At 36.6% G+C, this 72,089-nt stretch overlaps 4 protein-coding genes across 5 annotated transcripts in view; 2 read left to right on the top strand and 2 right to left on the bottom strand.

Annotated features, from left to right (window-relative positions):
* Positions 1 to 2,027: 2,027 nt before the first annotated feature.
* Positions 2,028 to 7,831, bottom strand: LOC106065904 (fibrinogen-like protein A). Its single transcript, XM_013224822.2, has 2 exons — positions 7,674 to 7,831; positions 2,028 to 3,355 (listed from the first exon to the last, which is right to left on the bottom strand). The coding sequence occupies exons 1-2, from the start codon at positions 7,729 to 7,731 to the stop codon at positions 2,139 to 2,141; spliced, it is 1,275 nt and encodes a 424-aa protein (XP_013080276.2). The 5' UTR covers positions 7,732 to 7,831; the 3' UTR covers positions 2,028 to 2,138.
* Positions 7,832 to 16,489: 8,658 nt separating this feature from the next.
* Positions 16,490 to 26,899, bottom strand: LOC106059583 (glycoprotein-N-acetylgalactosamine 3-beta-galactosyltransferase 1-like). Its single transcript, XM_056005036.1, has 6 exons — positions 26,659 to 26,899; positions 25,087 to 25,228; positions 23,712 to 23,851; positions 21,933 to 22,041; positions 19,797 to 20,034; positions 16,490 to 16,908 (listed from the first exon to the last, which is right to left on the bottom strand). The coding sequence occupies exons 1-6, from the start codon at positions 26,882 to 26,884 to the stop codon at positions 16,756 to 16,758; spliced, it is 1,008 nt and encodes a 335-aa protein (XP_055861011.1). The 5' UTR covers positions 26,885 to 26,899; the 3' UTR covers positions 16,490 to 16,755.
* Positions 26,900 to 40,377: 13,478 nt separating this feature from the next.
* Positions 40,378 to 50,149, top strand: LOC106065905 (proteasome subunit alpha type-2-like). The gene is made up of 7 exons (XM_056004880.1): positions 40,378 to 40,535; positions 44,680 to 44,756; positions 45,464 to 45,596; positions 46,075 to 46,197; positions 46,415 to 46,502; positions 48,712 to 48,785; positions 49,875 to 50,149. The coding sequence occupies exons 1-7, from the start codon at positions 40,498 to 40,500 to the stop codon at positions 50,047 to 50,049; spliced, it is 708 nt and encodes a 235-aa protein (XP_055860855.1). The 5' UTR covers positions 40,378 to 40,497; the 3' UTR covers positions 50,050 to 50,149.
* Positions 50,150 to 57,534: 7,385 nt separating this feature from the next.
* Positions 57,535 to 72,089, top strand: part of LOC106053282 (translation initiation factor IF-2-like) — a 19,854-nt gene continuing 5,299 nt past the window's right edge. The window contains exons 1-3 of one of the 2 annotated variants that reach the window (XM_056004923.1): positions 57,535 to 57,623; positions 58,555 to 58,665; positions 68,280 to 68,489. In XM_056004923.1, the coding sequence (XP_055860898.1) occupies positions 68,315 to 68,489 (175 nt within the window). In that variant the 5' untranslated portion in view covers positions 57,535 to 57,623; positions 58,555 to 58,665; positions 68,280 to 68,314. Of the gene's footprint in view, positions 57,624 to 58,554; positions 58,666 to 60,691; positions 60,837 to 68,279; positions 68,490 to 72,089 lie in introns of those variants that run through there. The other variant, XM_056004924.1, reaches the window with a different exon arrangement.

The following is a 72,089-nucleotide window of genomic DNA, read 5'->3' as shown; positions in this document are numbered from 1 at the left end:
CGACACCTAATCTCGGATCAAGCTAAAATTTTGCATGACTATTTCTTTTACCTAACAACACAAAAATCAATAACTAATTAAGCATTGGTAATTAATTATTTTGTTAAGTATCTCAAACAAGGGAAAGAAATGGTACTTGTCTGAATTGGTGGTATAAGCTGGATTAGTCCCCTTTAGAGCGCACTGCTCTAAATTGAAACAAACAATATATAACTATACAATCTTCAGCCTTAATAAGTAACTTACTGGCAGAGTGGTTAGCACGTCGACCCGAGGAGGCGTAAGCCACGAGTTTGAATTCAGGTCTTTCCACTCTTTTTTTTTAATGCTTTTCAAAAGAAATTACTGTAAAATCCAAGGTGATATTCCTTTTTTTTTTCCCCATGCCCCAATTTTATCAACTGGTCCAGACAAGTGATAGGATCATCTTCACCTCACCTCACCTATCCCTTAGTATATTGGACCATTGGGGCACCATGCAAGACTCGTCGACTGTCTTTCTCCATTCCTCTGTCTTTTGCCTTAGTTAGAATCTCTTTCAATGGCAGGTCCGTCCAATCTTTTATGTTGTCCGCCAATACCTTTCTCTCTCTCTGCCTCTTCTTCTTTTTCCTGGTACTGTTCCCTGAAGGAAGGTCTTTGCAAGCCCAGAAGATCTTGTAAGGATCATAGCGTATTGAAAAAGCTAAAAGCATGAAATTGCGCTAAACAAAAAGAATTGATACAAAAAAAATATTTCTAGTCTAGTTATTATTGTTGGTATATATTACACATTTAATTCCTTGACTGATCCAAACTAATTACTTTATACTTAATAGAAGCTTTGTGTTTTTTAAAAAGTATATTTTTTATATTTCACTTGTTCTAAATGTAAAGTTAGATTAAAAAGAGCTCTTATCAGTCTTATGAGTTTGTCATCCAGATGTCGCTGGTGGCCTATTTCTCAAGCTCGATAACGGAAATGTAAGATACTCGAACGATATATGAAACAATGAGGATTTCAAATGAAAATGTTTGTGCGTTCAGACTTGCAGTGTACACGCTCCTGCAAATCTTGTGCTTGACTAAATACATTGATACATTTGCATCATTTGTTTCTTTGTTTGTTGTTGTTTTTTGTTTTTTGTGTTGTTGTTTTTTTGTGTGTGTTTTTTTGTGGCGGGAGAGGCGAATACACTAAATCAAATTTTAATGTAATGTACTTGTTAGGAAAAGCTTTAATATAGATTTTTCTTTCAAAAATCGAATCTAGATGACCAATTTGTTTCGCTGCTCTTGCAATGAACTGCTGTGGTGGCCTAGTTATAAAGCGCTTCACTATCGTACCGAGGAGTCTTGGGTTCGGAACCTGATGAAGCTTGGCATTATTAAACGAGAATTTTCGGTGGCTCTGAGTCCTCTCATCTCTAATTGGAACCCTCTTTAGTTGTTAACCCTAGAAAACAGATCTGCCTTCGTAGATGGCTTTTACTTTTAAATGATAAAGTCTTACGTCACTACCTTGTGAATGGAGTTGCTGTGTTTTCTGCACTAGACACAAAATGAGGGGCCTGAATGAGCCAGATCGTGTCGAGCGTTCCTTGTATCTTGCTTTATTTGTTGTTCTATGCAGGAGGCGCTGTGGCTGAGAGGTTGGCTTCCTGAAAGGGGTTCGAGTCCTGGTGAAAAGTGGGATTTTTAATTTCGGAATCTTCGGGGGCCTATGAGTGCACCCAGCTCTAATGGGTACCTGACATTAGTTGGGGAAAAGTAAAGAAGGTTGGTGGTTTAGCTGGCCACATGACATCCTAGTTAACCGTAGGCCACAGAAGCTGATGACCTTTACATCATCTGCCCTGTAACTACAAAGTCTGAGAGGGGAACTTTACTTTTTTTTTTACTTTAGTATGCACATACGTAGCTTGATCAATGTTCATTCGAACTTTTCATTATGTTTATAAAACTTTCTCTATTAAAATATTTGTAAATCTCCCTGTTGAGTTGCTAAATAAAACATTTAAACTTTTTATAAAACAAAATTCAGACGATTTTAAAAAATCTTATTGATTTATTCTCTTGAATTTTTTATGCTAAATATTTTATTATTGACATTTCAAATATAAACTTAAGCATTTTCTTACATTGAAATGTGCTTGTTTTTATACTCTAACCGGAGATGGGAAGGGCCTGAACTTCATCTCCGTAGCCTGCATAGAGTGAGTTGGGTGATTGTAGATCTCGTACCAGAACATGGAAGCCTCTCCTGAAGCGAGCCCCCACAGGCCGTTAATATTGACGAAGCCACAGCCTTCGTGGAACCACCAACCAGCGAGACGCAGACTTGAAGGGCACCCAAGGGAGTGATCGTTGTCGTAGGTGGAGAACTTGGCGCCAGAGTTCTCGGACAGACCCTTGCCTCCGTCGCTGTATCCATCAGCGATCAGGGTGTAGCCGTCTCCTGGACCTACTCGGAAAATGGGGTATATTCTGGTGAAGTTGAAGGCAGTGCCTCTTTCTGTCATGTCCACGCGAAGCCCGTTCTCATCGCCGTTGTCCACCAGGAGACGTCTGAGGTTCTCCAAACCAAGCCAGAACTCTGTGCTCGGACTAACTGTGCCGAACCCGACTTCGTAATCGCGGAAATTTCTGTAGAAGTCGACTGAGCCGTCGAATCTCTTCTGGAACACGATCCAGCCTTCACCTTGAATGCGAACGTGGCATAAAACTTTGATGGGACCTAGCCCGTCTTTGGGGACGATTTCCAGGATGTGGTAGCCGACGGTCAACTTGGGGTCATCGCATCCTGTCGCGTTGGAAACAACAGGGATGCAGTCGTCTGGTAACTGACGTCTTGAGAGTCTTGTCTGGGTTTCCACGAGCTCCGACTGTGTCTTGTTTCCAGCAGCATAAGCCGCCTTCAGCTTTGCCTGGCTCTGATCCAGTTCCTTGTGAAGCTGAAACAGTGTCGAGACGTATTCTTCCGTGGAGGCATATTCGTAGGAAACGAAAATAGAATCTGAGAACGCAATGTTCTTCCCGGAGGCTTCAACTCCGATTCCTTCGCAGATATATTCGCCTGCAAGGTCTGACTCAGGGTTCTTCCAAGAGATATTCAAGTAGTTTGTAGAATGGTCTAAGGCACCATGGGCCTTTGCGGCTCTAGCCTCGGGCATAACATTGGCAGCTGAGAGTGGGGTTACCACCGCCAGTGTAACGGGGACGTCATTTTGAACTTTCTTGATGGAGAGAGTTAAGATTTTGGATAAACCTGTGTCATGTTGGTTGGGAATGGCCAGACATCGAATACTAAAGTCCGTGGTTAAACCAATACGAATCTTCTGTGGGAGTGCAGCAATCTCGGCTGTGACTTTTTCAGCTGGAGATGAACAAAAAAAAAATTTAAAAAGTGAATTTTAATGATTCAAGGTACAAAAAAAAGTATACATAAACACTTAAGAATCTACTTACAAGTCGTTAGTAATATTTAATAAATATGCTGTATCAATAAAAATGTTGTTGTTATTTTTTTGTTAAATGATTTACATGTTTCGGATGCTCCTTCAGAGTTGCGATAATTTACTAACTAGTTCGAACCTCCGCCTGTAGGAGGGGTGGTGGCAGCGGGCAGATATGAGCCCGGAACCATCAACAAGTCGGAACGACAGACCTGCGCGCATACCGCACAACCAGGCAGCCGCGCTTATATTTGTAATGCGTAATATGTTTTGGTATAATTATCATGTTGTACTTTTGTCCGTTGGGTGTCCCTTGGGTGTATGTTTTTCTTACAGTGTAAGTTCTTCTTGTATGAGTCATAAAAGCAAACCCCCCCCCCCCCCCAAAAAAAAAAAAGTTTATATTGCACTAATGAAAAGTATTTTTATCTTATAAAATCTTATCTTATTCATTTCATCCAGTCCGAGTATAGAGGAATGAAGAGAAAATAGACTATGCAAAATCATGATCACCATAAGATGGGGTTACCCAGTGGCTATGGTCGGGGGATCTAAAAATCCCCCCGGAACCCCCCTCCCCCCCCCCCCCCAAAAAAAAATATTTTTTTTTTACATTAAATAGTAAATATTACGTAATTATCTTATGTCTTGATGTCGAATGTCAAAATGCAGGGGCCCCTAAAAAGGACAAGCTCCCTGGCCCCCAAAGGATGGCGAATTCCTAGCTACGCCACTGAGGTTACCAGGCAACTGCATTCTCATAAGAGGACAAAAAGGAGGTATAAGCCTTACAAGGGTGTCCAAAAAAAAACGGGAAGTCGACTTCATAAAAAACTTGACTTTAAATGTATATGAGTAAATAATGACATCATAACATTGTAGTAAATATGATAGCACTATGTCCGTTGGTTCATCATTCACGCTATTCCAAGTATATAATTCCAAACACATTTTCTTCACAGATTGTGAAAAAAATGTCTCCCTCTGAGGCCATGGAGACTCTCTCTTTCTCTCTCTTTCTCTCTCTCGTTCTCTTTCTTTCTCTCTCTCTCTCTTTTTCCTCTCTCTCTCTCGCTTTTTTCTGTTTCTCTCTCTCTATCTCTCTTATGTCCACTGTTCGTTGATCAGCTAAAAAAAAGCTCTTTCAACGGTAGCATTATGCCCGGCAATGCAAAAGCAGATACAATCTTATAGCACTGGAAGTATCGGGTTTCTTTTGTATAGTCTTAAATATATAAATGTTCGATGATAAAAGAGGTTGTCATCTTTATGCTATTTTTAAGTGAGTTTCGGCATTGAAACCAAAGGTTACCAGAGTTTGTTGTTGGCCTCCTTCAGTCGTAGAACGACTATGGTTCATCTCGCACACTTCCTCATGTAGCTGTGGAGCCCTATTTTGGAGAGACACTCCCGTCCACAAATAGCGCAGGTTAAGGTGGCTTTTGCTTCGGTGGTAGAGGAGCTGGCCGTTTTTCGTATTGTACGTTTTTCTTCCTGAGCTGAGACCCATGTTCTTTCACTGTCCATAGCTTTCTTGGTCACTGTCTCTCTTCATCTGGTGCGGTCTAGAGCTATGTCTTCCCAATGGTCAGTATTGATGTTCACTGATTGGAGGTCCAGTTTTATTATACCTATGTAACGGAGAGTGGGCGACCAGTTTTTTTTTTGGTCTATCTATCTATCTATCTATCTATCTATCTATCTATCTATCTATCTATCTATCTAACTATCTATCTATCTATCTATCTATCTATCTATCTATCTATCTATCTAAACTCTGAATCCAAACCTGGCAGAGTTTAAGTCACTGATCAACATGCACGATTAGATTGACACATGAAATGCGTAGGACAAAATTAAATTATCTTTTTATTTTTTATTTTTTTATTATTTTTTTTTGAAGTAACGTCTGTAATATATAAGATAAGTTTAAATTTGATTCGTGGATAGAATCAAACTGACGTAAACAACACTAAACAGTAAACGTCGGACATTTTCAGCCATAAAAGGAGGACATTAGATCCTATTTTCCAAACGTCTACCTTAACAGCAGTCTGCCAAAGAGACATGTTCTGTTCTTCACATCCGAATGTTTATTCAAATAAAATAGTAATAAGGAACCATAATCGTGATATTACTCGTGATGCAGTTTATATTATTTGTAGTGTCCCCTTTGCAAAACTTCTAATGTTCTGAATTTGGTGCTTAGTTTATTGAAATACATACCAATGCGTGTGTACTTGGAAGAGTTAGTCTGTGTATAAATATTAATAATTTTATAGTGGAGATTTTCACGCTTGTCGGATAACCTATAAATAGCAAGCTTTTCATGGTGTATCTGGTGAACTAAATAAAAGTAGTCTATCTTGTATGTAGTTACCAATTTTTAATTTTAAATTCAGCGTCCTTGACATTGTTAGACCATTGAAAGATTACAAATACCATATAAGTAGTCTACGGTTATTTTAATGCATTCAGAATATTAGTTCTGTACACGTGGTCTGAATGAATGTAGATGGATGTGTAGCCTATTACCATTACATAGTTAACCATAATAACCATAGCAGTAATAACAGTATTGCGAGTGTTTATTTATACACATATTATATACATATAAAAGGAGTTGGTTAACTGTCCGCGCACATTGTGCAGTAGCATGAGATTAATTATTGATGTATCAATACTACATTTATCGTCTTATTATAAGAAAAAAAAAACAAAAGCTTTAGTCTTCCCTTGTGCTGCAAAAAAAAAAAAAATACATTTATTATGGTCTTCTCCTAAGACTAAAACTAAGACTGCTTTATCGATCCTACCACTGTCTGCAGAAGAAATATTCTTAAGATGTAGCACATCCTCTAGCCATGACTGTTCCTTTATAAATTATATTCAGTGTCTCTAAGTCTAATTATACAATATTTTACTCTACTAATGGCAGTGTCGTTGACTCCGAAGATTGAGGATGAGTTCAGTGTTTCACATGGCCACGCAAACCCAGTTCATCATCATCATCATCATCACTCCTTTGAGTTCCTCCTGGAACACAGGGCCTCGACAAAAACACGCCACTCTCCACGGTCTCTTGCTAGCTTTTTGATGGTTTCCCAGCTCTTCCCGGTCTTCTCTGCTTCTTCAAGTACACTGCGTCGCCATGTTCTTTTTGGTCTTCCTCTGCGTCTTGTTCCCTGGGGGTTTCACTCTAAGGCCACGCAAACCCAGTTGCGACCTGCATATTTTTTCAAGATCTGAAACAGACACAGTCTTTGTCGGCCAGGAGCCTATTTAGCTTTTCTTTACGTCTACTGAGGCACGGTGGCTGAGTGGTTAATAGCGTGGCTTCCGAACCTGGGGTCCTGGGTTTGAATCTCGGTAAAGACTGTGATTTTGACTTTCGGTATTTTTGGGGCGCTCCTGAGTCCATCTAACTCTAATGGGTTCGTGACTTTAGTTGGGAAAAGTAAAGGCGGTTGGTCGTTGTGTTGGCCACATGAAACCCTGGTCATCAACCGTTGGCCAGAGAAACAGATGACCTTAACATCATCTGCTCCATAGATTGCGAGGTTTGAAAGGGGAACTTTACTTTTTACTTCGTCTTCTGAATTTATCCTCTAGAAATTTCTTTGGGTCTTTCGTGAGAGCTCTCCAAACTGTCTCGTTCAGAAATATCACACTGTATACATTTTATAACACTGTATACATTTTATAACACTGTATACTTATCTTATATAATACAGACGTTACTTCAAAAAAGAAGATGATTACGTCCTAAGCGTCATGCATTTAGTCATGCATATTAACCAATGACTTAAATTCAGCCAAGTCACTGGTTTTCCTGGCTAGCTCAGGCAACCCATTCCATGCTCTAATAGCACTAGGGAAGAAGGAGTATTTGTACAAATTTGTCCTAGCATATGGGACGAGGAATGTACCTTTATCTTTGTGTCTTTCAGAGTATTTTATTAAATTTTGTCTTTGTATTTGAAGATTATGGTTCAGTGTTTTATGTATGATTGCTACTTTACTTTTGAGCCTTCTGTTCTGAAGGCTTTCTAAATTTAGTGATTTTACTAAAGGTGTTACTCTAGTCAAATGTGAATATTCGTTTGTTATGAATCTCACTGCTCTATTTTGTGTCTGTTCCAGTTTCTTAATGTTTTCTTGAGTTGAGGGGTTTTTGTTACACTGTATACATTTTATAACACTGTATACATTTTATTACACTGTATAGTCAAAACTTACCTGAGACGTAGAGGCAAGCTGTGAGCAAAAAGATGACTACTATCTTCAAGAAATCCATGATTGTTCTATTACGGCTATAAAGTGTACGCCAGTCCTTATGGCGTTGTTTCTTATCTGAATGCCGTAGAGAACTGAGTACAAACTTTACATATAGAAGTAGGTTGTTTTTTATTTCCGTCACGTGATTGCAGAGATAAGATTTCTTTTGTGTGCACCTGGTAAATCTTGCACATCTTAAGCTCATTTCTTTTTCAGCTTATTTCAAGATGAAACTTTAATTTTTGAGTCATTTAGATCTTGCGACCAACAAGGGTCATAGTTCCTTGACAATGAAGTATAATAAGATAAAAAGAAATATGATATATATTGATATGATGATAATGTGAAGTGAGACCATCAAGTCGAATACAGTCAATCCGTTTAATCGGGCCACATCGGGACGGAATCGCTTTGGTCTAATAAGCGGATGATTAGTTAAACCAGATGTCTAATAAGCTTCGGGTTGGCCCCTATTTTAGGATTCGTCCCAAATAAGCAGCAGGTCGATTAAACGGATTGTACAGTATTATGTCAAATGCGTGACTTAAAGAACTGAAAAAGCGCAAATCCTTTACTGGCATTAATGTCTAGCAATGTTTCAGAAGGGACCAGACCTAAATTCAAGTCCAGAACTGCAATTTACAGCAGCACAATTCGGAAAGCCCTTAGCACAAAATCAGACAAGACACAGAAGAGTGACGGATGTGTAAATAATTTAATGAAAACCTTAGTAAAATGAAAAAGGAAGGAATGGGAAGAGCTCCAAATACTATAAACAATGTTTGCAAGTCTATTGGGAAATAAGTTGCCAACTAAAGTTTTAAAAAAAAGCTAGGCCTTCAAATACAGAGCTTAAAAGTGCAAAAACCAAATTCATGCTCTGTAAATGAAATAGCATATTTAAAATGTCAGTTTTCTGCACACCACTAAAGTTGACTATTCATATATTTTTCTTTGTGTATGAAATCGCCCCATAAACATGTTTTAGTTACAGAGTGTATTCACAAAGCTAATATCAACTCACTATATCTGTCAGTCTGTCTGTCAGTCTGTCTGTCTGTTAAACGTAGGTGCACGTATTTCTCCCACACTCATTCTTGTAACAAATTCACAATTTGCAGTTATTAATGAATTCAATAAATGAATCAATAAAAAAAAAAGCTAACCAATAGGTAAATTAATTACTGGTTATTAATTATTTTGTTAAATACCAACAAGGGAAATTTAAAAAATTAGTATTAACAGATATTGCTAAATATGAAGGGTTATTTCCCTTAGATAATTGAACATATATTTCTCCCACACCCATTCTCAGATCAAGTTGAAGCTTTAAATAATTATGTAATGTACCTAACAATCGTTTAAAAATTAAACCATAAAGTAAATTACCAACTTTGCTTCATGTCGAAAAAGGGACATTACTTGTACATTACTAAGAAATATAGCTATAAGTGTGGATTTACTTCCCTTAGATAAGATTTTTTTTAAGTATTTTTTTTTTATTTTGATTAATTTTAATAATCTTATCTTATCTTATACAATCCTTCATAATGTATAACCAGATTTTGTTCTGTTTATAAGGGTCGCATACACTAAAGAGAATCTGACAATAAGCGTGATACTATTTCCCGCTGATAGTGTTTCCGTTGCCTGTTTATGTTGTTAGTATGCCTGTGTGTTTGTTTGTGTATTTATTCGGCGTGTGTGTTTATAACCTGGTTTTCGCCTGCTTCTGAATTGACCTTTGCCCTCCTACATTCTATCGTCTGATTCCAACTGTAGACACAATTATTTCGTGAATCGAAGTTGTTGTTTTTTTTAATTCTAACAGATAAGACTAATTCTGTGACTTGCAAAGATAATGTCGTGTTCAGTTTTTATACAATACATCTCAACAAATTATAAAGAGAAGAAGAAAAAAGGGTCAAATGAACTGACCCAGTGCACGAGACATGCTAAAAATAGCTGTAAGTCATTGTAGTAGGGGAGATAAAAAAAAATTATCTGCAAGCTTTAAAAATTACTTACTGACCCACATAAAAAAGGGCATTTTTAAAGTTGGTAGATCCATTTTAGAGCCCTGATAGAGTAAATGTGGGCGATAGCTTAAATGTTGCATATTCTGACTTGTGGGTCTTCTGAATGTAACATAGTCGTCTGCTCAGCGCCTATAGAGAGCTTATCATTGGGTTGTCACCCCTGCTAACTGCTTGACCCGTCTTTGTTATATCTCTGACTATCACAAATGTGATGTAAGTCACTGTAAATGTCGATTATAATGTTTAAACAGCATCAAATAATTCATTATTTACTTAGTATTATATTATATTATATTATATTATATTATATTATATTATATTATATTATATTATATTATATTATATTGTTACGATCTTCTCAATCAGGCCTTCTGCAAACACTGCTAAACACAACACAGCACATCCAATACAAAAACTTGACAACAAGAGCTTCAAGTAACAAAGTGGCGGTTTAATTACAATTACATCGACAACAGCCAATAAACACAATTGGCTACACTAACTTCAAATGCTTTGCTACACATCAGAGCTGTCTAACTAATCACTACAAGTCTCTCTAGCTCGTACAGCTACATTTTCGAGGACTCACAAGGTACCACACAGTCCTTACTGCTTTGCTGTCCTGGACTCAACTGTCCTTCTTTCTAACACGCTCTGTCTCTAGTCCGTGAAGGCCCTAGATCACATGACCACAACAAGGGTCATACTTGCGTGAACTAGCAGTACTGTCCCTTGTCTATCTACAGCCGTTGACCCGTTGACCTGTGTGATCGGCCTGAGTCGTGTGTATCAGTAGGCCGCACACACGTTAACCCTTTCAGTCCGCCACTGGAGTTACTACAATATTATTATATTATATTATATTATATTATATTATATTATATTATATTATATTATATTATATTATATTATATTATATTATATTATATTATATTATATTATATTATATTATATTATAGGTTTACAGTAAACAAGTTTATCTTATCGCTCTTCTCAAGGATTATGCTCATTCCTATTTTGGTGTGAGAGTGAGCACAGTATCTTGAAAGCTAACACTGAACGACGTTTTCATCAAAACTATTTCCTCCATTCGCCTTAAGTATTTGGATGAAAACATAAACTTTCTTAAAGAGATGATTCCGTGAAAGGAAGGACCCTAGAGGAACTAATGTGTTCAGTTCTGTGAAGGTTTCAGGATTGCCAGCATTAGATCGAGCTCTTGTCACACTGTGTTCCATTCAATATTCAGAATGGCTCTCACTTGGGGGCAGGTCACGTGGCTCAGTGAACCAATGAAAAATCAAGAAAATGGAGATCATCTTTTATGTTCTTGCATATTTCTTTATATCACCTTCACATTTCTCTAGATCGCTTATTCTTTTTCTGTTACCGAATTTGATTTCTTAAAAACTAAACTGTAGACAATGGAGATGGCCCTGTTTAAGACTTATCATACACATTTCCAAAGACACGAATTTCAAGAGCTTTTATATTTTTTACAAAGCTTATATCAACTTACTCTAGTCTGCATTAAGCAAGTGAAGATAGGGACTTTATGCGCGGTCCATGCTGAATTAAGGGGCTAGGTTATACCCTGGAAGGCGCTGAGGCATTTGGATTCATAATGTATATAAGGTTTTTGTTAAGTGAAACAGAAGTGCCCGGAAAGGACTTAAAACGCCAGATTGGGCACCAGCTTGTTCTAACTCACATGGAGGAAGCTCCTCGCAGCAGGCGGCTTTTGAACGAGACAGCAGAAAATAATTAGAGGGGCCACGGATGCATATTTGAAATGAAAAACAAAGGCTGACCACCAGCAGACAAAGGTTGGGTCTGCGCTGGATGTATGTAGATCACGGCGAGGGTTGTGTGGTCACGTGAGATGCTACACTGTTCCATCAGACTCGAACTGACATTAATAAGCATGTATAGGCCTAACAACAATTTTTTTAAGCTCTTGACAACTGACATTTATGGAGTAAGATGTCTTCCTTTCATATAATTGTCTTTGAGATTATAGTTCAGGAAGCCTAAGTGAAAGCTTTAAATGACTAGTTGCACGTGCATTACTACAGTGTCTATAACGAATCACAATTTTACGTCAATTCATAATTTTAATTTATGTATCAGAACAGGTCCTAGATACACAGCATTATAAAAATAACAATTATATAAAAAATATAATTGTTTGTAGTGTAATACTTTCAAATTGTTTAGTAATTTATTTTTGTTGATTATAAATACATAAGTTTTAACTTTCCCTTTCAGACCTTGCGATCTATAAGGCAAATGATGTTAAGACTTAAGTTTATCCTTTTCTTTGACCAACGGTTGATGAGCAGGGTGTCATGTGGCCAGGACAGCGACCAACCGCCTTTTCTTTTCCAACTAAAGTCAGGTACTCGTGAGAGTTGGGTGGACTCAGGGGCGCCCTGAAAATCCAGAAATCAAACATGAATCAGGAAACAAAAATACTCAATTACTTATTATTGGCCTCCTTCAGTCGTAGAACGACTATGGTTCATCTCGAACACTTCCTCTTGTGGCTGTGGAGCCCTATTTTGGAGAGACACTCCCGTCCACAAATATCACAGGTTAAGGTGGCTTTTGCTTCGGTGGTAGAGGAGCTGGACATTTCTCGCATTGTCCGTTTTTCTTCCAGGGCTGAGGCCCATGATCTTTCGCTATCCATAGCTTTCTTGGTCACTGTCTCTCTCCATCTGGTGCGGTCTAGAGCTTCCCAATGGTCAGTATTGATGTTTACTTATTAGTCATTTAATTATTGGTAATTCATTATTTTGTTTGATTACGAATAAGGAAAATAACTTGTACATTATTGGTAGATATAGTTTTATTAAAGTATTTTATTTATATTTTGCTTGTTAAGTGTTAGACTTCAGGATTTTGACCTCGCGTGGGTGTCTCTCTGAGGCTTTCATTATGTTGAACTGGGTCAGGATTTTTGCAATGTCGTAGCCTAATTCGCAAGCGCCTACTTTGGTTGAAACAATACCTGAAGCTATTGTAGTGTCCGCTAATATTGAAAAGCATCATTGCCTTGGCATCCTAAGTAATTTAAAGAAAGATGGTGATATTTTATTACTTAAGAGTATTTGTTCAGTCAATCCTGCAGACCTCTGGTTCTCACAAATATGAAAACATACAACTAACAAATTTCTTTGAGGAGTTTGTCATCGGAGTTCAGAAAACATTGTCAGAAAATTATTCAAATTTAATAAATGAGCAATTGTCTTTAAGTGCTGTCAACCATGATAGAGAAAAATGGCGTAGACTGGATCTCATGCAGTTTTTTTTTGCTAATATTGCATTGCCCAACAGGTCTCGTTTTGAATCTGTGGGTCGAGATAAAGGCTTGTGTTTTGTTTTCTTAAAAGGTTTTGTACTGCTAAGACATTGTCGTTGTTACTTTGTGTGAGAGTTACTTTCAGTCAGTAAAAGTCAACCTCTTCAATGTGCTCCTTGTTGACATCAACCCCCGTTCTCAGTCGTTCATGTTGTCTGTCTGTTTGGCCAGCTTGTTAATGAAGTTAAGTCATTATTAGGCCTATCTTTTTTTTAAGATACGGTTGAAAAACTAACAACATTGATGCTGTGTTACCTTATAAACCCGAGACCATCTGAACGACTTTCCAGTGCAAAGACCAGACGACAAAGCAGCTATTCAAGTGAAATACATTATTCCATGATAAATGTAATTATCGCTTTATCTTTAAAATTTAAGTTATAAACCTTCCCAATTCAGTCAGGATAAGTAGCTAAAATGTTAACAACTTTAACGTTTTCCTAAGTAACAAACAGAATATGATGTTTCTTTTGCTTGTTTAATATCTAATTTTAAGTCTAAATCTAGATTTCTGGTACTAGAAAAAGTATTTTAAAAAAACGATATTTACTTTTTTTTTAAAAAGGCAGAAAAAAAAAAAGTGTTAATTTACATAGAGGGAAAAAAAAACAAAGGAAAAAATGGGACCCAAACGTCACCACCAAGGCACGGTCACCACATTACAATAAAATCTTGATGAAAGCAGTTCCTTACTATGACCCCAGGTGAAAACACGGGTTAAAGTTTTGAAATTAAAGTTTGATATGACGTTTAGGATATTTTAAGGAAATTTTAAAATTTCTTAACCATTTTTTTTTACAAACTTGCAGTGTAGGGTAGGCCACAATTAGTCATTAGTCATGGGACCAGGCGATATGAAAACCCTACTCGTCATGCAGAGTCGTATTTAGAGTTGAAAATGTCTCTCGCTATTTGATATATGGGGCCCTGTATAAGTCCAGATATTGTATGTAACTACTAAAATTTCTAGGAGGCCATAAACTAGGGCTTATGCTGCATAGAGGTAAATCCGGCCCTGGCCCCATGGTAGTTACACCATAGGGTGTGGACTCCTAATAAAATGGTCGTGGGCCCGGGTTCATTGAACCCCTTCGCGCCGTTGATGATACGCCCACTGGATTTTTGTTTCTCTTCCGGAGTCAAAAAATAAATAAATAAAAAAAACCCAGGGCACTGAACTCCAAAATGAGGTTGCGTTTCAATTAGCCATACGCCAGGTGGACTTCAGCTTCCTTTTCTTTCTGGGTTTGCTCCCATTTTTCCCAGATCAAACAAGATCATCTGCTAGGCAGAAATTTCGGAGTTGTCTTTCCTAGTTGAATTATATTCCTACTATCGCAGCATGTAAAGTTGGACGCTTCTGGAATGCTTTAGAGATAGAAAAGAAAATAGGACACTGAAAAATAGTTTGCCCTAAAAGGAATGACATGCTAAACACCACAATATTCAGATTCCCTGTTGCGCTAAAGGTGCTACACAAATTATTTTGTGTTCTTCAAATGAATACATGGCACGGTTAGGTTATAGAATTGTAGCGATCATTTGTATTTAAATGCTAAATGCGGTAGTATCTTTATGTTACGATGAGATTGCGTTGATTATACAATCAGTTTTCTGGTGTTATAATTTGGTGTAGATTACTATTTGAAACAGTTACTGAACACTCACAAAATATCCCTATGCAGGAGATTGAAAAGCAAACTATTCATTGAAACAACGAAGATACCACAACAATGAATACAAAGCTTCAATTCTGGAACTAGGAATTCCTTTAATAAATTATACACACTGCACAATATAATTAAACAAGTTATCTCCCTTCGTTCAAGCTCATAACTACATCTGCCTTCCTGGACCTTTCAGAAACTTTGTATTCATCAACCTCTCTCTCTCTCTCTCTCTGCGTTTGCGAACTAACAAAAAACATTTCTCCCCGCTAAATCTCCTCTCCTTTTTAGGTCATTGAATCACTACTGTTCCAAGAAATCTTGACCCTGTTCTGGAGATGGTTGCAGTAAACTAAAAATAAACCTATTGCAACAGCTGCTTTATGCTACGTGACAAGCATTCTGGGAAATGTCGGAAATCATTAAATAGAAACTATCTGATATAAACTTTGTCACATGTAAATTATGAGTGAGTCTGGTGTGAATGTACACTTTGGTTTCGTATAGTTATAATGTTTTTTGTTTGGTGTAATGCACAAATTGTAAGACAAATTTCCATACGGACAAAAAAGATTATTATTATTATTATTACTATACCTTGTTCCGCTTATTGTCGACTTCAGAAATATAATGCGTGGTCGAGAGGCTAAGTACGCTTGAACTTGGCTTCACTTATGAAGTGGGCTCGAGGTTCGAGCACAAATGTGTTTACTGAGCGCCTAAAGCCAGCACGGAAAAACCTTCTCCGAGATACCCCCCCCCCCACCGGTCCACAACTGAGATTGGACCATAGCGCTCTGGGCATGCTATAAGCATGAAAGTAGCGCGATATAAAAGCTATAATTTATTTTATAAACACTTGGTTAAAAATATTACAATCTCATCAGTTAGATCATCAAGTGGAAATAATGTGCAATGAAATAAGTAGATGACGTAACGACATGGAAAGCGGGAACATAGAGGCTGTGGAAACAAGCCGTGCAAGGGGGTGCTGGGGATGGCGTGCTCCACGCCACATTACGATGAGCACACCACTAACTTTTATAAAGAGAAAACTGACGATGTGCCCAAAAAAAAAATTATAAGTTATTTTAACAAAACTATACATGTTTGTTTTTTTTCTCATGTACAAGTCGGCTTCATAGACAAGAAAATGCCCCAAATGGCCAGGTTTCATTGCAAGTGCAAACAATGAGAAAAAAATTGTTTTAAAAAATAAAACTTCTGTACACGTTATTTCCCCTACACTCTCAATCTGAAATTGTGCATAAATTATTCTTTTACCTGACAACACAAGAATCAATTTTATAAATTAACCAATTAGTTAACTGACTATCGGTAATTATTTTTTTTTTGTATCTCAAACAAGGGAAACAAATTTTACTGGGTTGATGTGGTGGTATAATTTGATTTAGTTCCCTTTATTCTTTGCATTAAAGTTAGAAACTAACAATTGATAACTATAAAACCTTCTGTTTTCATTAGCACTTTGATGGAATTGTATTTCAACATAATACATCTAATTGGTATCAGGAATGTTATTGTTGAGTTAAATTCTTCAATCAGGTGTAGCGAAACCGATGTTTCTGTACTTTGAGCTTTATACGACACAATAAATAAATTCTGCTTCGTACAAATAGTTTGCAAATGTTTGGATGAAATCACAGCAACTTTTTTTGAAAAAAAGTGGTAGACTTGATAGCAAAATCCAGAAATAATGAAATGATTTATCTTTGTATCTTCGTTCAGAATTAGAGTTAGAAGCTAGATCAGTTCAAAGTTCTTAGTCATTTTGCTATACAATTTATTTTCGTTACCGAGAAGAAGAAAAAAATCAATTTTTCTTTTCTGCATTTACTTGGGGATTAGTTAACGTGTAGGTCTACTAGTCTAACTTCTCCAGAAGTTCTTGGAACACTTATCCAGGCCTCACGGAACACTTATCCAGGCCTCATGGAACACTTATCCAGGCCTCATGGAACACCATTGTCCCACGGAACACAGTTTGGAGAACACTGGAATATACCAAACCGTTGAATGTGGTAGATATATAGGTCAGTGTACAGCATCATGCGGGGAGTTAACTTGTGAAAACTGATGGCGTAGTTACTGATTCTCTCCCTTCCCTGAAACAACAAGGTGAATGATATTAAAGTACTAGTAAATGCTTCTAAATTGTATTAGCTTCTTATTTAGGGGGACACGACAATTCGTTCACTGACATTTCGTTCACCGACAAATCGTTCACGACTTTTCGTTCACGCGACTATTCGTTCACCAGACATTTCGTTCACCCGACAATTCGTTCACGCGACTATTCGCTCACGCGACTATTCGTTCACGCGACATATCGCTCACGGACTATTCGCTCACAGACAACTTGTTCACCGACAACTTGTTCACCGACAGTTGGTTCACGACAAATCGTTCACGCGACTAATTGTTCACTAACAATTCGTTCACAGACAAATTGTTCACAGAAAAATCGTTCACTGGATATTTCAAAAAACAAAAAATTGCCAGAGATCGGGCCTGATCCGAAATTCTTTGTTAATTTTTTTGTTTGTTTGTTATTAATATTTTGTTAATGAGGACAGTATGTGATAAAAAAATATACTTAAAAGAAAAAAGAGATCTTACAAGCAAGCTGAAACATTTAAATGGGACCTCACTTTACTATAGGTAACATTTTTACTTTCAACATGTAGGCCTTCTTTTACACTCTTGTAGTCTTGTTCGACCTACCCATATTTGCTTATCTTCTTAATAGCGGTCCAGATGTTTAATTAACATACCCATTTTATTGATATTTTATTAACAAAAACAAATCTTATCTTATATAATACAGACGTTTCTTCAAAAAAAAAAGAAGATGATTACGTCCTACGCGTCATGCATTCAGTCATGCATATTAACCAATTACTCAATTTCTGGTTTCTGGTTACTGGTTTTCTTGGCTAGCTCAGACACACTAGTATTTTTCCACAATCCTGTCAGTGTTTTTACGAGACATAATTTAGATTTTTAACAATGGTACTAGATTTGGTACAATATATGGTTTCAATGTTCAACTCTGAACGTCACATACTAGATACAGATCTAAGGTTAATACTTATCAATTAAGACATCTAAGAAAAAAAAACTAATTACATTTACAACACTAGGAAATATTTTGGTTCCCTATCAAAAAGTTATAAATTTATCGCAATTTAATAGAACAAAATAAAATTGTTTCAATAAATTTGTTATTGAAGTCCAAGCAATCAAATTAGTCTACCAATGGGTGGTCACATATAGAAACAAGTTAACTAAAATAAAAATAAAATAAAACTTCTTTTAAACTTGATGGAAAGTACTATACTAGTGTCTAGTAGATATTTTCAATGTTAGCAGATTGAACATGTGTATAGGCAATGTCCAATAAAGTTTTATGACTTCCAGAGGAGCCAGTCTGTCTAGCACTCCACTAGGTGTTAACTAGAGTATCCAGATGAATGGGTAGATTCCCGGTAGATGAAAAAAAAAAAGAGGGGGGTGTCAAGGTATATTAAAGGTGAAAGTAAAAATGTTACCTATAGTAAAGTGAGGGCCCGTTTAAATTTTTCAGCTAGCTTGTAAGATCTCTTATTTATTTATTTATTTTTATTTTAAGTATAATTTTTATCACATACTGTCCTCATTAACAAAATATTAACAACAACAACAACAACAACGAAATTAAATAAACTCGGATTTGACCTGATCTCTATAGAATTGTTTTTGCATTTGGAAATAATAGCTACAAAAGTTTTAATGTAAATAAATTAAACACGCGACGAGAATATATAATATTAACAATATGTTACTATCCAGTGAACGATTTGTCTGTGAACAATTTGTCCGTGCCGTGAACGAATAGTCGCGTGAACGATTAGTCGCGTGAACGATTTGTCGTGAACCAACTGTCGGTGAACAAGTTGTCGGTGAACAAGTTGTCTGTGAGCGAATAGTCCGTGAGCGATATGTCGCGTGAACGAATAGTCGCGTGAGCGAATAGTCGCGTGAACGAATTGTCGGGTGAACGAAATGTCTGGTGAACGAATAGTCGCGTGAACGAAAAGTCGTGAACGATTTGTCGGTGAACGAAATGTCAGTGAACGAATTGTCGTGGAACCCTTATTTAGAGTCCAATGTATCGAGATTTGTGCAAAACTTCCTCCTTTTTTTTTTTGTTCTTACGTTTTTCTTTATATCACCTTCACATTTCTCTAGATCGCTTATTCTTTTTCTACGTTACCGTATTTGATTTCATGAAAACTAAATTCTTGACAATGGAGATGACCGTGTTTAAAACTTTTCATAAACATTTCCGAAGACATGAATTTCCAAAAACCTCTTTTTTAAAAAAAAAAAAAAAGCTTATATCAACTCTCTCTGTCTGTCTGTCTGTCTGGATGGTAAACAGTATGTAGCGTACATGTTATTTTTTCCCACACCCAATCTCGGATTGAGTTGAAATTTTGCACAATTATTTCTTTTACCTGATTAAAAAAAAATAACCAATTAGTTAATTATTGGTAATAAATAAATTGTTTTGTTTGGAATCTTGAACAAAGGAAAGAAATTGTACTTGACTGATATGATGGTAAACATTGAATTAGGCCCCTTAAGAATTCTGGAGTGAATTTCTTTTTAAGCATTTGAAAGCATTTAAGCATTCACCAACAAACCCCCTCCCCTTTTCACAACTGGTCCAGACATGTGATAGTAGGTATAAAAGCTAAAGAAAAAAAACAATTGGTAAAAAATATTTCTAATCGCACAGATTTATTATGTTACAATCGGCTGTGGCTGGAACTACAGAAACTGATCCAAACTAATGGATACAATTACACTTGATAAAGCTTTGTTTTTTTTATTATCATTATTATTATTATTAATTTTCTTGTTTCAATTCACATCTCCCTCTATAAGCCGCCACTGTTGAGACCATTCTTTTGCTTAAAACAAAACATATACCTTTCATACGTCATACCTTTTCCATTAAATCTGTGCTGTTGTAATTATCGCGCAATAGGAAAAATTCTAATTTGAAGGCGTAGAACCTCATCCTTCCAAGAGAGTCCCTGGTCTCGCCGATACGAACACCAAGGCGCTTCATACAGAGTCCCATATCTACGTCTTCGTAGAGACTTTTCTGCTGGCACAGTGACGTAGCGTCTTGGCCGAAACGTCGCAGCGCTTCTTTGCTGAGTACATAGCCACAGCCGCCGCTGAGTCAGAATTTAAACTTTCATTACATAGTATTGCGGGTGAAAAGAAAAACAAAATGTCATTTAACTCTTTCAGTCCTAATTGAGGGAGGGCAAATTCCACCCACTGAATAGGCTGTAAGTTTTCATCATACTCTGGCTATAATTAAAAAAACAGAAATGGAAAAGTCGTTTTAGTGCTGGGACAAGTTCCAAAAAGCCCGCGGAGTCTGGGAGCGCATGAGGCGCCCTCACCGCACTTCCCCGTGGTGGAGGCTGTCCAGGCCTGAGCAAGCTATTATAGCACAGTGCAGGGCAGGCCACTGTCCTGTTGGCTCATATTTTGATTCACGGTGCCTCCGCTGAGGGGAAGAAGAGGAAACCGTGCCTCATATTCTATTTGACTGCCCCAGACTTGCTGATCTCCGTCTCGACAGGTCAGGGAAACCCAAAATTCTCGACCTGTATGGCGACATTTATGCACTACACAAGACAGCAGGGTTTCTGTCCAGGGCTTTTGCAAGATAGGATTTGAGCCTCTCAAGCCCTCACTCTAATGGAGTTTGATGATGATGATGATGATGATGATGATAACAAACAAAAAAAGTTATTGAAGTTTAACCACAACAGGATAGTGAAATACAAATGAGCAAAACGAATAATACTATCGGAACGAGAAAAATAATTACGGAGAGAAAGAGTTAAATGATTGATAACAGTACAGTTAAATTAAAACTGAGAGGGGGACCATCTTCATTTTTTTTCCTGAGGGCTCGAGTTTGAATCCCAATCGAGGCCAGTCGTTATAGTAAGCCCCAGCACTGACCTGCGACGTCTCAGCGAGCTATTGGTCTAAACCAGTGATGCCCAAAATACGGCCCGCCGGCCAGATTCGGCCCTTCGACGTGGTTCTATCCGGCCCGCCCAAAAACGTCGGCACAAAGTGTAAATAAATCCCTTCCCCCTTTCCAAAAACAAAAAAGGTTGAAAAAAAAAGTATCTCATGTACGTTAGGGTCCTGACTTTATCTCTGATGGATTGGTACCATAACCTTGAACAATGGTACGTTTATGAAATGAGAAGAAAATAAAAGTGAACTCTGAATGTAGAATCTACCAGGAAAAGTTGAACGGATCTTTTATTTTTTGTGGAACATGATCATAAGCCAACATATTTGATTTGTAAAGAAAGTAGCTTTATAAACATATAAGCAGCTTTATAAACAGATATGAAGGCATTCTTGGTTTGAGCCTTGATTTAAAACAAATATTAAGTTACGCTTAGAGATGGAAGGATTTATGGGAAAATTTAACAAAAAGACCAAAAAAAAAAAGTCGTCAGCTAGCTAGCTGTTGGTTACATTTTAAGTATTAAGCTATTTTCCGACGCGTTAAAATAGATACCATTTAGATATCCCATTAATTAATGTAAGTGCTAGATCCTCAAGTTTCTAATCAAATTGTTACAGATCGATTTCATTGTACCTTTGCTGTCATGTGGCCCGCGACACGAGTGTCGGAAATTAAAATGGCCCGCAGGTCTAGGTTGGGCATCACTGGTCTAAACTGTCAACTATTTGCGACGTCGTGGCCTACTATGACGTGATTGGTCTCGTCCCATCTGGAACAGAGTCAATTTTGATGGTCCCCCCTTCCCCCACATGTCCACTAAGAGATTTGACCAGAACGGTCCGAGATAATTGCATCAAAGACATGCTCTTACAAAAGTAATTAAAAAATTAACAAAATAGTTTTATTTCTAAAAAAAAAAACTACAAAAGGTTTTTAAAAATTAGAAATAAATAGAAGTAGTAAAATTGACTGGAAATCACTAGTGTCTAAATTCTCTGAAACAATATTTTGATAAACATACTTTATGTTTTTTAGTTGGGAAAATTTGTTTTTCAATACTTACCGTACCTATTAAACTCGCCTATATTTAACCGATGTCCGAAGTAGACCGCTTCGCCAGAGTTTTGTTTGGACAGGAAGTACCTTAAGTTTTCAACAATGACGTACGTGTCATCGTCTGCCTAAAAAAACAACACGAACAAGCGGTTACTTAAAAAAAAAAAGCTTATAAAAGGGAAAGTACTGCTGAATTGCTGCCATATCTCTCAATACTGCATCATCTACCTAAAAAAAATCTACAATAAACAGGCGAATCGTTTATTTTTAAAAAAATTATATAAGGGAAAAAAATATCAATTACCGCCATATCTCTCAATACTGCAAGATTTATTTCCCTTTTCTACGTACAACAAAATTAATATTAATGAATAACCACTAATTAATTAACTAGTTAGTTATTTTTGTTTTTATTGTTTTGTGTGTTGTCATCGACAATAACTCAGTGCGGGAAGTTTCAAATTGATCCGGAAATGGGAGAAAACCGTAGCAGATAGACGGGCGTCTGTTAAAGGGAAACTCCGATGGTTTTGACAATTTTTGATATAATATGTGTTTTGATTTACAGATACTGAATATATGATTCTTTTTTTTTTTCTTTGCAATAATAACTTAGTAATTGATGTTTTTCCGACGTAATTTTCCTGCGCATCCAAGACAGTCAGACTTTCACCGGGTTTCTATGTGACGTCACAAATGTGTTTTAATCTATTGACTTATTGTATTACAGGAGACCATACAGCAAAGTTTACATTCTCGTAAAAGAAATATATCTTGGTCTATGCAGTTAGATCTAGGATCTTGTAAGTAAAGAAAAAATGCGTATTAAAAGTAGATTTACATGCTTGACTAACCACGGCAGTCCGTATTTTCTCGCCAGACCACTGAACACAAAAGTCATGACCGACTACACGTAGTCTCGACTAGCCTTACACTGACCAGTTTGTTCGAATCAGTCAGACACACGATCTATTTACTTCTTGGGACAGAGAGAGGCTTAGATGAAAATGTTACTCTTTTTCTCGAGTTGATTATCCTAATGCTTTTAGATCTATCTATACATATATATAACTGTATCATTGCTCTGGACTAGGCCGTCACTAAGCCTAACAGCAACTATAAGAATGAAGCGATACGATTGGTCAAATCTAGTTTCTCTTTCAGTATTGTTGATGAAAGTGCCGTATGAACTAGCTTAAAAGAAAATCTAATAGAACCCCGTTTTTTTTTAGATGTGAAGAATTTACTGACTAATTTATTAAATATAAATGTTTCTAAGCATTTAAATAAAAAATGGTAAAATGTTTACTATTACAACTTTTTACGCAGAATTTAAATATGTCAATAACTCAAATTTAAAAAGCCATCGGAGTTTCCCTTTAATATAGGCTTTGGAGAAAAAAATATAAGGGAGATAACTGAAAAAAATGATGCTTTTAAAACATTTCAACAGGCATTGAGTAGGACAACTTGCAGCAAATTTCTTTCGAAAGAGACCGCTGAAGTGTTTTCAAAGCTCATGATGTACACACTTGAAAGCGACTGTCCAAGACGGCAAAAGAATGACATTGGCTGACAATCGTTTGGTCTACGTTGGACGTAGAAAAATATGTAGGTCAAAGCTAGGTCTTTGCAGATAAGTGAATCTTTGGACTCTTAAGACAAACTTTGCTGTTGTTAAAATTGTCATTTCTATGTTCTATTTTATGTATCATTCTCTCCTAACGGCATTCAAAATACATAAAAAGAATGTTCATCCGATGTTTATTTGCAGATACGTAAATATGAAACTTGCCTTCATAAACCAATCAGCATCGTTGTAATGATGTCTGTAGATGTAGTGAAAGGCTTGCCTTGTCTTGTCTGTCAGATTTTCATAGCTCTCTGTAACATTCAGTCCTATTGCTGGCAGCTGAGGGTCATCCTTGGAACTGAAAAAGGCAAGGCCTGTTAGCTGTTTCAGATTTGGTATGGTATGGTATGGTATGGTATGGTATGGTATGGTATGGTATGGTATGGTAGTATGATATGGTATGGTAAGGTAAGGTATGGTATGGTATGGTAAGGTATGGTATGGTATGGTATGGTATGGTATGGTATGGTAAGGTATGGTATGGTAAGGTATGGTATGGTATGTTATGGTAGTATGGTATGGTATGGTATGGTATGGTAAGGTATGGTAAGGTATGGTATGGTATGGTATGGTATGGTATGGTATGGTATGGTATGGTAAGGTATGGTATGGTATGGTAGTATGGTATGGTATGGTATGGTATGGTATGGAATGGTATGGTATGGTATAGTATGGTAAGGTATGGTATGGTAAGGTATGGTATGGTATGGTATGGTATGGTATGGTATGGTATGGTATGGTAATACTTCATTGGCACAAAGACATAGACTAAATAGATTTATTAAAAAAAGCATCGTATATCAATCGAACACAGCTACCATCTCTTGAAGAGCTTTTTCATGGAAAGATGCCTTTACAAACCATACATGATTCTTACAGATAACCTGCACCCATTAAATCAATGTTACATAAGATCTGAACGAAGTGGTCGTCTCCTTTCCATTAAAACTAAAACAGAAAGATTAAGAAACACCTTTATCCCACTGTCGGTCAGAGTGTTACAAGGTCATCTGTCGTCATCGAGAAGTTCATAGAAGTCTAATTCAAAAAGCGTTGGTTGTGAGTGTGTATGTGTTTCGTGTGTGAATGTTGTTCGTATTTGAATCTATACTGTTATTGTATAGTAGTTCCGCTGAGGTGGTCAATTGTAATCAAACTGAATTTCCATTTCATTGGGCCAATAAAAATTATCTTATCTTATCTTACGTAGGGATCGAAAGAAAAGGACGATAGGGGGAGGTGGTGGTGGGGGAGGGGGAGAAATATTGAACTAAATAAATCCTTAGAGAGAGATCTGTTTCGAAAGGAGTTCAAATCCTGATGCAGGACGAGTCCGCCCAACCCTAATGGGTACTTTATTTTAATTGGCGGCTGCTTGTTCAACCCCCTAAGAACTATTTCTGAGCTATTTAAGTTCTTCTATAATTCTACATTAATTTTTTGAGTGAATATTTTCTTCTATTTTCGGCGACCTTGACACATTTTGGTTTCGGTCCGTTAGCTATAAAACATTTAGAAACACGAGAAACTCACCTGAAAAATAGCAGCTTGTTACACCTTTTCCCCCAGGTGTCTCTGACAGCTTTGGCTTTCAGTTTGACTATATTGTCCGGTGAGGTCATCACCCAGATCAAAACTCTGACATGCGATTTCAGGTTCTGAGCGAGGGAATCATCTGTAGATTTAGAACACACTTCTTTTACAAGTATAATGCAATACGAAGAGCAGTGGCGTCACTAGGGGGTGCGGGCCGGGTGACACCAAAATAGGGGTGACACTTAAATGGAACAAAAATGTACTTTTGCAAAAAAAAAAAATAAATAAATAAAGACAAACTTTAAAAAATAAGACAGCAGTAAGATTAAAAAAGCATAAGAATGGTTGTATAAAATTGTGCCTAATTAATAAAATTTAACAATTTTGTTGTTTTGATAAATAGTGGACATGTCTAAAACTAGAAAATCACGAGACTGAAGAGCATTTATTAGGCTTTAGAATTTGGACAACTTTTGCAACCAGACTCAAACTACAAATAGACAACGAAAATTGACAATATGGAATCCCCATATCGATGAAGCTATCAAAAAATCAAACAAAGCATTAGGGTTTATTAAAAGAAATTTCTATAAATCAAATAAGAACATAAAACTAAATTGTTATTTAACCTTGGTTTGGCCAATAATAGAATATGCATCCTCTGTATGGGACCCCTCAACTCAAGAAAACATTAAGAAACTAGAACAGACAGAAAATAAAGCAGTGAGACTCATAACAAACGAATATTCACAATTGACTAGAGTAACACCTTTAGTAAAATCACTAAATTTAGAAAGCCTTTAGGACAGAAGGCTCAAAAGTAAGGTAGCAATTATGCATAAAACACTGAACCATAATCTTCAAATACAAAAACAAAATTTAATAAAATACTCAAAAAGACACAAAGATGAATTTATAACACTCAGCCCATATGCTAGGACAAATTTGTACAAATACTCCTTCTTCCCTAGTGCAAATAGAGCATGGAATGGGTTGCCTGAGCTAGCCAGGAAAACCAGTGACTTGGCAGAATTTAAGTCATTGGTTAATATGCATGACTGAATGCATGACGCGTAGGACGTAATCATCTTCTTTTTTGAAATAACGTCTGTATTATATAAGATAAGATAAGATAAGATAAGATAAGATAAGATAAGACAGTGACCTCATTGCTATCATTAGCTTAAGGAAAATTGAGGGACATCTTGCACGGGTTGTTAGATACTACAAGGCTTCTAGCCTAACAGACTTTGGCATATTGTGGCAAATGGAAGATGAGTCTACATTGAGTAGAGAAAATTTTTTTGAAATTGTGGAAAAGTTATCCAATTATGACCCAGTGCTGTTATATAAAAGAAGATTTTCAAAACTGAAATTAAGTAAAAACTTTTGAGACACGAATTTCAAATCAAGAAATTCTGTCAATTGAAAAGGAAATCGCAAAAGATATTGACTTTAAAGTTATGCATACATTTTCAAGTTTAAAATCCAGAAAAAGAAATATCATTTTAAAAGGTTAAATATTAGGAAAAAATATCACAATAACCAAATCGTGTAAAATACTTAGACCTTCATAAATAAAATCTGATCTTGTGGGCACATCGTCATTTAGTTTAGTGTTGATAACATTTTGAAAATCCCTGCCAGTCAGGTTTCTGGTCGACTTCTGCATTGGCGAAGTCACCATAATGTCTTGCCAGAAGTTTTGAACAAAGCAATCACCAAGAAAACCAATTATAAATCCAACAAAGAAAGTCTTTAAAGTCCTGGTTGTTCTAATATGTACCCAGGTCATCGCGGCATTACTGACACAATTCTGCGAAAATAAAAGGAATTAAGTTTGAATGTAATTTTCTAGCTTCAGTCAAATAAAGAAGGGAGATAAACTGGACCAGAAACGTCGCTATTTGACTATTATTATTACATTCACTTCACACAAATGTATAATATTAGTATAATGATAACATCCTGAGATGAAACATTCGATCATACATTTAATTACTTTTTGTTTCTTTTGATTGTTTTTTTTAAATTCAAGACTAATTCGTTTAAGCGCCCTTGCTTTCTTAGTGCCATCAGAGCATAGAATAGGTTGCCTGAATCAGCCAGGAAGGACATTGCAGAAATTAAGTCTCAAATTAGCATACACGACTAGATTAACATATTGACACGCAGTGGGCGTAATTATCCTCTTTTTTAGAAAAAACATAATTTATACGATACGATAATAATAATAGAAATTATAATTTAATAGTTTTTCTTTTCATTAGTGTTTAGATAGTGCATTCATTTGACAGGTTCCAATGTTACAACGTCAGGTTTCAGCATACTTTTAATTCACTAATAAACAAATATATCGAAATAAAATTGGGGCGTATAGTTTTAATCATTTTTCAAAGGATTTATTATATTTTTAATGCATGGTAAAAAGTGTTTCTTTAGTTACATTTGGCATTGTAAAATAAACGCACAATCTGGACACTTATAAAACCTGTTCTCACATAATTCACCGCACTCTGTTATCCTTCACATATATAAGCTGTATTTCCGAATAGCATGGGTCCGACAATACTTAAACTAGAAGTATGAAAGAACTATTGAAGTCTAGATCTATATCAACATAAGTTTCGAAACAACTGAAGTTGACTAGACTCATAGTAACATATGCAACAACAACACAAAAAATATCAATAGCAGGCTACCAGTGTTTGGGAGAGACTACAAATGGTTGAGGATCAGCTTAGACAAGGTTATGAAATGTAGGCGTGTAACTTATGTACAAAGGTAGCTGGTAGCACTAAATACAGGTAGGGCCGTGGGGAGCGGTTGTGAATAAGACTTTGGTAGGTGACCATGAATGAGATTCATTCACAGACCTATATGTACGGAGAGACTACAAATGGTTGAGGATCAGCCTAGACAAGGCTATGAAATGTAGGCGTGTAACTTATGTACAAAGGTAGCTGGTAGCACTAAATACAGGTAGGGCCGTGGGGAGCGGTTGTGAATAAGACTTTGGTAGGTGACCATGAATGAGATTCATTCACAGACCTATATGTACGAAGAGACTACAAATGGTTGAGGATCAGCTTAGACAAGGCTATGAAATGTAGGCGTGTAACTTATGTACAAAGGTAGCTGGTAGCACTAAATACAGGTAGGGCCGTGGGGAGCGGTTGTGAATAAGACTTTGGTAGGTGACCATGAATGAGATTCATTCACAGACCTATATGTACGGAGAGACTACAAATGGTTGAGGATCAGCCTAGACAAGGCTATGAAATGTAGGCGTGTAACTTATGTACAAAGGTGGCTGGTAGCACTAAATACAGGTAGGGCCGTGGGGAGCGGTTGTGAATAAGACTTTGGTAGGTGACCATGAATGAGATTCATTCACAGACCTATATGTACGAAGAGACTACAAATGGTTGAGGATCAGCTTAGACAAGGCTATGAAATGTAGGCGTGTAACTTATGTACAAAGGTAGCTGGTAGCACTAAATACAGGTAGGGCCTTGGGGAGTCTTGTAAATAAGACTTTGGTAGGTGACCATGAATGAGATTCATTCACACACCTCTATGTACGGAGAGACTACAAATGGTTGAGGATCAGCTTAGACAAGGCTATGAAATGTAGGCGTGTAACTTATGTACAAAGGTAGCTAGTAGCACTAAATACAGGTAGGGCCGTGGGGAGTGTTGTGAATAAGACTTTGGTAGGTGACCATGAATGAGATTCATTCACAGACCTATATGTACGGAGCGCCAGGACAAGGTTCAGATTCGGCCTATAATGAATATTTGTACCATTTATGTGAAACTCTGCACGCATCCTTAGATTCGGACTTAAAGGCATTGCCGTTTGTAGCATTTAGGAACAAGAAGTTTAAACATGCAATAGAAAAAAATAATACTTTAAAAAAACAAAATCAAAGCTTGTCTAAGGGAAAGAACCACTAATTACTACCATTTATCTGAAAAATACAGGGTTTAGCTCCCTTTCTACTATATAAAAGAAAATTACTTAATTAGTACTAAATGATTAACTAATTGATTAATTTTTTGATTGATTCGTGTATTGTGATCGACTATAAATAATTATGCAAAACTGCAAGTTGATCCGAGAATGGAAAGTGGGAGACAAATACGTGTCAAAACGTAATAAGGGGATTAAATCCATATATACATCTTTCATTAAGTAGAATTTATTTCCCTTATGTTGATGTCAAACAAAATAATTAATTACAAAAGAATTAATTAACTATTGTTGTTCGGGTTGATTCAAATCTTACGTTCAATGAATAATTGTGCTAAATTGTAACTTGATCCGAGGATAACAGGAAATGGGAGAAAAGAAATGTTCAAACTTTTCACCAGACAGACTGAAAGACAGACAGACAACATGAGCTGATATAAGCTTTGTAAAAAATATTTCTACTAAATTTTGACTATACTATGTTTCAAAAAGGACAATCCAAAAAAAAAAAAAGAAATTTGCGGTGTTTGAGTCGTGTCAAAGAAAATAAAGATGGGAGCACACTCTGATCATTTTCTATTAGGTTAAAATTAGAACCGTCGTGGAGACGTCAGAAATGTTTGTCAAAATTTCCCCGGAAGTCATGAACTAAAAAAAAAAAAAAGAAATGATTGCAAAGAATGTATAGCTCACAGACCTATATATGCTATATCGAGACTGGACATGAAGATCTTTTACTTACTTAGACTTAGGTCCTCCCGCGCCGTTCGGCGCATTGGGCGGCAAGCTGTCTCCATAATGATCTGTCACTGGCAATGTCTGAAGCCTCCTCCCACCTGGTGTCCACTGTTCTGAGGTCCTCCATGAAGGTGTGTCGCCAGGTAATACGAGGACGTCCCTGATTGCGCTTTCCTCGTTTTGGCTTCCATGTTATCGCAACTCTTGGTGTGCGTAATTCATTTTGACGTAGAACATGTCCCGCAAACCTCATGCGACGCTCAGTCACAACCTCACTAAGTGTTCGACTCCCAGTTCGGCATAGGATTTCCCTATTTGAGATCCGGTCTGTGTAACTGACTCCCAAAATCCGTCTCAGCCATCTTTGTTGAGCCACATTTAGTCTTTTCTCAATTTTGACAGATGACTTCCACGTCTCACATGCATATGTAGCAGTTGGAATGACGATTGTGTTGAGAAGGTGTATTTTTGTCTCGAGTCCAATGGCTTGGCTAGTCCAAATAGGCTGCAGCCTTTGGAAAATGCTCCCTGCCTTTCCTATTCGGCATGCTACATCATGGTAAGCATCTCCATCATTTGTTATGATGCTGCCAAGGTACGTGAACTTGTCCAGCTCTTCAAGCTTTGACTCGCCAAGTCTGACGGGGACACCCTTTGCCTTATATCCCACTCGCATAATTTTAGTCTTATCCAAGTTTATGCGGAGGCAAATTTTGGGTGCCTCTCTGTCTAGGCTCTCCGTCATTTCTTGAATGCATTTATTTGTAGCCCCGAGTAGTGCAACATCATCAGCAAAGTCCAAGTCCGTCAATCGGAGTTGTTCATGCCATGGAATACCAAAGGCAGTCTGGTTCATTGCTCTCCTCATTATGTAGTCGATGGCTAGGAGGAAAAGGAAGGGAGATAAGATGCACCCCTGTCTCACACCTGTCTCGATTGTAAAAATCTCTGTTGTTCCCTCTTCTGTTTTAATGCAGCAACTAGACTGACTGTAAAGGTGTCGTAGGATCTGGACGAATTTTTCTGGGAGACCGTATTCTCTAAGTCCACAAAACTGATCGTTAGCCGTTGTTGGTACTCAAGACTTTGTTCTATGATATTTCGTAAAACGAAAATCTGCTCTGTACATGATCTGCCTCTTCGGAAACCTGCTTGTTCTTCTCTGAGCCTTTCATCTACAGACTGTTGAGGCATCTCAACAAAACAGTGCTGAAAACTTTGCCTGGGACAGAGAGGAGAGTAATGCCCCTCCAGTTGTTGCAGTCTGCCAAGTTGCCCTTTTTTGGAAGCTTTACAATCATTCCCTTTTGCCAGTCCTCTGGGACTTTTGAAGTTCGCCAACAGAGATTTAAGAGATCAGTCATTCTGTTAACAATGCACTGTCCCCCATATTTTAGCATTTCTGCTGATATCATGTATAGTCCTAGTGTTTTGTTATTCTTTAGCACTGCTATGGCCATGGTAACCTCCTCAGCAGTTATTGGGTCTGTCTTGACCTTGAGATCATTGTCTGGAGAGGGGTCCTTGAATATGTAAGTTAGGTCTGGCGACAGTTGGTTAAGGGTCTCTTTAAAGTGCTCTACTCATCTTGCATCTTGTTCTTCTTTCGTTAACAAAGTTTTGCCTTGCTTGTCTTTTATTGGTGCCCCATGTCCAAACAAACAAACAACATTTAGCCACGTGATAATATTGATAAAACAATGCAGAAAAAAAACGTATCACGTGACAGTCTTTATGAATTACGTAATTTGTATGCTAGAGATGGAGAATCACGTGGCTAAATGTTGTTTGTTTACGATTGGAGAATGAGGTCCATTAAACATTGAAAATAAGTGCACTCTCGTCTAGTAATTATTATTTTGCCATTTCAGTTACATAGTCTAGAAAGATCTAAGTAATCAATATATATAAATGTACATAAGATGATTAAAATCAACAGACGCGAATTATTTTGATCTAGGATTTTCGAAACATTATATCAATAGAATCTAACAGGAAATGGTTTTATTTCATAACTTTGCGTGAATATATAGTTCTGTGATTTATAGCCCATTCTATTTTAAAACCAAAGATCATTACTTTTCTAAAAAAGAAAAGATCGATTTCCTTACAGCTTGAAAAAAAAGTTTCGAGCATAGCAATCTATATATATACATATATATATAATTATATATATATATATATATATATATATATATATAATATATATAGGTCTGTGATCTGATCATTATCGGATAAGAATTCTTTATATATATATATATATGTCTGTGATCTGATCATTATCGGATAAGAATTGGTTCCCTTTTTCAGTCTAGGTATAATCTATCTATATATATATAGGTCTGTGGTATAGCTCCTTCGTTTTGAAGAAAGGAAACAAAAAGTAGAATTTAGAGAATTGTGATCTATAGGCCAGATGATCTGTTTCTGTAGCCGACGGTTAGTGGTGTTGTTTTATGGACAGCACAACCACCAAGCATCTTTACTTTCCCTACTAATGTCAGGCACTGGCGGATCCAGAGCGGGTAGGGGCGATAGCCACCCCCCCCCACCCCTCCCACACACACTCGGCCGACCCTCTTCCCGAAGGGTGGGGGGGGGGCGGACGAATTTTAGTAAAGAAATCACACAATTTGTATACGAATTTATTACTTATGTTAATAATATGTACTAATTATTTATATTTCAACATATTTTTTAAATAATTCTCCACCCCACCCCCCAGTATGGTGGCGATTTGATTGGGTTGGGGAGGGGCGACGGCATCAATCCCTCCCCCCACCCCCACCATATATATATATATATATATATGATGAAAACGTGTTATTGATATTTTAACAGATCCTTATATTATGTCGTTCCACAGCTGGCCGATTGGGTGGGGTGGGGGGCGAATACATCTACGTCCCTTTCCAACTAAACCCTTTGAGTGGGGAGGGCGGTCCTATTTTTATGGAGAAATCATTGTTTGTAAATAAAATTAGTTGAATTAACATATAAGTTTTAAATTATGTCGCTCCCCATTCTGATATCTTTGCCGATTCGGTGATGTAGGGGGGCGTGGCGATTGCATCTACTTCCCTCCCCCCTTCTAGTCCTCTGAGTGAGGGGGGCGGTCCTATTTTCATGGAGAAATCATAGCTTGTGCAGTTGAATATGTATATAATATATGCTACATATTGATATTTGAACCTATTTAAATATTATGTCGCACCACACTTTAATCTCAAATGTTATCATTAGTAAATATAAAATAAACAGCGGGTTGTACCAGGTGGGAGGAGCGATACATAAAACCTCCCACCGCCCATCGGAAAAAGCAAAAACTTGTTCTTTTTGTATTGTAGTTAAAAATTACAAAATTTAAAAAAAAAATATGTCACTAATATAATTTATATATGCAATAAATTAAATTCTTACATCGAGTCGCCCCACCCCTATCCTTTAATGCCAAATGCAATCATAAGCAGAAATTATAAAAAGGAGCGTGTATTAATCGTTTTCACTCTTACGCCCCCTCCCCTTTCCAGACGAAAACATGACGTTTTAAAACAGAATAGCTAAGTAGAGCGAAAGAGTTTTTGTAATTTCACAGGAATTTATCATAATTATTTTTTTAAAAGACTTTGTTTTGGAAAAATTTAGAATTCAAACGAAATTTTTCACTCAATCGGATATTTTTCTATTGTAGAAATACATTTGGGACTATAGCTCACAATTTTTGCTTGAATCCTAAAAAATTCAAAAACTTTAGAGTAGGTCCACTTAAGTTCATCTCCCACTTCCGGAATGTTTTGTTTTAAGAGCTTTGAATTATAATTCTGTAACAAAAAAAAAAAGTTACAGTCTTTCGGTGGCCATCCTTAAAGCCTTAATCTAAATCTGAGGGGGCTCTTATCTTTTCAAGTAACAAATCAGTTGTATTTGCTTTGTAGTAAGGGCCTATAAATTCATATTAAAATATTTATCAAGTAAAACATTATTTAAAAGGTTCTTGAAAATTATATATTTTTGAGCGTTTAATCATTACTCTGTTGGCGTCTTATTCTGACCAAGACAAGCCTACAACAATAGGTCTCTCCTAACATGGAGATAATATTACGATAAATACGCCTAATAAAGAAATACTTACGCTACGTGAGCCTCGATTTGTCAGTCACACTTCACGACCGGTCCCGTCCCCATGTCACTTTATTTGCCTTAATTTGACCTGCCTTTCTTAAAAAGGATGAATAATGAGATGTAGATGTCAAAACAATGCGTTTCTACAATGAAGAATGCAAGATAGCGCTTGGCGGCGGGGGAGACACTAGCATGACTGTTTTATTTGGTTTTTTTTGTTTTTTTTTTTGTTTATTTATTTCTATTTCTTTTTTTTTTTGTCAGACGTGGAATCGCTGTTATCAATTCTAGTTAGCACCAGGCCTAGGCCTGACCTAGATCCGAGCCCGCACGCTAACATTAACAACACAATGACACCATTATGTTCTGGACGGTCAGGTTCACATATCAGCAAACGTAGGCAGTTGTCCAAGAATATAGACAATTATACATGAAGCATTAACCCATTTACGCGCACAAGCAGATAAAGCAGATAAAGCAGATAATGGCCAGTGTTAAGAAAGCAATAAACACTATCAGGCTTGGTGGAGTGGGATACATGTCTGCCAACAGCTGTCTCACTTGCCACTTTGCGCAGGTGAATGTCAGTTCGACCTTATCCTTAACCCAAATAACTTTTTATTTTTCGCTTTTATTTTTTTTTTTTAAATGAGTGAGGTCAATGTCCTAATGAATGAATATATTGCTCTGTTCCAACTAGATATAGTTCCCTTTCCATAAGGTTATCAGGCGTCGGCAAAAGGAAGATACGTCTATCTATCAAGGTATTCAACAAGGGAAAGAATCGTACTTGAAAGACGTGGCGGTATAAGCTGAATTACTCCTCGTCAGGAGACTGGAGCTTTGAGTGCACATAAACACAAACATCCCTTTCTTCCCTCTCCTTTTTCCCAACTGGTCCAGATAAGTGTTGGGTTCATAGAGGATTTAGAAAGCATGAAACTGGGTCAGGAAAGCTAGCGACCTGGGAGACTTTACGTCTGTTTTTTAAAGCAATGTTTTAAATGTATAACATACGAGAAGAACGTGTCGATGTGAGACCCAATCGTTAGTCAAGGACTGAACCAAGACCGTTCCTTATAAAAGGCCTCAACACTGATCTGCAACGTCACAGCATGTGGGCAGTTTAGACCAATAGCTCGTTGCCACGTTTAAGCCCTGGCGTCAAGGCATGTGACGTAACAACGAGCTATTAGTCTAATATGACCATAGGTTGTGACGTCGCAGGTCAGTGTTCACATATCGACATTCACATGCGTTCATAAATGAAACAAAATTAAATCTATTTTAAACCAAATAATAATTATCTTGATACAAAATGGGCGTATATACGAAGGCCCGGGAGGCATTGGTCCTTAGCATGAGCCTCCCCTGCTAATATAATCTTCAGTTAGTTGTTTGTTAGTTTAAGACGACCATGTGTTGCACAATGCGTTTTGTTTGACTTTACATCTGAAAAGCAACACCAGATCTATAATCAATATATAAGACTCTTGATCTTTGTATATAAATTTATACCCACTCACTTGACAATTTAAATATCTTAAGAACTTAACTTTAATACTTTAAAAGGTATTGATTATTACCCATCGGTCTGTTAGCCTGTCACTGTGTAAACAGAGTTCAGAGTCGTAGCTGGGAAAAATTTGCGACGGGCGCGGACCACACCGAATGACACACATGAGTAAAGGAAAAATGTTCCCCTTTCAGACCTTGTGATCTATAGGGCAGATGATATGTTTCTGTGGCCTACGGTTAACGAGGGTGTCATGCGGCCAGCACAACGACCAACCACCTTTACTTTTCTCCAACTAATTCCTGGGTAGACTCAGAAGCGCCCGAAGATCCCGAAATTAAAAATCCCAGTCTTCACCAGGATTCGAACCAGGGACCACAGGTTCAAAAGCCAAGCGCTTTACCGCTCAGCCACATACATAGGGAAGGTTATAAAATGTCATAAAAAGTGGAGCTTAAATAAAAAGTGGAGCTTAAATAAAATCGGAGCACATTTTACAGTTGAGTACAAATCAATGAATGTAGCAAATTAGCTCATGATATTATGCCTATAGTTGAACAAAAAAGAATAAGCCAATTAAACCAAGAGTTTATTTCTGGAAAAGTCTGTTTAGTGAAGGCAAGATGGGGTAATGAGGAGGGGGGTCACCATTAACATATCTCAGCTGGATGCATTAAACCATAACAACGTTGGCCTATATGTGTACGTATTACTACTTATGCGCTTTAATTTTGTCTTTCGCATGCGAGTATGCTTGCGTTTTTCTGTTGTTGTTTTTTAACCTAATTCACTCCTATAAAATAAATTGTATAGAGATCTTTTTACAAATCTTATATCCACTCACTTTGTCAGTCTGATAAAAAGTTTGTACACGCTATTTCTCCCGCACTCAATCTCGGATCAAGCTGAAATTTCGCAGAGTTATTTCTTTTACATGCCAACAATAGAATCAATCTAAAAAAAAACAACAAGTAGTTAATTAAATATCGGTAATTAATTATTTTCTTAGGTATCTCGAACAAGGGAAATAAGTTGTACTTGAATGTACTTGACTGAAGTGGAGGTAAAAGAGGAATTTGTCCCCTTTATATGTCGTCGCTCTAAATTGAAACAAACAATATATAACTATGATATATATATAATATATAACTTATGAAATCTTCTCTAGTCATAAGTAGAAAATGCGAAAAACATGCATTCTGCAGATCGAAAACAAACCTATTTACATGTCAGGCACCCTCCAACCTCACGGGATCAACAACCAACACACTTTTATTTAATATGCGATGGGCACTAACACTACCTCATTTTCCTGACATCACCGCCCCCTTCCGATTTACCCGCGCTTTTACACCAGCGTAGCTCATTTCTTTTCTGCCTCGATAGAGTACAACATCGGACAGATAAGTTAACTTAAGACTATTTTGTGTTAATTGTTCGTCATTTTTTTGTTTTTTTTTTTGTTTTGTAGCTGATGAAGGCCTCGTGGCCCAAACGTCCTTTGTTTAACTTGGTCCGGCATTGTTACATATATGCATGTTTTTCGTATTTTGTATACAGTCGTTTACCTTTGCAGCAGTAAATCTTTGTTTTTTTAGTCATTGGTAGTTAGTAGGGGAGTGGTTAGAGCCTCAGCCAGAGGAGAAGTGAGCCACGAGTTTGAACTCAGGTCGTTACTTTTTTTTTTTTTTTTGGTAAATGCTTTTAAAAATTAATTACGGTAAATCCACTCAGATATCTCTTTCTTCCTCCCCTCCCCTTTCCATTTACCCAACTGGTCCAGAGAAGTGATAAGATCATATCGTATTGAAAAAAAAAATTAGTAAAAATATTATTAATCGCAAAGATTTATTGTTGTTAAAAATATAATTACATGACTGATCCAAACCAATTGATACAATTACACTTCGTATAAGCGTTGGACTTTTTTTTTACCTACCTTTTACCTCTCCCTTAGTCTGTTGGACTGTTGGGGCACCAAGCAAGATTTGTCGACCGTCTTTCTCCATTCCTCCCTGTCTTTTGCCTTGTTTAGAACCTCTATCAATGGTAGGCCCGTCCATTCTTTTATGTTGTCCTCCCATCGTTTTCTCTGTCTGCCTCTTCTTCTTTTTCCTGGTACTGTTCCCTGAAGGACGGTCTTTGCGAGCCCCCGTGGATCTTGTAATGTGGCCATATATTTTAAGCTTGCGTTTCTTTACAATAGTTAGCAGGTCGTCATGGGGTCCAATCGCTGCAGTAACCCTGTCTCTAATCTCTTGGTTTGTGATGCGGTCTTTGAAAGTGGGACTACACACAATTAATACTTGACATCACCCATCAATGCAATCAATACTCGACACCACCCATCAATGCAATTAATACTCGACATTCCCCATCAATGCAATTAGTAATCGACACCGCCCATGTATTCATCAATGAAGCTGTAGAATGACGTCAGGTCGGGGGTAATATGCCCACATTTTCAGACCGAAAAACTAGAAAGTAACGAGTGGAGTTCCTCCTATGTGTGTGTCACTGCCGCATCATCCTTGAAGAGTATGTCTCTTGTTAGGGTCATTCTAAGCGTTGGTCATATTGAGTATATAATTTACCAACACGTTTGGAGCAGTGGCGTAGCTTGGGTGGGGAATAAGGGTGGGGGAGAATTTGAAAATCCTCCGGGCCTCTATTAGTGTTTTTTTACATTAAATATTAATTATTACGCAAAATGCAGGTCAGCCCCCAAGCCCCCAAATTAAGGAAAATTCCAAGCTACGTCCTTGGTTTGGAGTGGATGGTAGGTGTTTTTTTTTTTTGTAGATTTAAAAAAATAGTTGTTGTATGTATGATAAAGACTGTAGCAGCAGCTAAAGCCAGTGTCGTAGCTAGGGTGTATGATGCACAGCGCGGCAGCTCCTCAAGATGTCTCCCTCCTTTAAAAAAAAAACGAAATAGAACAGCGAAAAGAGGTTGTTGTTTTTTTTTGTTTTTTTTTCTGAACTCATGTGTATTCACGGTTAAAGTATTGCTAATTGGCAAAAAAAAAATCAATTTAATAAAAAGATTCTTCAAATAATTGTTTCTTGCTTTCTTGCTCGCAAAACTATCAATAATTTTATCGCATATAGTCACAGTTATCGCCCTTGTCAGAAATATGCAAGTAAAAACAATATTAGGTAATGAATCATCTAGCCGATATCTTTTTTTTTTCACAGAGAAAGTTTGTTCTTAGTTTGATGCCCCTCACCACTTGATGCCCCGAGCTGCCTGAAGCACTCGCATATGTCTAGCTACGCCTTTGGCTAAGGCTTAATATGTTTGTAACCTTCGGTTAATGTTGAAGCTTTTCATAAAGAAGACACGGTTACATTTTACAGTTTCCCATAATCCCATTATTTCGTCAAGGAAAGACATAACCATTTTTAAAGCTTGGGCAGCCTTTTTTAATGCAAAATTCGAAGGAGGCCATCTCTCCTGACAAAGTCAAAAGTTTTAATCAGGGCGATGAAAGGCATTCTTTGCTCTTTGCATTTTTCATGTGGATCTATCTGAGGTAGAGCTGATGATAACAGTACTGTTTATCAATTTATTTTATTCGCAGACAAAGAGGCATTTGTAGATTTAGAAGTTAAACTACTTACTTTATTCATGGTAAACCAGTCACACAAACTAAAAAACTCAAAATAGTCTAGGGGTAATAATACATGAAAGGTTACCATGGAATTCCCATATTGATGGAATTATTTTTTTATTATTATTATTATAGCTTTTATATAGCGCTACTTTCATGCTTATAGCATGCTTAGAGCGCTTTTGGTCCAGTCTCATTTGTGGACCGGTTGGGGGGGGGGGTATCTAGGAGTTGGTTTTCCGTGCTGCCTTTAGGCGCTCAGTAAACACAACCCTGCCCGAGTCGGGTGTCGAACCTCGGGCCCTCTTCTAGGTAGCCAAGCCAAGTTCAAGTTCAAGCGCACGACCACGCTTCCCAAGTGAAGTGAAACATTAGAGTTTATTAAAAGAAATATTTACTAATCAAACAAAACATAAAAACTATAATGCTATTTAACGTTAGTTATGTTAATATTAGAATGTGCATACTTTGCTTGGGATCCCTCAGCTCAAGAAAACATAAAGAAACTAGAACAAATACAAAATAGAGCAGTGAGATTTATAACAAACGAATATTCTATTTTGATTAATTAATAAAATCACTAAACTTAAACACTTCAGGACAGAAGAATAAAAAGTAAAGTAGCTATGGGCCTAATATATAAAACACTATAAACCATAATTTACAAATATAAAATCAAAACCTAATGAAATACTCAGAAAGACACAAAGATAGAGGCACTTTTTCTATATTCCAAACGCTAGATAACTGTTATACAAATCCTTTTTTTTTCCTAGTGTCAATAGAGAATGGAATAGGTTGCCCGAATCAGCTACAATGATCAACGACTTAACCGAGTTTAGGTCATTGATTAACATGCATGACAAGATTAGGTAAACACAAGATGAGTAGGCCTACTAATTATCTCCTTTTTTTTTTTAATTACCTCTGTAATATGTAAGATAAGATAACTAATTATTATATATTATTATTTTGTATTCTGATATACAAATCTGTGTGGGTCATCAACTTTAAGAGTATGGAACCATATTATATAGTTAAATCGTGACCGGGGGGGGGGGGGCGGACATAGGTATTCCAGGTCGGATTTCAGTAAGCGTTTTATATATCTGTAACTACGAGTCAAAGAATTTTGTATTGGCCCCAAAAAAAAAAGTTAACTTTATTTTGCTTATATATCCTATTATTAATTTAGAGTATATTCAGTCTACGGTATTTAGGGAGTATTTTAAATTTCTCGCCCGAGGCAAAGACGCTAAAGAGACAACAGACCTTTTTTGAAGTAACGTCTGTATTATATAAGGTAAGATAAGATAATACATTACAAGTTTACGCGTTTACGCGTACATGTATTCACATTTAATTCATAAGTTTGAACTTTCTTTTAATCTGGCATAATTTAAGTCTGGTGCCACCTGGCCTACGGAAGTACTTGTTTCCAAGATGTCGGAACGCTACAGTTTTTCATTGACTACTTTTAGGTCTGTTTTTATTTTATTTTAGAAAATAAATTACAACGTAAACACGCTAATTTTGTTTATAATAAAAATGGTGGTTTACTAAAAAATTATCTTTTTTTTTCATTTTAGCACTTTTATTATTTTGAATTATCTTTCGATAAAGTGTTGTTCATAAATGTATTATAATGTTTTCTGTTGATTGTTTTCAAATGCGCGCAGTCACTGTCGTCAGTCAGTGTGAGTGTGTACTAACAGTAGGGTAACTCAACTGTGCATGTTAACTTTAACAGTTAATTGTTACTCTAGATTTAGATCTAGTAGTGTATTATCATGAAATTTATGTTATGACTGTCAGTACACCGTTGACTGACAAATTCAAGATTAGATCAAATCAGACTATCATAATCAGACTGTAACACTACGCAAGTTGAAGTTACTTTTACTAACTTTTAGTTACTAATTACTAACACACTCTAGACTCTAGTGACTCTGGAGTCAAGTCAAAGTCACAATAACTTGAGTAAGTCAATAACTAACCACTAACAGTGACTCTGTTTTACAATTTACTGCCTTTACAGAGTTTACTAATCTTTCTAGAGTATTTGGACTACTTCTAGAGTCTAGACTAGTCACTATATTCACTATATATATTAGGTACTTCGATAAAAATTTCAAAATGATCACAATGCAATGGAACCTATTTAGTTAGATAGGGCTTGAGAAATGCTTTCCAATGATACCAATTTTATATTGCTGAGTTAATTGTGAGGGAAGTTATTAAATTTTTAGTGACCAAAAATGAGCCTTCTTTAGCCTTTGTAAATAAAAAAAAAATCTGTGACCGAAACAACTGACAGTTGAACTTAAATTAACTGTATTATAAAAAGTCTTAAAGATATGGGGTTGAAACTTCACACTCTTTTACATTAACCAGTATTCTGTTAAAATAAATTTAAAAAATAAGACCAAGCAATAAAATCTTTGAAAAAAGTGAATTAATATATAAAAAAAAGCCTTCGACAAAAAATAAAAATATATGTGATTTTGTCATCATATGAGCCCAAAAATCACAAATAAAACAAATCAGAGATCTGTATTGTGTTTTATTTTGTTTAATTATAATTCTACTGTATTTAAATAGCTATTTATATGGATCAAATAGATAATTCTTATAAATTATAAATGAAAATAGCACTGCGCAGAAAAATATTTCCTAAAATTTAATGACTATAAGTTATATAAACTTCATAAAAAAACAGTTTTAACCTTTTTGTAGAGCACTGGCAATTAATCATTTTAAAATGCCTTAATTTAAATGCTTTAAAAATTAGATTGTAAATGAAAAATTTCTTGCTTCGGATAATAAAATAAAAAAGAAACCTTGCGATTTTTTTAGAAGTTATTAAAAGATTTTTTACTTGAATTTTTGTGCAATAATAGCTCATCATTTTAAAAATATAATGTACTCATTTATTAACTATTAATTTACATGTATATTAATAGAAAAAAACAACACACAGAAAAACAAATTAATTATTAGTTCGCTGAGCTAAAAATATGAAAAAAAAATTGTAATATTTAATATTATTTTTTAAAGTAATTAAACTTTTACTTTAAAATTTGCAGAGATTACAAATTCATTATAATAAAGACACATTCCCTCTCCATAATCTAGCATTCAAACACTATAAAAGTTAATCTAAATGAAAAATTCCTATGTGTGCTTCTAAAAATAGCTCGTGCTAGACAGAAATTGACCATTTCCAGTATATCACAGTGTTGGTTGTTACAAAAAATAGATTTTTACCATCAACTTTGAAAATTAATATCTAAAGAGTGCGCCAAGCTACAAAGTTCAAACTTAGCACATATTAACATGCTAAATTCAATAGAATTAGTGAGATTGTTGTAACCATAAACACTTTTATTTTATTTAAAAAAGAAAATTTTACCCTTCTTTGTCTTTGTTAATTTTAATATCAAATATCTTTAAAGTGCGCCAAGAGAATTTAATGAGATTTGAAATATACACATTTCATAATATGATAAATTATTGTAGCAAACAGCATTGTTGTAACTTTTATAGGAAAAAATGTCAACTTTCACATAAACTTTTGTTAAGAAAAATGAAACAGATTGGCTTCAAAAGCAAATAAAAATTATCTCTGATATCTTATGTTTACAAAAAGTAATCATAATTAGTCCTCAAATCAAATACAATATGCTAAAACTTTGATGGAAATGACCACCCCTAAAAAAAGGGTAAAATGTGCTGACACACTTTTCAGCCATTTTTTGGGAGGAAAAAAAAATGGATCTAGGTCAGTTTATCGAAGTACCTATATAAATAAATCTATTCTGATTACTTAAATTACTAGAAAAAAGTTTATTAACTAGTAGAGTAGATCTAGTGACAATCTAGTCTAATAGAAACCCCAACTCTACTCATCCGCTACTGACTCAAGTCTACTCTAGATTAGAGTTTAGTCTTTTAATAGTCTTGACTGCAGTCAATCTAGATTCTTGATCTATAGACCTACTATATATTAAAATATACTGGTATATATATATATATATATATATATACATTTCAGTAATTTTGATTTGTTACAATTAAATTTATAATAATAATGCATTACATTTTACATAAACATTACACTGAGATCATGTATAATCTAGGGTCTAGAATCTAGACTACAACTCGAGGTCTAAGTTGTGTTACGATTTAGAGAAGCTAGTCACTCAGCCTGCATTACAACTGTGAACTTATTATGATATATTTGCCCTCACTAGCTAGATTATAGTTCTAGAATCAAGCACTTAATCTTTCTAAGATCTAAAACTGAAAAAAAAAAATGTCCAGAGTAGTGCTATTAATACTAATAGCAAGTCCAGTTCTGTTTGCACCATGGGAAACCAAAGACAGTTTGTTTCCTGCTTTTTTGTCTTCATTACATACTTGATTGCTATAAGGAAGAAGAATGAGGATGAGGTTCTGGTGTATGAACTCTGGATGTTGTTAAACTCTGTTATTCATCTATAATCTATATCATCTATTCTGCAGCAGCTCGGTTTGCAATACAGATGTAGTGTTGAATCTGAACAAATTGTTGAGTGACGCTATAGTCCCTTGTTATTTTCCATTGTAAATTATAATGAACGCTTCCAAAAGCTTTTTTCTAAATCCATAAACTGATCGTAAGCTATAATTGGTATTTGTTTTTTCGCAGAAAAATTTGTTCAGCTCTTATTTTCAGTCTCTTCGGAAGCCATACTGTTCTTCAGCGAGCATTTCATCTAAAGCCTGTAGTAATCTTCTCAGTAGAACATTACTACAAACTTAGCCTCCCAGGTTGTATCACTTGACCAGTTTGTCCTTTTTTGGGTAGCTTTATGACGACTCACTTAAGCCAGTTCCAGACTCTTCGAAGCACATTTTGAGATCAATCATTCTGTAAATGAAATTTTTTTCCTCCCTGTTTGAGCATTTGTGCTGAAATCAAGTCTAGTCGTGGCGCTTTGTTGTTTTTTTTTTTTAGTAGCTCTATAACCACAGAAACTTCAATTTTTGTGATTGGCCTTGCCCTTAGCTCTAAGTCATCGTCTGGGAGAATTTTTGAATGTTGAGGGAGGGGGGCAGTTGATTGCGGTCTCCTTCTGCCCGTCTTTCCCCCTGTTCTTCTTTTGTTAGTAGTGGTTTGTCTTGGATAGATGCACAGTTCCACTCATTGTTATGATGATGTCATCCATTTTTAGCAACTCCTTGTTCAAGTGCTTCTTGACCTTCTGTTCCAGCCAGTCTTATTCATCTCGCTGGCAATGTCTCTTTACTTTCAGGAAGAGCTTGATGAGAAATTAAAAAAAAAACAACAACTAAAGCTCTATAATATGACTTCATAAATGATTTCTGTGGCATTTTACGTATGTCTCGAGAGACAATCTTTTCCCTTTGCAACTTCTTGTGTGACTAAAGAGGCCAATCCTTGATACACAGCTGCAGACACATGTTGTAATCACCAGAGGCTGAAAAAATTAGTAGTCATATTCTACATTTTTTAGACGGTCGCATTAGTGGACAGAGCATAAATATAATAAACACATTTAATATTTACATTGTGACTGCATATCTAATTTTCAGCTAATTTTAGTATTATTATTATTACAGCCCATCGGGCAAGCTGGTACAAATTGAGTATGCCTTGGCTGCTGTTGGCGCTGGGGCACCATCTGTTGGAATCAAAGGTAATAAGTTTGTTTTTATTTGGGGAGGGGGGGGGCCTGATGATCATACACATCTTTTTAAAGTTTGGATGTTAATATTTTAATTTCATTGCAGTGAAGGGGTGGGGTGGCATCTATACAGCAGCTTAGAAAAACAGAGACAATGACAGAAAGAAAATTTAAACATTTTATTGCATATTTTTTCTAGTCATCCCTGTAATATGTTTTTAATACTTTAAATAAGATAGAATAAAATTATTGCTTGCTTTAAAGAATTTCACAGTTGTGTGTGTGTTTTAAATAAACAAAAAGAAAAAAACATGTTTAGTTTAGCAATTGGTACTTTAAGTTTAAAACTCATGTTGAAAGACGTTTTAACACCACCACTGTACAGATTTTTCTCTAATTTCCAAAATGACATATAATATATTATGCTTTTAGTACTTGATAACTTCATGCACCAGAATAACCAAAACTTGTTATTGACCTACATGTTTAAAGATTGCAAATGTCTGCCTGTGTGTTTGCATTGAATTTGTGTCCTTTTACATGAATAGTTTCTTAAAATTTGCAATGACCATGATCTAGACATGTAAACTGGTGTAGGCTTAAATTGCGCCTCCCCCCCCCCCCCCCCCCCTTCCCCAATTTTTATTTTTTTAAACCATTCTGCTTATTGAAATAAATCATTCTTATCGTTGAGGTTGTTTTTTTTTTTAATGCTCTAGCCACCAATGGCGTTGTTCTGGCCACAGAGAAGAAACAAAAATCTGTCCTTTATGATGAGCACAGTATACACAAGATAGAACAAGTGACTAGAGGCATAGGCATGGTGTACAGCGGCATGGGACCTGACTTCAGGTAAGTGGCCTAGGGCATATCATGGAATTGATAGTGATTTTTTAGAAATGTTAAAGGAAACGTAGACTTATATCCTCCTGAGTCATTTTGTGCATTAGACAGTAAGATATGCCCACAGAAATCAATCTGCATCAATGTTTGCAATCTCTTCCTAACTGGAGTCTACTTTCTGGAGATACTCCAAGAAGGTGCTGCATCATTTTCTTACGGCATTTTCATGAATTGGCTTTTACAGACTGGCTCAACCTTGTATTCTGATCATGGTCATTTCTTTCAGATACATTTCAAAACAAAATAATTTGGTCAGTTTATAGCTAACAAGGAAACTCTGTAACACAGAAATATTTGTGTTGACATAGCTGTTGTTTATTCTGTCTGAAATCAACATTTTCTTTTAAACTCTATTAACCAAGTTGTATGTATATATATTAGAAATGTGTGAACTGCTTTACAATGTCAACAATGACCTATGTTCCAGGGTGCTGACAAGGCGTGCCAGAAAACTAGCCTCACAATACTTTCTAACGTATCAAGAACAAATCCCTGTGGATCAGCTGGTTCAAAAAGTGGCCAATGTTATGCAAGAGTTCACACAGTCTGGGTATGTTAAAGCACTGATTTTCTGTCAAAGATTATTCCTAAATGTTTGTATTTGTATAACATTGCATTGTCCACATTTTGTTCGACCTAAAATTATCTTGTTGTTGTAACAACACAATTTATCAAATGAATTTGGCTTAAAATTTCAGCTCACTTGATCTAAAAATGTTTTTGTAAGTTATTGTTTTACTACAATTCTATTTTTTTTTTATTGACAGAGGTGTCAGGCCTTTTGGCGTTTCTCTTTTGCTAGCTGGCTGGAATCATGATGAAGGCAAACCCTACCTCTATCAATGTGATCCTTCTGTAAGTGAAAACTTTAAACCTTGGGTCGGGGTGCTAAAAATTACCATAATTAATTTTTTTTTTCATTTTTATTTAATGTTAGCAGATTTCTGTAAGAGTTCAAAGTCTTTTAAAGTTATGTACATATGACACCTTCATAGTAAATGGTTTTCAACATTGCATTTATGGAGAAGTATTCGTGTGAGCTTTCCAGCCTGTCTTACTTTACTTCAAAAAAGATGATTATGTCCTATGAGTCATGCATATTAACCAGTGACTTAAATTCTGCCAAGTCACTGGTTTTCCTGGCTAGCTCAGGCAACCCATTCCATGCTCTAATAGCGCTAGGGAAGAAAGAGCATTTGTACAGATATGTCCTAGCATATGGGACGAGGAATGTGTCTTTATCTTTGTGTCTTACCGAGTATTTTATTAAATTTTGTATTTGAAGATTATGGTCAGTGTTTTGTTTATAATTGCTACTTTACTTTTATGTCTTCTATCCTGAAGGCTTTCTAAATTTAGTGATTTTACTAAAGGTGTTACTCTAGTCAAATGGGAATATTTGTTTGTTATGAATCTCACTGCTATATTTTGTGTCTGTTCCAGTTTCTTAATGTTTTCTTGAATTGAGGGGTCCCAAACAGAGGATGCATATCCTATTATTGGCATAACCAAAGTTAATAACATTTTAGTTTTATGTTCTTATTTGATTTTTTAGAAATTTCTTTTAATAAACCCTAATGCTTTGTTTGGGTTTTCTGATGGTTTCATCAGTGTGGGGATTCCATGATAGTTTTTTATTTATTATAACACCTAGGTATTTATGTGTTTTTAGTCTGTGTTACTGGTTTACCATGAATAAGATAAGTGGAATTTGTTTTAGTTTTTTTTCTTAACAGCTGACATTTTTCTGGGTGGAAAGACATGCTCCAATTCAATTCCCATTTCTGTAATTCATCTAATTCTCTGTGTAAAATTTCTGTATCTTGTGTTGTTTTTATTGTTCTATATATTATGCAATTGTCTGCAAATAATCTGACTTTTGTTCCTGAACTAATGCAATTTGGTAAATCATTTATGTAAATTAAAAATAGTAGTGGACCTAAGACTGTTCCTTGAGGTACACCTGAGTTTACTGTTATTGGTGTTGATTTAGAGCCATTTATTATTTCATTTTGTTCTCTCCCTATCAGAAAATCTTTAATCCACTGATGCAATAGACCATCAGTGGCAAAATATTTTAATTTTTTTTAGCAAATTATGGTGGTGAACTTTGTCAAAAGTCTTGGAAAAATCTAGAAAGATAGCATCTATTTGTTCACTATAATCTAAACCTTTTGAAAAATCATCAATTAGTCCTATTAGTTGTGTTTCACATGATCTATATTTCCTAAAGTCATATTGGAATGGAGTAAGGACATTTTGTTTGTCTAAGTGGTTTATGATGTTTCTACATATTATGTGTTCTAGGATTTTACATGTGATACTGGTCTGTAGTTTCCTGGGTCAGATTTTTCTCCTTTTTTAAATCAGGGGAAAGGGGGGGGGGGGAAATATCATTAGCTTCTTTCCAGTCCCTTGGTAGTCTGCCCTGGTTAAGAGATGAACACTGATGCTAGGTCATTGCTTAGTTCTTTGAGTTATCTAGCTGGAATACCATCAGGTATTCAAGCATTCAAGACTTTCAGCTCAAGTTAAATCTAAAATTTAAATAGCCTGTGTCCAGCTCAGTATATGCAATCCAGCAGTTCAGTGTTGTTTATATCATAGTAAAAAGCTAAAAACTTTTTCAAATTGTGACTATAGTACAATGGCAATAGAGTGCTTTGCATTTAACTGTGAAGAGGTATTACTAACATCAGCTGGCTGGCTCTTAAGTTCTTTTAACAGACATATCACCAATAAAAGGCATAAAAGCTGTGTTGAAATGTATCAACTGTTCAATTTTCAAAAGGGGATACAATCTGAGTTGTCTTTTACAATGTTGTCAGTGTGCAATCTCTATTCTATAAGGTTATAACTATTACACCTATTTCTTAACTAATTTACTGTCAAGTTCAACATACATCTTATGTGGTGCATTACCTATTTCACAGTTGTTAGTAGAGTATTAATTGTATTACCTACTGAAGTGGAAACAGATCTACTAGTTATGATTTGTTTGGGTTTTTTGTTTACTGCTTCATATTTTTTTTTAAAGTTTTTTTAATATTTTGTTTATCTGCAGGGGGCACATTTTGCTTGGAAAGCCACTGCCATGGGCAGGAATCATGTCAATGGAAAAACATTTTTAGAAAAAAGGTAACAATTTATAAATAGAAATGTTTTTTTATGTTACTTTTTTTTAAAAACTGAAACATTTGATGGGGGTCACCTCTTTCTTGTCGTACTTATTTTTCGTGGGAAATTATTCTTCCATTTTGAAAAAGGCTATTTTTATGTCAGTGTAGTCGGTCCAGCTTTTATTGTAGATGTTTATAAAGCATAAATGAAATATTCTCTTAAAGGTATTGAAACAAAATAAAAACTCGCATTACTTTGCGTCTTTCTGTCACTTATCTCCTTGCCTTCAACTAGAAGAATCAGATATTGGGTTAGTCATCTGAACACTACCCCTCTCACCATCAACATTGTGAGAAGGCTGAAGAAGAACCTCCTCTGCAATCATTGGCCTCCTTCAGTCGTAGAACGACTATGGTTCATCTCAGAGCACACTTCCTCATGTGGCTGTGGAGCCCTATTTTGGAGAGACACTCCCGGCCACAGATAGCGCAGGTTAAGGTGGCTTTTGCTTCGGTGGTAGAGGAGCTGGCCGTTTTTTGGATTGTACGTTTTTCTTCCTGAGCTGAGACCCATGTACTTTCACTGTCCATACCTTTTTGATCACTGTCTCTCTCCATCTATTGCGGTCTAGAGCTATGTCTTCCCAATTGTCAGTATTGATGTTCACTGATTTGAGGTCACGTTTTATTACACCTCTGCTATGGACTCGTAATTACATTGGAACTTTTTCAGGTCAATAGGTGCTTGTTCCACTCAAATACTCCTTAAGAAGTCCACATTCTATTGTGTTTTCATCAATTAGCCTCTTGTATACTTTAAAAAAGTCATAGCGGAACAAAAATATCAATGGATAGAACTGGATTTAAATTTAAAAGTAAAATGGTTGTAGCAGAATTCTTTCATTACAATTTCTTATTTAGATTTACTCATCATGATTTCAGAGTTTATTAACTCTGACTTTGTTCTTTTACCATTCCACATTTGTTTTCCTTCTTCGTTATTATCATATAGCCTTTTATTAGATTAGCTCTATGTTTACCTCAGCATAATCTTATAATTGGTACTCACTTATTGCATATCTACACATGCTTTGCTTTGTTCCAACAGATACAGTGACAATCTCGAGTTAGAGGATGCTGTTCACACAGCTATACTCACCTTGAAAGAAAGTTTTGAAGGCCAGATGACGGAGGACAATATAGAGATCGGTATCGGTGACGTCAACGGCTTCCGTCGTCTTTCGCCCTCAGAGATCAAGGATTACCTGGCATCAGTTTCCTAACCTGACACTGTTCAAAGTGTTGTTTTTTTTTAAACAAGTCTGAATTTAATTCACATGGAATTATGTGTTATTATTACTCATTAAAACAATGTTTCACCAATTTTGTCAGTTTCCTGTTTTGTTTCTGACTGGGTTTTATGAGGGTACAGTTTTAGCCAAAATGTTGAACTAATGCTAACCAGCAAATAGGATTTCTGCCTGTTTAGGAGGTATGTGCTTTGGATTGCATCTCTTCTCCCTAACCCTGGGGTTCAAGAGTTTGAATCCCTGCATGCTTCTGTCCAGCATAAGGGTTGAGCTAGATCACGTTGACCTGAAGGTCTGTCTGAGACGTACAAGCAGAACTATTGTTTTAATTACCGTCATTTCTAGCTTACACTGTATTGAAGGAAATGAAAGTACAGAAGTCAAAGCAAGTCCTTTTGGTGTAAACAGGAATGGAGTCTTTGGGTTGATGTTTGTTATGAGTTGGCCAGACAGTAGCAGGGTGTACATGAAACATTAGTTAACAGGTACAGAACTATAATTTCTTGTCATCAGATTGTAAGGCTTACAATGTGAGGGTCAGGGGGGATTTTTTGTTTAATATATAATACCAAACAAAAAAAAAAGATGTTTTTTTTTCTTTGTAATTGTCCTAGGAGATGAGTCTAAGAATTTGAACTGTCAGGCTTGCCTCCATCTGCCTTTCTGAACAAACGTCTGTGAGGGAGAGATCCAAGCAGATCTTATCTAATATAATACGTTACTTCAAAAAAGAAGATGATTCTGTCCTACGCGTTATGCATTAAGTCAATGACTTAAATTCTGCCAAGTCACTGATTTTCCTGGCTAGCTCAGGTGTAAATTATTACATCCCTACTACCGATGGATCGTATCTCTGCACGAGCGAATAAAAAGTGAGTCTAAAGGCCGAGCACACCAGGAAAACTCACCCGTGTTCCATGTAAGGTGTCAGCCATATAAAAAAATGTCGCTTGAGGTTCTACGGTGTAGTTAAAGACATATTTGTTGAGCTTTCTTCAATATCAATTCATCCTCTGTAATTCTATAATGTATCTACAATTCAAAAATTTATTTCTTGTAAAGTTCTTCTTTCAGACCTTGCGATCTATAAGGCTCTTCCCCTACTGATGTCAGGAACCCATTAAAGTTGGTAGGACTCAGAGGCGCCCTTAAGATCCCGAAATTAAAAGCAAATCCTACAATTTGAACCCGGGAACCCCCTCTCTTCGGAAGACAAGCGCTTTTTCACTCAGTCACAGAGGCAGTGCCTCTATTTCTTGTAACGCTGCATTATTGCAAAAAGTCTTTCCAGTCAGTTTTGAACAATCAACTTCATCTATTAACAGTTGAGCTCATGATTGCCATAGAAAGTGATGCGCAAAATGTTACGTACGTCTATATATTTATGTAGTGGAGTGGACACCTTTTCAGGAAACACCGGCCACCCCGATATCCACGTGACCCTTCCCCCTAGATGGCACCTTGTGTCCGCGCATAAAATGGCAGAACAACGTGGGCACTGTCCATTTGACCGGCATCTCTTTGTCGCTGTAGTGTCCGTATGTTACAGGACCTAGGTCGTCTCCACTCCCTCTTTGTGCCTGGTTCTACATCATGTGTTTATGTATGGCTGCAGGTCTTTAGTGTGTCATAAAGACATTTTCTTCAAATACAAAAACAAAATTTAATAAAATACTCTGAAAGACACAAAGATAAAGGCACATTCCTCGTCCCATATGCTAGGACACATTTGTACAAATCCTCCTTCTTCCCTAGCGCTATTAGAGCAAGGAATGGGTTGCCTGAGCTAGCCAGGAAAACCAGTGACTTGGCAGAGTTTAAGTCATTGGTTAATATGCATGCCTAAATGCATGACGCGTAGGACGTAATCATCTTTTTTGAAGTAACGTCTGTATTATATAAGATAAGATAAGAAGAAATTGAAATCGGCCTACGAGTTGCCTTCCTTTCATCATTTAGAACAGGGGTTCTCAACCTGTGGGTCGCGACCCCCTTGGGGGTCTATTGACGATTTGCCAGGGGTCGCCTAAGACCATCGAAAATATGGATTGTTATTGTCTACTCTTCTATTACTGTATGTGTTTTTTTTTTGTGTGTGTGTGGGGGGGGGGGGGTCGCGGCAGTGTAGAGGATTGTAAAAAGGGGTCGCCGAGCTTAAAAGGTTGAGAACCGCTGATTTAAAACTTAGTTTGTTCTGTGCCAAACCCACCACATTTATTCAACTCTTTACTGAATTCAAAGAAACGTGAAGTTGGGTCATGGCCGTTCGTTACAGAAGGCCTTAACACTGGCCTGCAACGTCACAACCTGTGGGCAGTGGAGACCAATAGCAATAGTCTGTGCGACGTGGCAACAAGCTATTGTTTATCAAATGGTTTTAGATTTTTTGTCAAAAAATTATTATTTTTTTTTTACATTTGTATTGCCAAGTTAAGTAAGTTCTGTCATACTAACTATTACAAAAAAAAACTTTATTTTTTTTTTAAAGAGAAAAAATCTATTTAGTATGCATATAAGTTGGACATAATTTAAAACAACAATTAATAAGTAGTTTTTGATATTATCGCGTGAACTACAGCGCTGCGGTACCACAATAGAACACTTAACTAAAGACTTTTTTTTTTTACGGAAATGTTATTTTGAATAAGAGAATGACCCTTTATTAAACAATTAGATCAATTGTAAAATTGTCTTCATTATAAGACATCAGTTAGGCAAGGTTCACATTTAACTTTACATTCGCTTTCACCTATCTTTTGGTCTGCTGGACAGCTGGGGCACCACACAAGATCTGTCAACCTTCTTTCTCCATTCCTCTCTGTCATTTGTCTTTAATAGAATTTCATTCTGATGTTCTTTCTGAAAATATTGAAACCTGCCTTTTTACCTGCTTTGGGTGGCGATTTCCGGTATGTTTTTCCACATAAACTGACAGTCTTTGTAAGCTTGTTTATTTCTGAAATATAGTTAAATGGTTTTGGCGCATTCTTTTTTAATCACACTATACTATAACCCAGGGGAAGGAACTCTAAGTTTATTTTTGCTCAACAAATGTTTATTGATTGGAAAGTTGAAATCCTGATCGAGACGATATGGACATTTTGGGTGGACCTTTGTCTTGAATAAAGTGGATTTTTGTCATGATGAAAGAGAAAAAAGAGTTATTGAAAAAAAAAACAAAAAAACTTGAAAACAAAAATTAATCGAATGAATGAAAATCAACTACCCTATCCAGTATCTTGGAGTGCTGCATCGTTTTGCTAGTGTATTTTAGAGGGGGGGGGGGGGAAGAGAGGGTGAAAATAGGATAGAATGAGAAGAGAAAAAGATAAAAATAGAGGGAACAAAGAAGAGAGAGAAAAAGAGATGGGAAAAGGAAAGGGAGAGAAAGAAGAATTTTTTAATGTCTATTGGGTTATTTTTTTTTAAATCATATGCGTGCTTATTCTATCGCTATTACCTAATGTTCTACTAAAACAAACAGTGCAATCAACGCAGAGTTCTGTGCATGCCGTGAATGAGAATTGCAGGTGTGAAAGCTTCGACTGACGTATGTTGGTTCTGTATAAAAAAACAAAGAGAATAAATTGAATGAAAGGGCATCGTTTCGTTTTCTTTTAGACCCTTCTCCCACCAAACCTTCTTTAGACGTATTTTACTAGCTCGTACAAGAACGTCTAAGAAGACACTATTTAATTTGACGCTTTTTGCTTTGAGTCCTAGTGCGGAGTTATCGAGCTTAATTACGCACCGTTAACAAAGAGTCAGTGATTTAAACTCTGCTCAGTCGTTCGTTTTCCTGGCTGATTTAGGCAACCCATTCGATCCATTTTCTAATGACACTAGGGAAGAAGGAGCTATTGTACGCATTTGTTCTAGCGTATGGAATAAGAAATGTGCCTCTATCTTTGTGTCTGTCTGAGTAATTTATTAGGTTTTGTTTTTCCGACGACTTAGCAGAGTTTAAGTCATTGACTAACATGAATAACACGCCTAGCTAGATTGACATGAAGTGCGTAGGGCGTTATTATCTTCTATTTTTTTTTTGAAGTAACGTCTGTAATCTATAAGATAGGATACATTTTTTATTTTTATGTAGTGTTCATGTAGTGTAGTCCTAAGTGTAAGTGTAACTAAGTAGTGACAAGTACTAGTCAAAATCTATATCTAAAGGCCGACTGCCAAATACAGATATAGATTCAATGTAGAATAGTGTAGATGGTAGATCTATCATCTAGATCTCTTCTCTCAACCGTAGAAATTATTATGAGAAAGAATTAGATTTAGATCTATAGATTCTAGATTTATATAGATCTAGTAGGCCTATAAAGGCTTATTTGTAGGCCTATCACGTGGAATCGTAGTTGGGTTAAATTGAGGTTATTAATGTTTTTTTTAAGTCCGAGATTAGAAGTGGGCACTTGAATCTTTGAAATTGTCAGGACAAATTGAATGAAGTTTTTTAAAATTATATTTATATCTAGAGAAGTATTTTGTCATTAATGTCAAATCAACGATGGTATCGTCAATCAGGAGAGAAAGAGTTAATTCTGTTTCCTTTGTCTCTTGTGCGCTTCATCGGTCTTCGTCTTTTAAGTCCTTAATCTTCTCGGTGCCAACCTCCCCCCCCCTCCTCCACACACAGATATATTACCTTTACCTATCCCTTAGTACGTTGGACCGTTGGGGCACCATGCAAGATTCGTGAACGACTTTCTCCATTCCTCCTCTGTCTTTGGCCTTCTTTTATGTTGTCCTCCTGTCGCTTTCTCTGTCTGCCTCTTCTTTTTTTTTTTTCTGGTACTGTTCCCTGAATGACGGTTTTTTGCGAGCCACGAAGATCTTGTAATATGGTTATATTTGAAGGTATTATCCGAGGTATTATTCAATAGGCTACTGATGCCCCTTTTAAAGCCCTTTTGGCTATTTGTCATAATTTTTTTTTGGGCATTTATTTGCTGATATCCTACACACAGCACCATAGGTAGGATTTTGCCATTATTTGGGAGCCCTAGGGGCTTGACCTCTTTGGGGGGGTCACTACATTTTGCGTAATATTTACTATTTAATAAAAAAAAAAGAACAACTCATTTGCGCCCCCCCCCCTTCAAATGGGGATCCGGGTGGAGGGATTTTCAAATTCTGCTCCTTTTCATCCACCCTAGCTAAGCCACTATATAATTCATTAATTGTTTATTTATATCTGCCCCAAATCAACTTTTTAAAATATAAGAGCATATAAGATTACAAAAGTCTAGCGAACAGCTAATTGAGGCGATTCATAAAGGGATCGTTTACACACGATTGTTCTCCTCTCGGTGGTCTCTATCCAAAACTTGTATCTTAGTGGGAACTTGACCATTTGGCTTCAGTGTTTCGGTTTTGTTGTGATAAATTTGCATTCCTCTGCTTACGGTTATCTTTCCAATCTGATTTCCATGTCACAGCCTTTTAGGGAGAGAGAGAGGGGACTAGGAAGAGTTATCTTCTCATTCTTGGCTGCCTGGTCGTGTGGTATCAGGTCTAGACTGTCTTTCTGTGGTCTTGATGGTCCCGGGTTCGAACCATGGAGGCTACCATCCCCTGCGAGAGGTTTGGGTTTGTGATTGTCTTCAAATATTACGGTAGCCTACATCTGAAATATGTTTTAAAAAATAATGTTTGATGTTCTTTATCGGTAATCTCTGCAAGTGACAAGATAAAAGGGTGGGTTCAAATCCATTAAAAGTCTCATGTTGAATACTTCGTTCACTGCCCACCATCTAAGTCTCCACTTTTAAATAGCTTTTTAAAACATCGGTAAATAGTCATTTATTCAGGAAATATGCATTTGAACCTATACCTAAAGAGGATACTTCCTCTTTTTTTTATAAGACTTAATTCCTCCCACAATCTTTACACATACTTCATGGTAAAGTAGGTTTAAATGCGCCAAAAGAAACATGGGGGAGGGGAGGTGGAAGACTTCATTGATTCCAAGTCCCTGTTCAACAATGTTAAGTTATCTAAGTACCCTCTAAGGCTTCATTGATTCCAAGCCCCTGTTCAACAATGTTAAGTTATCTAAGTACCCTCTAAGGCTTCATTGATTCCAAGCCCCTGTTCAATTTCAACAATGTTAAGTTATCTAAGTACCTTCTAAGACTTCATTGATTTCAAGTCCCTGTTCAATAATGTTAAGTTATCTAAGTACCTTCTAAGATTTCATTGATTCCACGCCCCTGTTCAAGTTCAACAATGTTAAGTTATCTAAGTATCTTCTAAGACTTCATTGATTCCACGCCCCTGTTCAAGTTCAACAATGTTAAGTTATCTAAGTACCTTCTAAGACTTCATTGATTTCAAGTCCCTGTTCAATAATGTTAAGTTATCTAAGTACCTTCTAAGACTTCATTGATTCCACGCCCCTGTTCAGGTTCAACAATGTTAAGTTATCTAAGTACCCTCTAAGACTTCATTGATTCCACGCCCCTGTTCAAGTTCAACAATGTTAAGTTATCTAAGTACCCTCTAAGACTTCATTGATTCCACGCCCCTGTTCAAGTTCAACAATGTTAAGTTATCTAAGTACCCTCTAAGACTTCATTGATTCCACGCCCCTGTTCAATGTTAAGTTATCTAAGTACCTTCTAAGACTTCATTGATTCCAAGTCCCTGTTCAACAATGTTAAGTCATCTAAGTACCTTCTAAAACTTCATTGATTCCACGCCCCTGTTCAACAATGTTCAGTCAACTAAGTATCTTCTAAGACTTCATTGATTCCACGCCCCTGTTCAATGTTAAGTTATCTAAGTACCCTCTAAGTACTTTGTTATAATTTATCATTTAAAAAATAGAACTATTCGTCGGCTTAACACTTACAGAGTACAATGTAAGAGATATCGTGACAGATAATTAACGTAATCCCCAATCGGTAATTAGCAAGTGCCATTGAGATAAGAAACTATGACACTAATCAATGCCAGATGTCGTGACGTGACTTGTTGTGGCATACTTCTGCCACAGCCACTTTCTCGAAAACACTTTTTTTTTTTGGAAAAACATTTTGCCAACAAACAACTTTACAATCCGAGATCTCGAAAACGTGCAAAAGATTATTTCTGAACGGTTATAGAGAATCAATGAATCGAAGACGAGATCTCTTTCACTCGCTGTCCTATCTAGCGATTGATTGATTTGATTTTCACCGACCTGTGTTCGCCTCTACCCCTATTTGTATGCACTATTCCCTCAAAGTTCATAGACTTAAGACCCCCATGACATAGATAGATTAAACGCCTCAGGAGTAATACAATATAAATGAGACACCGAATGGCACTTTTTGAACTGATTTTGGTGTACACCGGATCATTAGACAAAGATTACTTATAAGAACAATTGTTTTAGGAGTTAAGAAAAATATATTGTGTAGGGAACATTTCGAAATCATAATTAGAACGAATAGTGTTTTCGAGGATTTTTATGAAAGTGTGTTCATGTATTAAAACTGCCTGTGCTACGGATAATTTAAAAAAATGAATTTTGTGTGTTCAATCATTCAGTGCTGGTAGGTTTCAAATATTTTGTTTTAATTTAGAGGTTAGTGATAAGACTTATTCGCATCGCTGCACACGTGACGATGTCTATAGTCATGATTTTACTAGTGACTAGGTCAGTGGTAACGATACCGGCGGTTTGGTCCATGGTGCTGATGTTACAGATGATAAGGTTTGCGATGATGATGTTACAGATGATAAGGTCTGTGATGATAATGATATAATTAATTATTTTGTTACAGGAAGGTTTAATGATGATAATGTTAAAGCCCGATATGATGTAACAATTGATTTGGTCTGTATTTATGATGTTACAGTTGATTTGGTCTGTCTTTATGATGTTACAGTTGATTTGGTTTGTCTTTATGATGTTACAGTTGATTTGGTCTGTCTTTATGATGTTACAGTTGATTTGGTTTGTCTTTATGATGTTACAGTTGATTTGGTCTGTCTTTATGATGTTACAGTTGATTAGGTTTGTCTTTATGATGTTACAGTTGATTTGGTCTGTCTTTATGATGTTACATTTGATTTGGTTTGTCTTTATGATGTTACAGTTGAATTGGTCTGTGTTTATGGAGTTGCAATGATTTAGTCCGTGTTTATGATATTAAATGTTATTTGTTCTGCTGTTATGTATCTGATAGTGATGATGCAGGTGTCTGCTGTACTTCGGCTATATGTTATTGAAAATATGTTAATGCATTTCTGAATAACTATGTCCACAATTTTATTGCAGGTGATTAAAATTGATATTAGAATGGTAGGCTACGAGTGACACTGACTTAATCAATATTGAAATTTCGCAAATGTTATACATTAATTTAATGTTGCTACTTTTTTTTCCCAATGTGACTAAAACATTTACTATAGGTATATTTAAAAAATAGTCTAAAATGAAACATAAAATGATCTAAGAATTTTTGGTTTTCGTTCATATAGGTCTCGAAGCCTGGCATTCTAACCACGCTATATTATAATCAGCAGAACTGCAGTAATAAATAAAATGGTGACTGTGTATTCACATTGCTCGATGTTCTTCCATTAATTAAGGTTAGTGTGTTGAAATGTAGTTATAGCCTACTACTGAACCTCTCTCAGACCTTAACATCTATACGGCAGATGATGTTCAATCAGGTTTCATGCTGCGACCATCCTCACGACCAATCGCCTTTCCACAACGTCATATACACATCCGAGTTTCGAGGAATCAGGGGTGGCCTTACAGTTCACCACTATCAAAAAGATGAGTGGTTCAACCAATGGGTTCAACCAATGGGCATCAGGAAACACAGGCAGAGCAATGTACAAAGACATTACTATGCCTAACAAACTGGACAGTATTAACTTCCTCCCCCGCAAAGAGCAATCTACAATTTTCCAACTAAGAACAGGACACACACCTCTATTAAATTACCACCTGAACAAAATAAACTCCACACAACTCCCCCCTTTGCAGACACTGCGCCCACCCTTATGAAACCGTAAACCATATCCTCTTTGAATGCCCCTCCCTAACCCACCTTAGGCAGACCCTACTACCACTACAGCCCAACATAACCAACACCCTGTACGGCAGTGCTGAACAACTGAAGAGAACAGCACACTATTTTTCCTTGGCACAGTCTGCAAAAGAGCTCACAGCTCAGCAGCAATAAAGCTGGCTAGAAGAAGAAGAAAAAAAAAACAGTTCACGAAATTCAAAATCCCAGTCTTACCAACTCGAACCCAAGACCCTTCGGTTAGGAACCCAGGCGCCTTACCATTTAGCCACCACGTCCACCAACCTTATTTTGTTTGGTTATTTATAAATGTTTGAATTTTATTTGCTATAACGTAGCCTAAAACATGTCGCGTCATCTCATGTTCCAGTAGATATAGATCTATTCTTTAATAGAAACATGTTCGATTAACAATGAAAACATTATCGTTACAGTAAGAGAGTCATGTGCATGCATAATTGTATTATGTTCAAGTGAATGGGGAGTTTGTTCCATATTTGTAGCCTAAGTTCCCCTTTCAGACATTGTGGTCAATAGGGCAGATGATGTAAAGGTCATCTGTTTCTATGGCCTACGGTTTACGAGGGTGTCATGTGGCCAGCACAACGACCTACTGCCTTTACATTCCCCAACTTATGTCAGGTACCCATTAGAGCTGGGTGAACTCAGAGGCGCCCAAAGATCCCGAAATTAAAAATCCCAGTCTTCACCAGGATTTGAACCCGGAACCACCGGTTCAAAAGCCAAGCGCTTTACCGCTCAGCCACTGCACCTAAATTCCTAGATATTGTTGTGAGTGATCGAAAGCCCAAAATCTACATTTAACTTTAGGGGTCAAATTGGTCATTAATACTAGGCGGGAAAATAGGTCATTAATACAAGGTCAACGACAGATCATTAATACAAGGCAGATGAATATTACAAGGCGGACTACTACGTAATTAATAAAAGGAGGACAGATAGGTCATTTATAGATGGCGGAAAAGTAGGTCATTAATACAAGGTGGATAAATATGTAATTAATACAAGGCGGATAAATATGTAATTAATACAAGGCGGATGAATATGTGATTAGTACAAGGCGGACTAATACGTAATTAATACAAGGCGGACAAATGCTTCAATAATACAAAGCGGACAAATATGTTATTAATACAAGGCGGACAAGCAGGCTATTCATACAGTCCCGCAGGACGACATGTGTTTCTACATACAACTTAAAAATGAAGCACTTTAAGCGCATACATCGGTTTAGTTGTAGGTTTGGAGATACATACCAACGACCGAGTATCAACAAAGTCTTACAAAGGCCTATAACTGTCTTCGTGTCCAATATTAAAAAAAAACAACTAAATTTAATATATACACAGGTTACAAGAGTACGAAGTCATAATAGTATCATGATACAACAGCGAAGTCCTCCAGTCAAATGACTTTGACAGCAACGATGTAAGAGCGTGCACCCGGCACCGTGAAAAATGCACTTAGAGCAGTTTTATTTATCAACCACAGCTTGTGGTTCGAACAATCCTCATTCCCGATACCACTAGAGAGACAGTCTGCAGACGTGTTGACAGTGGTGCAAATCTCTGCTGCGAGTATTGAACGATTACTATTCAAAGATAGTGTTAGATTTCTGGATTAAAAAAATGTCAATTGCTCTGTGTGGCCAGTTTATGGTCGAATCAATCATCGTATTTGTGCATTTAATTGCCTGATAAGGTATTTCCATTTTTGCTTTGTTGTTGTTTTTCTCCGGTCTGTCAGTCTAAATACAGAAATATTCGTTCCATGTATTTGTTTATATATTATTTGAGTTTTAGGACGTCCATAAGTAAAGTCGGTTTCTCATTGTTCTGGCTACATAACATCCTCGTTAACTTTTCCCCATAGAAACAGATTAGGTTTATTTGACCCACAAGGTTTGAAAGTGGAAAACTACTTTTGCTTAATTAAATATAATTAGTTGTTTTTTTATTTTAAGTAGGCCTAAATATTTCAAGTGCATAACATACAGGCGAGGTGAAATCGGATTTTCACACTTGTTTTTAGTTTCTTAACACTAAACTGACCGACAGACGGATAAACAAAAAACGCAAAAACATTAGCTTCTTTTCTTCTAAAAGCGCCACAAAAAATTAAATAGTGATATCATTTATTATTATTCCGTAGGCGATTCATGTGTTTTTTTCCCCCACGAAAAGAAAACTTTTTTATATATTCAGCATTTTAAAATTTGAAAATAAAATGACTCGAAAGAAACATGCTCAGCCTACAGCGGGATTCAAACTCAATATCTCAGACTTGACAGCCAAGCACCCTAGGCTAGCGATCCAGAACACATGTTTTAGTGTTTAACATTTTAACTGCTTCCTATTCACTGGTTTATAACTTCCGTCTTCCACCTGCAAGAAAAAAAAAAACCGCTTTGATTTGAGCCCCTACTGCTATCGGCCTTAAAGTATCAAAGCTAATCCCTATCGTTAGAGTAGAAACTTTGTCTGTAGTTTGATAAGACTTAGGCCAAACATATTTGTTTTGGCTGCGATCGTTTTGGGGTACGACAGATAAGCCAAAATGCCTGGAAAGTGGGCGTGTCTAAAAGTAAATATATTAGAAAGTCAATGAGATGTTGCTCCTTCCTGGACAACTCGAGCAAGAGGAGACGAAAATACACAACGAGCTGGAAATCACTTAGTGAAGTTGCCGTTAACGAAAACTGAAACGGAAATAATCATTACCAGAAATAAGAGCGATTCGTTATGATAATTGACTATTAATAAAAAAATAATTAAAAAATAAAAATTAGACAAACGAAGGCGGTAACTAAATAGGGTCACCAAATTCACTTCGCCTCCAATTATCCAGGGCCGGCCCTGCATCCGAAACATCTAAAACTAAACTAATCAATTTCGTTTTATTAATAATACCAAGGTTAGTGGTTTACAGTTACAGTGTATCCACCCTCCCCCCAGGTGTAGAGCGCTACTCTTCAACAATGTTAAAACAAATCGAAGCCGTCTGCTATAATGAGCCGACACGCTCCAGGTTCATGCATAAGAAGAAACCTATTCTGTTACATTAACAGCGGTTCTCAACCTTTTATGCTGGGGGACCCCTTTTTACAATCCCCACTTAGCCGCGACCCTCCCCCCCCCACACACACAGCAATAGAAGAATAGACAATAACAATCTATTTTTTCAATGGTCTTTGGCGACCCCTGGCAAATCGTCTATCGACCCCCCCAAAGGGGGTCGCGACCCACAGGTTGAGAACCCCTGTGTTACAACAAGTGTTCAGGACTTATGAATCGTTTTCGACTTCACCTATCCCATACTTTGTTCGACCTTTTGGGGCACCACACAAGATCAGTCAACCGTCTTTCTTCATTCCCCTCTAGTCTTTTGCCTTAGATAAAACCTCGTTCAATGGCAGGCCCGTCCATTTTTTGATGTTGTCTTCCCATCGCTTTGTCTTCTTCTTCTTTTTCCTGGTACTGTTCCCTGAAGGAAGGTCATAGCGAGCCCTAGGACCTTTCGACTTCACCTATCCCATACTTTGTTCGACCTTTGGGGCACCACACATGATCTGTCAACCGTCTTTCTTCATTACCCTCTTGTGTTTTGCCTTAGATAAAACCTCGTTCAATGGGAGGCCCGTCCATTCTTTGATGTTGTCTTCCCATCTTCTCTTCTTCTTTTTCCTGGTACTGTTCCCTAAAGGAAGGTCATAGCGAGCCCTAGGACCTTTCGACTTCACCTATCCCATACTTTGTTCGACCTTTGGGGCACCACACATGATCTGTCAACCGTCTTTCTTCATTACCCTCTTGTGTTTTGCCTTAGATAAAACCTCGTTCAATGGGAGGCCCGTCCATTCTTTGATGTTGTCTTCCCATCTTCTCTTCTTCTTTTTCCTGGTACTGTTCCCTAAAGGAAGGTCATAGCGAGCCCTAGGACCTTTCGACTTCACCTATCCCATACTTTGTTCGACCTTTGGGGCACCACACATGATCTGTCAACCGTCTTTCTTCATTACCCTCTTGTGTTTTGCCTTAGATAAAACCTCGTTCAATGGGAGGCCCGTCCATTCTTTGATGTTGTCTTCCCATCTTCTCTTCTTCTTTTTCCTGGTACTGTTCCCTAAAGGAAGGTCATAGCGAGCCCTAGGACCTTTCGACTTCACCTATCCCATACTTTGTTCGACCTTTGGGGCACCACACATGATCTGTCAACCGTCTTTCTTCATTACCCTCTTGTGTTTTGCCTTAGATAAAACCTCGTTCAATGGCAGGCCCGTCCATTCTTTGATGCTGTCTTCCCATCGCTTTCTCTGCCTCTTCTTCTTTTTCCTGGTACTGTTCCCTGAAGGAAGGTCACAGCGAGCCCTAGGACCTTTCGATATGGCCATAGAGTTTTAGTTTGTGTTTTTCGACAGCAGTTAGCACATCATCGTGGGATCCAATCGTTTTACTAGTCCTGAATCATTCATCTATTCAGTGTCTAATATTAATAGACGGCAGCGGAGTTAAGGTTAAGGTTAATAAGATTCCCTTCCCCTTTTTCATATTAAATCCTATTTTTTTCGTACTCAATCTCTGCTATACTTTGCAAGCGAATGTTATTTTACAAAGCTTATATCAACTCACTCTGTCTGTCTGGTAAAAAGTGTGTACACGTTATTTCTCCCACACCCATTCTCGGAATAACTTGAAACTCCGCACAATTATTCATTGACATAAACAAAACATGATTAATTAAAAACAAAGTAACAAAGTAGACAATTACTTACTAGTAATTAATTATTTTGTTTAGTAGCAACAGGGGAAAGTAATACTTCAGTGTTCACATATATGGCTAAATTTGTTAGGTTTAGTCCCCTTTAATAACTGTTAACGCTATTTCTCCCACACCCATTCTCCGATCAAGTTGTTGACACTTGAAACAATTATTTGTTGTTCCTAACCTAATAAACAAAATACTCAATCAGTCAATTAAATATTGGTAATTAATTATTTTGTTTGATATAGAATAAGGGAAATAGCTTGTACATTATTTGTAGATATAGTTTTAATGACGGAATTCTTCCCCTTTATATAAGCTTTGTTTTAAAGCATTTTCTATATTTGGCTTGTTTTTAGAGACAGTAACATTTTTCCACCTACTGACATTTATTTAGTTTGAGACGCTCTATTCTAAATTAAGGATTACTGCTTGAGAAATATTTTTAACAAAATATGGATATTTGTTATAAAGAAATATGCGAAATGAAACTTGAATAACAACTATTGTGTTTCTAAAGAAGGCCGCAGGACACATAAGTATGAAGCGCTCGTAAAAGACAGTCGCAGAAGTCGTAAAGATAACTTTAAGTAGACCCCCAGCCGACAACAGCTTTGTCTGCATCAGAAGTGGAAAAATATATAGGTCGCAATTGGGACACACACGTATGAGGCCCTTGTAAAAGACAGTCGCAGAAGACGTAAAAGGAAAGTTAAGTAGATCCCCGGCCGACAACAGCTTTATCTTCATCAGGAGTGGAAAAATATAAAGGTCGCAATAGGGTCTGCGCGGTTAAGTGAAACACAGCACTCATCCTCTTGAATCTTATCTTATATAATACAGACGTTACTTCAAAAAAGAAGATGATTACGTCCTACGCGTCATGCATTCAGTCATGCATATTAACCAATGACTTAAATTCTGCCAAGTCACTGGTTTTCCTGGCTAGCTTAGGCAACCCATTCCATGCTCTAATAGCATTAGGGAAGAAGGAGTATTTGTACAAATTTGTCCTAGCATATGGGATGAATCAAAGATATCGCCAAGTTATGTTTCTTACCTCGCGAGATATGACATGATTTATTAATGTTATTAAGTGCATTTCCATCGAAAATTGAAGAGGCCAGGTCGCTAGGGACCACTATGGCCTCCACTCATTAAAATCTGGCACTAATTATGTTAGACTCAGTCACAGTAGGCTTCAATAATTTTTTAGTTTTAGTCACAGTAAAAAGTTCCCCTTTAACATCTTGCGATCTACAGGGCAGATGATGTTAAGGTCATGTTTCTGAGGCTAACGGTTAACGAACAGGGCGTCATGTGACCAGCACAACGACCAACCGCCTTTACTTTCCCCAACGAAAGTCAGGTACCCATTAGAGTTGGGTGGACTCCTAACCCATAATAATCTCGAAATTCAAAATCTGTCTTCACCGAGATTGGAACCCAGGACTTCAGGTTCGGAAGCAAAGCGCATAGTAACTCAATCACCGCGCGCCTCATAGTAACAGTAGGTCTCAGTTATTGTTAGCCTCAGTCCTTGTTAGCCTCAGTCCTTGCTAGCCACAGTCCTTGTTAGCCACAGTCCTTGTTAGCCTGAGTCATTGTAAGCTAGTTATATGCCATCTAGATTGAACCATTAAGACAGAGGACATAATCTGAACTTTATAAGCATGATTTCCGTTAAGCCGACACTCTCCGAAGTTCTCTACATTACGGTATCAATAATCTTTTCTAGAACTGTTGTCAACACGCTGAACATCGTAATGGCTATCGATCAAGCCATCGTGACTTCTTCAGCGCAGAGTAGTTTTTTTAATGATATTTTTTTTTAATTCATCGTTTTTCTTTTCTGTAGTGATTGTTTGCGATAATTTATTGATCGAACGATTGATAACAGTTCAACTAGGATCTTGTGTTTTATACTAGAAGTCTTTTTTTGACTATTTTGTTTTTATTATGAACAAAATCCAATTTTCTTTATAGAAGTTTCGGTTTAATTGCATAAAATACGGTTGGCACTGGCTGTGTCGTTCTGACACGGTTTGTGGCAAGCTCCTGATTTGTTTCTTCCGTGATTAGTCCCAAAGGCATCCCCATGTTTGGGTATAAAACTGCAAGGCAGCAGAGGTCTGAATTCAGAGTCTACTTACACCTTGGTGGTTAGCCAGACAAGGTTAACGAGACCTTTCCTGACCGAAGCTTACTGCTCTAAGCGCTAGTTACTCGCCTTTGCCGCCTCTCCAGTTAGTGAGAACAGTTCCGCCAGATATCTAAGACACAGGTGAAGGCCAGAAGTTGGACTGGTTGTCAAAGGCTGAGACACATGCTATTAGGAATCATTTTATAGGTAGTGGAGTGCTTATAGCTATTACCACTTTCGGCAATAACGACTTTAGATCAGCTACTCTAATGTGACTGAAATGACCAGATATAGAGACAATTTCTTGATCACCCACTGCGTGATCAAGAGGCTAATTGTGCTTGTACTTGGCTTGGCTACCTATGAAGGGGGCTCGAGGTTCGACACCCGACTCTGGCTGAGTTGTGTTTACTGAGCGCCAAAAGGCAGCACGGAAAAACCTCATCCAAGATACCCCCCCCCCACTGGTCCACAACTTAGATTGGACCAAAGCACTCTGAGCATGCTATAAGCATTAAAGTAGCGCTATATAAAAGCCATAATTTATTTTATTGACGGTCCTTGACTTTTAGCATCAAACTGCTAAACCGCTGTAGGCGTAATATATCGTAACTTATAAAACTTCAAATAACTCGAATAGCTTCTTTTGTGAACAAAACTAAATAGAACTTTTATTATAATATTGACAAAATCAAGTTGATATGAGTTAAACTCAATGTACTAAACTATAGTAATAATTTTTTTTAAAACAAAATCTAACTCACTACAATAACACAACATTTCAGGCTCACATTCTGGAGTCGTCTGTTCTAACTAAAACCATTGACGACAATGCCACCTATCTTGCATCTTTCACAACCAATCGCTAACATCTTCCCGCCATCACCATAGAAACACACACACACGCTACATAACACCTACCATCTTGTCCATGTGACATTGAACGAGTACAATACTTCATTTCTGTAACACACAATATGTTTTTATATTGATAACTCTGCTAATAAAATCTAATTTGTAACATGTTTATAAAGGACTCTATTTTTTTTTAACTGTTCACTGGGATTTAGTTCTAAACTGTTCAGTTTACATTATAACTCTCAACATTTTTGTTAACTGTAGTTTAACTCTGAGACTTAACTGCTTTACATATGGCATCTATATCTCCTCGAGCGCGACCATCAAAGTTGCCTTTGACAAATAATGGGCTTACGCTGACCTTACAGATAACCATGGAGGCCTATGTGGGCAGTGTAAAAGCACTAGATCTACCTATCAATCAAAAGTTGCACTGCATCAAACACCTATTCCGTTCAAATGGCAATCTTTTTTGGGGCGTTGTAATAGAGGTCCTCCTGGAAGTGATCACCCATGTGCCGTTTTGCCTTCACTGCCATAGAGGAAAGCAGCTAGCAGCAGATAGTCTCTGAAAGAGACAGCTGCAGAGATCTCACGATAGTCGCGGGATACACATTTAAAACCTAAGAAAAATCCCTTGCTGAAAACAGGACAACAAATAGGACATAAATAGACCCCCGACGTACAACAATGGAAGTTAATTGAAGCATACATCGTATACTTCTAGGCATGTGTAGCACATTTATGTTTTTTATCTTTGCTGATTCTCATCATGACTTTAAAAATATTTCACTCTGCGCATGACAGACTAAACATATTGGACAAGGAAGGTTCACTTGCATGCTGGGTACATGAGTTTCGGTTCTTGGTAACTCACTTGTTTTACATTTTTGTTCGCTTTTGGTTAGGCCTCTTACACATGTTTTTGCAATTCCTCTATTCAAGTCAGAATTTGGTGGTACTTGGATCCAGGAACCTGGACAGCTGATCTCAAAAACGCCTCTAACGATTTTCCTATAAATTTAACAGCCGATGTGTATTACTGAGAAAAGAATTACTAGCTCGTTGGCCACACGTGAAAAACTTTAGTTTGACCGTTATAATTTTTCAAGGTTAAAAAAATACATATAAATGTAAATGTGGCTGGAGACTTTTATCTAGGTCTAAAGCCAACATGGCGTAGTCAGCCGTATTACCGTAATTATGCCATAACTGAGTGAATTTAAAGTTTCTTAACTCTTTCTCTCCGTAATTATTTATCACATTCTGGTGGAATCAACGCTGGTATCGTCAGTTTGGAGAGAAAGAGTTAAATTTTATAAGCCTTGCTTATATTTTTTTTACGTACCTAATGTTTGTTTTCTTTAAATCTGTACTTACAGATCTATGATATATGTGTCAGTGATTCAACTCCACCATGGAAAGATTTGTCAAGGAAAAATTGCGGACGGAGAAAACGCTGGAGAAGACTCTCGATTATATCTCACAGAAAGAACGGAATGTGATCGCCAAACATGACAGGAGGTCTCGTGACCTAGGACTTGAACTGACCAACATTAAGAAGACTACTCTTGATCTGGACTACTTTGAAGGTATGTACTATGTATGAGCAGAGCTTGATGGAACCTGGATCCAGGAACCTTACTTCAAAGCGGCGACCTATAAAGGGGACTAATTCATCTTATACCAAACAAAATAATTCATTATCAATAGTTATTTTACTAACTGGTTAATTTTTTTTTTTTTTTATTCTAGTGCGAAATTTCAGCTTGATCCGATTGGGTGTTGGAGAAATAATTTTTTACTAGACAGAAAGAGTTGATAGAAGCGTTGTTTACAAAAAAGTTGCGCGCTAGGGTAATTAGCTGAGTCAAACGGTTCTGTTAAAATTTATTTTTGGCGTGTGGCTATTTTCTCAACTCTAACCCTAACCCTAACCTTAAAAAAATTGCTACGTTAGCAGTACAGGATTTACGTAAAAACGAGACATGCTAAAACGTAGAGAGCCTACAGAAAATATCAGATGGATCAATTTTATGTTTGCTATGAATAATGATGATTTGAAGTTACATATTGTTTCTCAATCTATATGAAAGGATCCAATATCTCGATTATCTTAGGGCCTTATCAAATTTTAATTCGGTCCTGTGGCTTACTCTTCACCACACCTGCGAAGACCAAAATATAGCTATAAGGCTTGGGTTCGACTCCGAAGTTCAAGGAGGAGTGCAGTATGTCACATGGCTACGCAGTCCTAGATGTGACCTACATATTTTCCCATATCTGGCGCAGACATAACCGATTAAAATATAGGGGCCATATTAAAGGCGATGAAAGGGCCGAAACTGTGCGGTGGCGACCACTAAGATCCTTCTCGTAGACACCTTAGGCGATCACAAGAGGGCACCATAAACTAAGGATTGATCATAGTGTGCTCAGGGACCAGTAAATAATAATCCATGAACTTTTGTTGTCTATAACTTTGTCTACAGATAAGTGGATTGTAAATATTTCAAAGTCAAAACGTGCTTCTAGGATCTTACGTTTGAAGGCTCACCGTATTGCCTAGCCTATGTAATGCAGGTATTGTGTACCAACAGTACTTAGACTTCCTTGTATATAGATCTAGACACTTTATAAAAGATAAGCCAAAAATACTTGGAGCTAATTCCGTCTTGCATTTCAAAGTTTTCGTCTGATACTGTTTCAGATGGTATATTTTTACAAAGCTTATATCAACTCACTCAGTCTGTCTGGTAGAAAGGTTTGTACACGTTATTTCTCCCACACACAAACTCGGATCAAGCTGAAATTTTAATTATTTCCTTTATCTGACAAAACAAGAATCAATTTTAAAAAATTAAGCAATTGGTTAATTAACTATTTGTAATTAATTATTTTGTTCGATTTTGAAAAATCGATTTATTTTTTAATGAAAAATGTTTTTTTTACCCAATGACCCCTTAAAGAGGGTGGCGTGTGGCCAACACAATGACGAACAGCCTTTACTTTTTCCCAACTAATGTGAGGGACCCATTTCATAGGGGTTGACTCAGAGTCGCCCTAAAGATCCCGATATTAAAAATCACAGTCTTCACCAGGATTCGAACCCGGTTTGGAAGCCAAGCAACTTACCACTTCACCACCGCGCCTCACTGTTTGATGAGTAATCAATACATATTACTTTGTGGAACAAGCGACAGAACTCAAAAATTTGATTTTACAGAGCAAAAAAATGTGGTCCGAAATTATCATAACCTTCTAAAATACATAGCATATCAGCACTTTCTATAATCTGTACAACAGAAGAAAAAAAAAGCCTGCTGTTTATAGCAATCCGCCATAGATGTACACAAAATGTGCGTGTGTGTGTGTGTGTATAGTGTATACGTGTGTATAGTGCGGAGTCAATAAAATGTATTTTCACTTAAACAATTTTTTTTTTATTTTTACTAGATCCACCATTCAATGATTGAAAATAGAGTGGTATCGATTCCTTGTGACGAGAGCTTGAGTTTATTATATTGTTTCGTTTGGTCTGCAGTAGCATTTTAAAAGTTCGAATTTGAATAATATTGAGAAGTAGAGCGAGCTAAAAATACATTTGTGTGTTTGTGTAGAATTGTAAAGAGTATATAAAAGAGGTAAAGGAGAAAGTTTGTGTAGTAGGAGAAGGAGGGGGGGTGAGAATAGGAAAAAAAAGTTTAGCGCTGAATAAAAGGGAGGAAGGGGGGCCATAAAAGTGTAAAGGTTTAAATTGTTAGAGTGGCTCAAACGTATCAGATCTGTTTGTATGTTTAAAAAAAAAAAAGTTATGCAAAATGTTTTACTTGTTTTGGATATTTGTTTAAATTTGAAGATAATGACATCCTAGTGCGAACCTCCGGCAGCAGATAGGATTCGATCCCAGGACTACCGACACCACCGAATGACAGTCCAGAGCGCAAACCACACGACCAGGCTACTATTTTATAAATGTTTTCTTGCGTATATTATCGTCTAAAATGTCTCCTGTCATATTCCATCCCAAAATGCAAAAACGAGTTAGGTTCAAGCTAGAGTTAAAATTAAATTGTTTTTGCAGTGTTTTTTTTTAAAGGAAAGCAGTTAGTAAAGAAAGTAGGAAAACAGATGATGAAAAAGTAGTAAAATAGGTTACAGGTAGGAAAAAAGTAGGGAAAAAAAAGAAAAAAATAGGAAAACATGTAGAGAAAAGTAGGAAACAGGTAAGTAAAAAGTAGGAAAACTGAAAAAAAAAAAGGAAAACAGGTAGAAAATTTAGGAAACAGGTAAGAAAAACGTAGGGAAACGAGTAGGAAAACAGGTAGAATGTTCTAAGCTAATTCGTTTCTTGCTCATTTTCATGTATGTGTTTGTCTGGCAACATTTAAGTTCAATGGACTGTCCTTGACATTGTTTAGTTTACTGTGAACAACTGCAATACGCAATAACTATGAATGAATAAAAAGTAGAAGGGAATATTACATTTCTATTGGAGATTTTTTCACGGTAAACTAACCAATGTCAAGGACGCTAAATTGAATTTCTCTGTTGCCAGCTAGAATATAATGGAATCGAGCTGACTATATCTCAATAGCTAGATCTACATTAACATTCAATATAAATGAATCAAAGCATGGTTTACAAGAATAATTAAAGTCGTCAATGAGAACATAAACATTTCAACCTTCTTCTTTTGTTGACATTAAAATCCAATCAAATTTTACACGGTAAAAAAATTATTCTCTTTATTATTTTTAAGTATTAATCAATCATTTAAATTCAGATCGGCAGCAACGACTGTAATCAATGATTTAAATTCAAAACGGCAGCAACGAATGGAATCAATCGATGATTTTGTTGTTCGAACAACGAGGCTCACATTCTAAAAGAGAAAAAAAAAGTAATTCATGCATTCAAAAGACCGCGCTTTTGCGCTAGCAGACGTGATTGCTTGTCGCCATGTTCGTTTAGAGCCTTGAATTATGGGATAGAAATCTGAGACTGTTCAATATTTACCATTTTAGATATAGTTAATTGTTCATGTGTGAAATTAAATAACCCAGATCTGACTTTTTTTTTTTTTGAAGACGGAAGAATTAATGAATAGACTGAGAATTAGGTTACAACAGAAGAGAACAAAATAACCCTTTTAAACCTTTTTTTTTTTAGAAACATATAAAAGCTTAACA

Source organism: Biomphalaria glabrata, chromosome 11 (genome assembly GCF_947242115.1).
Source record: "Biomphalaria glabrata chromosome 11, xgBioGlab47.1, whole genome shotgun sequence".
In the NCBI taxonomy this organism is placed as follows: Eukaryota; Metazoa; Mollusca; class Gastropoda; family Planorbidae; genus Biomphalaria; species Biomphalaria glabrata.
Note: the sequence above shows the minus strand (reverse complement) of the source record. Positions and strands in the feature narration are given on the sequence as shown.

Coding starts and splice junctions, on each gene's coding strand:
- LOC106059583 (XM_056005036.1), bottom strand. CDS start 26,884: ATGACCTGGGTACATATTAGAACAACCAGGACTTTAAAGACTTTCTTT. Junction 20,035..21,932: donor AATATAGGCGAGTTTAATAG/GTACGGTAAGTA, acceptor ATTCTGACTCAG/CGGCGGCTGTGGCTATGTAC. Junction 16,909..19,796: donor GCACAGATTTAATGGAAAAG/GTATGACGTATG, acceptor TTGTTGTTTCAG/GGAAGGGAGAGAATCAGTAA.
- LOC106065904 (XM_013224822.2), bottom strand. CDS start 7,731: ATGGATTTCTTGAAGATAGTAGTCATCTTTTTGCTCACAGCTTGCCTC. Junction 3,356..7,673: donor AGCTTGCCTCTACGTCTCAG/GTAAGTTTTGAC, acceptor GTTCATCTCCAG/CTGAAAAAGTCACAGCCGAG.
- LOC106065905 (XM_056004880.1), top strand. CDS start 40,498: ATGTCGGAACGCTACAGTTTTTCATTGACTACTTTTAG. Junction 40,536..44,679: donor TTTTCATTGACTACTTTTAG/GTCTGTTTTTAT, acceptor TTATTATTACAG/CCCATCGGGCAAGCTGGTAC. Junction 44,757..45,463: donor ACCATCTGTTGGAATCAAAG/GTAATAAGTTTG, acceptor TTAATGCTCTAG/CCACCAATGGCGTTGTTCTG.